The sequence below is a fragment of the Panicum virgatum genome, chromosome 1N (genome assembly GCF_016808335.1).
Source record: "Panicum virgatum strain AP13 chromosome 1N, P.virgatum_v5, whole genome shotgun sequence".
Lineage (NCBI taxonomy): Eukaryota > Viridiplantae > Streptophyta > Magnoliopsida > Poales > Poaceae > Panicum > Panicum virgatum.
This window is the reverse complement of record NC_053145.1, coordinates 48998426-49070514: the sequence shown is the minus strand read 5'-3', so window position 1 is coordinate 49070514 and position 72089 is coordinate 48998426. Positions and strand designations below refer to the sequence as shown.

General features: G+C 50.5%; 1 long non-coding RNA gene across 1 annotated transcript; it reads right to left on the bottom strand.

Annotated features, from left to right (window-relative positions):
- Window positions 1–50268: 50268 nt before the first annotated feature.
- On the bottom strand, window positions 50269–51016 carry LOC120654136. Its single transcript, XR_005666998.1, has 2 exons — window positions 50966–51016; window positions 50269–50600 (listed from the first exon to the last, which is right to left on the bottom strand). It is a non-coding gene; the product is annotated as an uncharacterized LOC120654136 (long non-coding RNA).
- Between the last annotated feature and the right edge of the window lie 21073 nt (window positions 51017–72089).

The window sequence follows — 72089 nt, the reverse complement described above, 5'->3', positions numbered from 1 at the left end:
CTAGTATGAAATGCGGAAGGTTAAAGAGTGGGATAGGAGGAAGCAAACTCTTGACGCGGGTGTTTATCCCGTGGTTCGGTTAGCCAGAAAGGCACACCTACATCTACGTTATTGAAGCACTCACTAAGAGTATCGCTTCTCGGAAATCAAGTCTCTTTCGCAGACTCAACCACGGTCACCTTGATCCCGGGTTCCACTAAGGAGCTGCTACACAAAGGATGGGGGTCTCCACGTCCCCCGTACAAGGTTGTCGTCGCCGTTCCACACCAAGTCGGAGGGTCGATGACGTGCCGGCGAGCCACCAATACTCCAAGGGGCTGGCGCACCGAAATCTTCTTTTGGTTCACTAAAGAACCACAGCACAAAGGCACAAAGCCTTGCTTTCTCACTCACTAAGGAGCTAATCTAGCACTAACACTCTCAAATATGTTCTAAGGATTAAAGATATGATCACTAAGCTCTTGGATGGCTTGGAGATGTTCTTGGGTGTGGGTGTGATGTTCTTGAACTCCAACAGCTCCAAAATAGCCGGGGGATGGCATATATATAGGTCACCAAGTGGAGAGAGCTGTTGGGAGCCGTTACCCAACTTTCTGCGTGGCGACGGATAGACCGACGGGGTGGCACCGGATCGTCCGGTCAGACTGAACCACGAGGTAGCCGTTGGGGTCTCTGACAGCTGACGTAGGAGGCACCAGATAAACCGATGACTAGGCGTCGGTTCATCCGGTGCGCGTCGGATCATCCGGTGCTGAAGGATTCTTCAGCTGACTGCTGACGTCATTACTCCGACGCGTTGCTCCGGTACTCCTTCATATCATCCGGTGCTGAAGGCTTCGCTTCAACGCGCTTGACATTCTCTCTTATCATTCCTCCGGTGATTACTCCGACGCTCCTTTTTTTGACACAGTCGGATCATCCGGTGCAACGTGGCCTTTCCTCAGTGCACCAAAAATTGCACCGACGCTACTGCGTCGGTTTATCCGTTGCCAATCGGATACTCTGGTGCTAAGGCGTCGGATCATCTGGTGCCTACTGAAAATGCAGAACTCGTCCATTTCATTCTTTCTTTGAGTTCTTTTTTCGTGTTTTGTTTTACTTGGCCTTTTTACTTCATCCCTGGGATCTATTAATGTTCACTTGACAAACTCATTGGTCCCATTGATTGTGTTGTTATTCAATCACCAAAATCATAAAATAATGGTCTAATGGTGTCGGCGTCCTGACCCGGGGGGTCCGGATCCCAACTAGTAAATGCTGCGTGTTTTCTCGTCCCAGATGTTGATGCAAGAGGCAACACAGTAACGCACGGGTTTTATCCTGGTTTCGGCCGCGGGGCCGTACGTCCAGCAAAGGGGTGTGCGAGGGCACTGTATTATCTTGCACCCGGAGTGCTTGTAGTAGGGGGTACAAGCGAGGCGAGAGAAGGAGGGATACTCCCAAGTCTCTGTTAGAGGAGGAATCGGTTGCAGTGTGTGTTCAGTGGTGCTGAGAGGTGACGATGATCGTGAGTGTGGGTGACTGGGTCGCTGATGTCCAGAACGTCCCCCTTTAAAGGAAGCCCGCCTCCTCCTTTTATAGTCACAAGGAGGGGCGGTGTACATGAGTAGGGGACGTAAAAGTCGTCGTCTTTCCCCGAGTCGTGGGGTTGCAGTGGTCGAACACTGTAGAAAGTACACTGTGGGGAATGACGTCGGGCATGGTGGTCATCCTGGATGTCGTCCATGGTCTTGCGGAGATCGCGCCGGCGTCCTGCCAACTCCAGCAGGCGGTGTGGTCGTCACTGTGGAATGTTCAGTCCTCCAGACGTGGCGTTCCGTGGGCCCTGTAGGTCAGGGTCCTGCATGCTCCAGTGATGGCGGGGCACGCGACGGTCCCGGACCCCCCTGGATAAAGTGCTGGTGCGCGCCCTTAAGGAGGCCCGAGGGTTGCGTGGCGTCGCCGGACCCCTTCCCAAGCAGGAGGGTGGTCCGGGGCCATACGTGTGATGAGGTGGAGTTCGGTCGGCCGGAGTTAGTAGAATAGTACAAGAACAGTGCCGAGCGCGTCTCGTCCCGCGTCGCAGGTCTCACAGTGCTGCCACAGCGCCCGAGATGGCGGAGCAGTGACAAGAGTTGGCGGATAGGACTCCGGTCACAGCCATTGTGGGGAATGGCGGCCTGACGCCGTCTATTCTGTGCACTGTGGAGGAGTGGTTGGCATTCAATGCCTCCGTACGACGGGCGGTTGAGCGGCAGAGCCGTTTGTCCCTTACGCCGAGGGGTGGCCTCGAGCGAGGCGGAGGTGAGTTTCCTGCTTGAGGGAGGTTCACTGCCCTCGAGCGAGGCAGAGATGGTTTGCCCGCTCGAGGGTAGGTTCGCTGCCCTCGAGCGAGGCGGAGATGCGGGGCACAGTCGAGGGGTCTCGACGGGGGCCCTCGAGCGAGGCGGAGATCGTCCCGCGGGCCCAAAAAGGGGGCGAATGGGCCGTATGCTGGGCTTCTTTGAGTTCTTTCCTTTCTTTCAGATCGGAAGGAGGCCGTGGGCCTTTGTGGGCCCAATCGCCTTAATCTTGTGTTTGCATTTTAGAGTGATCTTAGTGCCCCGATTAGGGTGTCCCTAATCGTGGTACCCGACAGTAGCCCCCGAGGCTTTGGTCGAGTCAAGGGATTCGGCCAAAGGGTAATTCGGCAATTTCTCCCTTGTCGTGATCGGTCAATGTTGTGCACCCGCCAGGCGCGCCTGAGCGCCAGCCCGGCGGATGTGACAACTCGTCGGTCGGGGTAGTGCGCCCGCGGGGGGAGAGCTTCGAGGCGCACGCCCTTTTGTTTGTTTGTTCCGGGGATACGACGTGTCCGCACGCTGAGGGGGCCAGGGCGACGATGGCGCCCGCTGCTTGGCAACTGGCGCTTTCATCGCGCTGTCTCGCCCTCCGGGCCTTGGCCCCGCTTTCCCTGGTTGCCTTGCGGCGCGCCGTTCGAGGGCAGTCGGCCTGAGCCGATGCTACGCCGCCTAGCGTCCAGGGGCTCAGCTTCGCTTTATTTCGTTTGGTCGCATCTCGGCGCGGTAGCCGAGGGCATCCTTTACTCGTGGAGTGCCGCGCCGTCACGGGCGATCCAAGCCCTTGTCCTTTGACAGTCTTGAAGCTTGGTGCCCGACACAGCTATAAATAGGGGTCGTGGGGTTCCCTTTTCCTCTCGAACTTCCCTGCTCTTTCTCCCAGCATCGCCTAAGTCCTAATGTTTTCCTTTGCCTTTCGTGACCGGCCCCCAGATGGGGTGGCCTGGATTTTTTAGGCTTTTGGTGCTAGAAGAATGCTTGCGAGCGGCGGGGGAAGACCGGAGAGGGCGTGCGCACCATCCCTCAGTTTCAGTGGGATCAGCAGAAGAGCATTGGGCCCGTGAGGTCCTACTCCTGCAATGTCCCCTAGCCTGAAGGGGAATGAAGGCGCCTGACCATGGCGTTAGTGCCAGGTTTGGCGGCTGTTCTTAGCATCGTCCCCCCCAGCAACAAGGTTGCTCTCGGGGAGACAGTTCGGAGGGTGCTATCCGCCAGCTCGACCCCCCGCATAGTCTTCGGTGGAGGAGATGCTGGAAGAAAGCTTGCGAAGAGAGCATCCCGCTGGACCCGTGCGGCCTGGGGGCTGTTCCTCTCATCCCTAGCAGCCTGGCCATTGCGTCAGCCAAGGGCTCGGTGCTTTTCTTCGTCGCTCGCCTCCCCCCAAGACAAGGAAAATTGCCACGCAGGTGGCAATGTGTTTGTACCTTTCGACGGCTTCGCGCCGGTAACCCTTTGTAATCTTTATTTGCATTGAGCAATAAAGTCCCTTTCTCCTTTACAGGGAGGCTGACCGAGGGCATAGGGATATACAGAGGGTTACAATTCTCGAATACGTGTGAAGTCTCCTTCGCGGGGGGCGCGTCAGCGCACCCGCGGGTGTAGCCCCCGAGGCCTTGGAGGAGAGTTTGTGCTCGTCCAAGGGCTATAAACGTTGCTCCACTGGGTTGGCTCACCGGGGTGGCCGTCCAGCGTCTTTTTCAGCCGGCAACGGCACTCTTTCAGCCACCCTCGGCATTCTCCGTGCCGGTACAATGACCCGGCGTTCAGCTTAACCATCAGGAGAGCACACGTTAATAGCGGGGAATTTGGTTATACACGTGGAGCTTCGCAATTGACGGTCGTCGACTTATTCGAGGGTGCGGTCGGAACCGTGGTGTGCGAGGAGCCCCCGAGCCCAGGCCCGTGTGAAGGCGTTCAGGGGAACCCTCGACTTTGATTACGACCCTCGTCGCCCTTCCGCAGGGAGGAGGGGTGAAGCGCACTATGCTACCCATGCCCGGGCCGCAAGCTATGGCTGCTTCGGTGAGCTATTAGCGGGTAGTTCAAGTGGACGTCCGTGCCCCGTTCGATAAGGGTCGGCTCGTGGTCCATGGACACGTCTCATAAAGCGCTTGTGAAGGTTCGCTAGGCGGGGCTCAGACCTGTTCGATAGGGTCCGAGGGCTCGATGCTCTCCCTCGATGGGATCCCCCTTCTATGCACCCTCGACTGGCCTTGAACACTGTGCAGGATGTCTCGAACTCCGCATTCGAGGGTAGCTTGTACGACACATCCATGCAGTCCCTGACTCTGGCGATCTGGGGCGCCTGTCGAACCCTTGACGGGCCAAGCTTTGAACCCCTGATCAGTAAGGCCTCGGAATGCGATTCCTTCGAGGGTAACGAGACCCTGAAAGGAATATTCCATCATGATTCGAGAATGGCGTGGAGTCGTGAGTCGAGCGCGCGGGTCTTTCGCTGGTTGTGAGCGACGTGGCCGGAATCGTGTGGTGCGGTGCGGGCGTGCCTTTTCAGGCGGCAGCCTCGGGCAGACGAAGCGGCGTGGGCGGCGGCTGACGGATGGGATAGTGCAACAGTCGCGCCGCGCCCGCCGGTTACCGTGTCGCAGTTATTGCTGCGTGCGCGCGTGGGGGACTCTGCGGGCATAGGGCCCAGCTGTCAGCAATAGCGAAATCTACAGCATTCAATGCGGTAGATTCGGACTGTGGTGACAGACCCACCCGTCGCGGTGAATAAAAATGAAGAGAAAGGGGTTGTTTGGGCTCACCTAGCCATTTGCCTTTGTCTCGCTTCGCCTTCTCCGCCTCTCCTGCATCCTGTGCGCACAGCCAAGAGCGAAAGGAGGAAGAGGAAGGAGAGTGAGAGTGCACCTTAGCCATCCCGGAGCCTTCATTCCCACATCCCCCCTTGAATCAAAGAGATGTCGGATGTCCAGGAGCCCTTGCCGTGGGGGAGGTCCTCCGCCACCGTGGCGGTTCTGGAGCAGTTGGTCGCCGACCGGCTGTTGCCGGTGAACACCAATTCGGGGGCACCGGCGTGGATCTCCCCGCTACCAGAGGAAACCGAGCCGAAGCCTCCCCAGGGCTACGTTGTGAGCTTCGTGCGTCTTCATGAGCGAGGCTTCGGCGTCCCCGTCTGCAGGTTCATGCGGGCGCTATGCGAGTACTACGGAGCGGAGCTGCATAACTTCAGCCCCAACTCCATCTCGCAGGCGGCGGTCTTCGTCGCCGTCTGCGAGGGTTACCTCGGCATCGAAGCCCATTGGGATCTATGGATCCATCTGTTCCACGGCGAACTCTTCGTCGAGAACGCGCGAGGTCAACCGAAGCAGTTCGCGCGTGCCTGTGGCCTGACGCTGCACGTGCGCCCATACCGGAATAACCTCTACATCCCTAGCAAGATGACGACGAACAATGCCGGATGGAGTCGAGGGTGGTTCTACCTTCGGAACTATAGCGGCGCACTCCCGGCATTCACCAATAGGGTGCTCCGGGACCGACCACCGTAGTGGGACTGGGGTTTGTCGCCCCCAGCGCAACAAGCCAAGCTCGGAGTCCTCACCGACGCGCTGGCGCATCTGGCGAAGAAGGGGTTGACGGCGGAGGCCGTCATCGCAAACTTTCATCGGCAGAGGGTGATCCCTCTCATGGAGAGGGCCCTGCCGATATTCAAGCTCACCTCCGGGAGCCAGGCTGAGGGCTCGAGGATGGCGTTCGAGCTGCTTTCCTGCACCACCGCCGCCCGGAGGGCGAGGTACGCGGTGGCGGATTTCCCCCACGACCCCGAGGATCTTTGGAGGATCAAGATGCGCCCCGAGGCGGGTACATTTCACTGGTGAGTTTTGATTCCGAATTCGCTATGTCTTGTGCAGCCCCTTTCCTCGCCCCTGACTCTGTCTCGGTTGTACTTTGCAGGGGTTAAAGTGCCACTCCTCGAGGCCCCCAGTCCCGGAAGAATGCCAAATCAACCGCCTGCACGCAGAGAAGTTGAAGAGGCGGAAGGATGCAGCGGAGGTGAAGGCCGAGAGGAAGAGAAAGAGGAAGGCGAAGCACGACAAGGCGTGCAAGATCGCATGCTCGGAGGGGAAGCCGCGGCCTGCCACGCCCGAGTCCACGGACGAGGATGAGGAGGACGCCTCGGATGCCGAGGGCCACCTCCTGGGGGACGACGGGGCGGCGGCGGGTGCGAGTTCCCCGCCGACCTATCGGTGGGATGACGACGAGGGGGCGCCAACGGTGCCGGAAGAGACAAGGGCCGTGGTGGAGTCATCGGCGGATCCGTCCCTGGAGGGGGCGGAGCGGGAGTCGTCCCCTCCGACGGCGGGTGAGGTGACGCCCGCGCCCCAGGTGCTGATCTGTGGCGACGAGTCTAAGGCGGGCGCGGAGTCGTTCGTGCTGGCAGCCTCGAGGCACCAGGCCGACACGAGGGGGCACCCTCGGGGCAGTCTTCGAGGGGCGGCGCGGTGCCGCGGGCCCGAAGAAGCGCCACTAGGAAGCGGAGCATGAGTGCTCGATCCGGGTATGTGTCTTAGACTTCATCTCTATTGTGTGTTTGGTCGATTTCTCAATCCCGTTGTCCTCAACCTTTGTTCCTCGATTTCCAGCCCTGGGGCCGTCGCCAAGGATGCGGTTCAGCTCGCCCCAACCAAGGCCCTTAAGACCGGGGCACGCAGTACGCCGCACACGGCGCTGCAGCCCCTGCCTGCCGTGGACCTTGTGGCGGAGGCGGCGAAGCTGCGGGAAGCGATGGCTCGAGGGGCCCAGGCAGCCCAGCAAGCTCGAGCGCAGGAGGAGGAGGGCGACGTCAGCCGAAGCGGTGCTGAAGCAGCCGCTCAGGCTGACGACGCCGAGGAGACTGGCCGGGGCGGTGCGGACGGCGGCGCCCGGGCAGTCATTGAAGTTGAGGCCGGTCAGGGCGACACGGCTAGCGCCGCCCGGCCGGTTACAGAAGGAGAAAGTGGCGGGGGTGCGCAGGAGCACCCCGCCGACCATGTGGAGGTGGAGACCCTCATCCTCGAGCCCCCGAGGGCTGAGGTCGAGAGCATCGCGGAGGAGGAGACGGTGCTAGGGGTGCCGGGGGTGGAAGAAACCCCCGTCTCGGAGCCCACCAAGGCCCGGGATGAGGGTATCGTCGCGGTGGTGCCGGTGCCAACAGCGCAAGGGAGCATGGTGGCGGTGGTGGAGCTGCCGAACAGCAGCGAGGAATACGGGGATTCGATGGACATTGACCCTGCTGCTGCGGCAAGCGCCGCCGCGCACATCGCCGAGTTCGCATCGGCCAACGTGGATGTGCTCGAGGCGGGGACGTCCGAGGGGCCTCATCACGGGGCAATCGTCCCGTCAGGGCTCCCCTCGGAGTTTCTTCGCAAAGAGCAAGAGGAGGAGGAGGCCTGGAACGCGCAGCTCGACGTCGGCCACGAGATCCTACAAGCCCTTGACCGCGCCTTCCAGCTCCATCAGAGGACGGATTACCAAGTCAGCCCGGTAAATACTTTCCCCTAAAAATTACTCGGATTCGATTTCGGCTTTAACATGCTTTTACCCACACCCTTCCACTTGCAGCGGCTGAGGGAAATCTCGCGCGAAAAGAGCGCCGAGATGACCCGGATGTACTCCCAGATGAGCCAGCTCGGGCAACACAACGCCAAGCTAGTGCTCAAGAACATCGAGGCTAACACTAAGATGACGGATCTAGGATCGCGTCAGCAGGCGCTAGAGGAGGATCTGGCGCGGGTTACCGGTGAGCGGGATGTCCAGAGGGCCGCAGCGGAGCAGAAGGCTCGGGAGGCCGAAGCGCAGGCTGCCGAGCTGCAACGCCTCCGAACAGCGCTCGAGGAGAAGGCTCGGGAAGCCGAGGCGCAGAGCGCCGAGCTACGGCGTCTCATGACATCGCTCGAGCGACAGGAGACCGAGCTCCTCCACAAGGAGGTGGCCAATGTCGCGTTCACCGGAACCCTTCGGGAAAAGGGCGAGGCCCTCGAGGAGAAGGAGGTGGCCCTCCAGATTGTGGGGACCACCCTCAAGGAGAAGACTCCTTGTCCTCGCTCGAAGAGGCTGCCCGAGTCCAGAGGGAAGAGGCGCAGAAGAGTATCACGGGTAAGTACCTTCGAGTTTTCGTTGGTTTGTTTCTTTTCGTAGCTTACGTTGATTTCATTTGCTTAGAGCTGAGGCAGAAGGTGGCGGACGAGTCCGCGGCGAAGGAAGCAGTTCACACTGCACTCACGGCGGCTCAGGCAGAATTTGCTGAGCTGGAGCAAACCGCCGTGAGTGTGTGCCAAGGGCTCGAGGGAGAGGGTGCCGTCTCGGTCAGTTCGGTGATCGGCCGCCTGCGCGCGCTAGGCGGTCGGATTGCCGAACACGCCAAGAGCACCTTCTGCCTCGGTCTCCTGCGTGCCCTCGCCGTGGCCTCGACACACTACCTCATGAATCTCCAGAGGGTGTCGCCGGGGTACGTCGTTCCCGATGATGCTGATGCGGACGCCGCGTCGGCCATCATGGACGAAGCCGACGCAGCCGCGGAGGAGTTTGCCACAATCCTCGCCGAGAAGCTCGAAGCCGACATCCCTCCCATTGCTGAATTCGACGCCACTGAAGACCCGCAAGGGGGGGATGGTAGCCTGTAGGAAATCTGGGCCTCGAAGCCCATGTAATAGATTAGTGATTATCGTAATCACACTTTGTAATCATATCTTATGAATATAAGAAGTTCATTTTCGTTAAATCGACTGTGTGGCCCATTGAGGCCTTGTGCGTTCGAGCCTTTGTTTTCATTACTTTATTTCCGTGTTCTCGTATGCGACTTAGATAAACTTCGGCGAGGAATTTCGCGTTCATAAACAACGTAGGCGTGGGGTGGTGAGGGGGGTGCCGTATCCCGGAGGCGTAGGCGGTCCCACGACTCGGCCAGCCCCGTACCGTAGTTGCTTATGCCTCGCATCCGTTTTTTCCAAGTATACGAGAAGCTTAAGGACAAGACAGAAATATTTCGAAAAAACATTGGCGATTTTTGGGGACGTTCGGGGGTTTCCCCCGTAGTAGCCCCCGAGGGAGGCTTGGCTTTGCCGAGGGTAAAGCCGAGCGTACCTCAGTGTCCGTGTGCTTCCGAGCCCTCGAGGCACGCCAACTGTTGGTGTCCCGACCCGGGGGTCCGGAAGGTTCCCAAAAATAAACAAGTAAAGCGTACTTCTTTATTATTTTTGGGAAATCGAAAATGCGAGTACAAACGATGTACAAATAGCTCGAAATTCTAAGGATAGAAGCAACGTAGCTGTTGTATGTTCCAAGCGTTGGAGAGGACTTCGCCTTTTTCGTTCGCCAGCTTGTATGTGCCGGGTTTGAGCACCTCGGCGATTATGTACGGTCCTTCCCATGGTGGTGAGAGCTTGTGGCGGCCCCTGTTGTCCTGTCGAAGCCTCAGCACCAAGTCCCCTTTGTCGAGGTCTCGGCGCCGGACTCTCTGCGCCCAATACCTTCGTAGAGACTGCTGGTAACACGCAGAGTGTAGGAGCGCCACGTCTCGAGCCTCGTCCAGTTGATCCAGCGAGTCCTCGCGGGCTTGCTGGTTCTGTTGCTCTTGGTATGCCTTGAGCCTTGGCGACCCGTACTCCAAGTTCGTGGGGAGTATGGCCTCGGCGCCATAGACGAGGAAGAACGGGGTAAAGCCCGTGGCTCTGCTTGGTGTCATCCTCAGGCTCCAAATGACCGAGGGTAGCTCCGTGAGCCACCTCCGGCCAAATTTGTTCAATTTGTTGAAGATTCGTGGCTTCAGTCCTTGGAGAATCATGCCATTGGCACGCTCCACTTGCCCGTTCGTCTGTGGGTGTGCCACAGCCGACCAGTCTACACGTATGTGGAAACTGTCGCAGAACGCCAAGAACTTCTTGCCTGTGAACTGGGTGCCGTTGTCAGTGATGATTGAGTTCGGGACCCCGAACCTGAAGACGATGTTGGTGAACCGCTTGCTCGGATTTGATCTTGCCAATGGGTCGAGCCTCGATCCATTTGGAGAATTTGTCGACTGCCACCAGCAAGTGGGTGAAGCCCCCGGGCGCCTTCTGCAGCGGACCGACGAGGTCCAGTCCCCACACAGCGAAAGGCCATGTAATGGGGATGGTTTACAGAACGTGCGCGGGGAGGTGCGTCGGCGACCGCGGGGGGCCAGTAAAAACCTTACCGAAACGCGTTTCCCACGAGGGTACGTGGCGCGGCATGGTGGTCGCAGACGCCAGTCTGGATGTCGCAGATCAGCTCCTTGCCCTCGGGGATGGGAATGCATCGCTGCAGGATTCCCGAGGGACTGCGCTTGTACAGCTCGCTGTCGATTAGAACGAAGGACTTGGCCCGCCTAGCGAGGCGCCGCACCTGAGCGCGCTTCGAGGGCCGGCTTCTTACCCTTCCTCCCCCGCTTCTGTTTCTTGGTGGGGGCGTTGGGCTTGATGTTGCTGCCCTCCGCGGGTGCATCGTCGTTGCGCTTGCTCGGCTTGTCATCGAAGATAGCACCAACAGCCTCCTCGCCGGTGGCATAGTTGGTGGCAGTATCGAACAACTCATTGGTGTTGGCGGGTCGACTTCTCACAAGCTCGTGTACCAGGTTCCTGCACATCGTACCTTCGAGGAAGGCGTTGATGACCTCGTCGTGGGTGACGCTGGGAAGCTCGGTGCATTGCTTGAAGAAGCACCGCACCTAGTCGCGCAGGGACTCGTTGGGCTTCTGACGACACCCTTTGAGGTCCCAGGAGTTCCCAGGGTGCATGTATATGCCCTGGAAGTTGCCCACGAAGATCTTGACTAAGTTGGCCCAGTTGTGGATCTGGTCCGCGGCCAAGTGCTCGAGCCACGTTCGTGTGGCATCAGCGAGGTGAAGAGGAAGGTTGCGGATGATGACCGCGTCTTCCGTCGCACCGCCTAGCTGGCACGCTAGGCGGTAATCGTTGAGCCAGGCTGCAGGATCGGTCTCGCCCGAGTACTTGACGAGGGTTGTGAGTTGTCGAAAGCGCGGGGGAAAAGAAGCAGTTCGGATCTCCCGGCTGAACACCCGGGTGCCCGGAGGCTCCAGTGACTCACCCCTGTCATGGTCGGGGTCGAAGCGTCCACCCCGCCGAGGGGTGTACTTCCTGCCGCCGATGATGTAGCGTGCGTCGCCGTCTTCAGCATGCCCGCGTGTGTCGTGGACCCGCTCCCTCGCGGGAGGCCTTCCGATGCGGTCGTGCACCGAGGGTGCCTTCGCACCGGGCGCCACGGCTGCCTTGCCCTTCGCTGCTGGTGGAGTGTGCACCGAAACCTCGTGGTCCTGGTGCACAGTCCCACCGGGCTGCTCCGGGGCCTTCGAGCGCATGCGAGACGCAGAGCTCTCGGCTTGCTGCACGGCAGCTTGCTCGATGAGCGCCTGTGCCTCGCGGTGCAGGTTGCGGCCCGAAGGCATTGATGGCTCGGGCATGGCTTGCAGTAGGTAGGCCGCAGCGACGAGTTTTTTGCCGGCCATCTTCAGTTCCGGAGGTTTGTCGACGTTGTCGTCGGCCAGGATGCGATCCCGGGCAACGCGCGCCGCCGCCTGGGCATGTGCACCACGCGCGGTACGCTGCTGCTCGAGTGCGATGCGCAGCTCCTGTGTCTACCGGCGTTGCTCGTCGAGCTTAGCTTGAAGCTCTTTGAGCTGTGCCAGCTGGGCTTGCCGTGCCAATGAGCTTGACGAAGAAGGGGCCGCAGGCAACACCACTGGTTGGTTTGCCTGTGTGTCCGCCTCGTCGTCCGCGTCGTGGCCCGGGGCGTTGTCATTTTTCTCGTCCGCAAGGTCGGCCATGAAACAGTCCCGGGCGGGATCATAATCCCCATTGCTGGAGTCCTCAGAGCAGGTGAGGCAACAGGCCGTCGCGAGCTGGAACGAGCGGAATGCGTCGGGGTCACGGACCCCGGAGTAGTCCTCGGCCTCCTCGACTGTGAAGTTGTTCATGAAGAAATTGACGTCATCGGCGATTGAGCTCGCCGTCTCGGGGTAGGATTCGTCGGGAGACGATGCGATGAGGTTGTGGATCGACAAAAGATGATGACCCGGCAGATCCTCATACTCGGTGAAGTTAGTGCTGATCGAAGAGTCGTAGGTGGCAGCGTTGTGCATCCCGAAGGGGAAGAGCGAAGGCGAGGTCGAACCCCCCTGGGAGGTACTGGTGCTACAGTAGATGATGGTGCCGGCGCAGACGACGCCAAGGCACATGATGACGAAGCGGTGGCCCCGTTGGCCGCGATGCTAAGTTGCGACATGCCAGCCTCAACCCACGTGGGGGAGCTGTGGCGTGCCGCACGGCGCCGCTCCGCGCGCGCTTGTCGCGAACACTGGCCCGAGCACCTGTTGTGCTGGGCTGGTGAAGTCGGATTGATGGGGTTGCGTCTAGGCGAGAGGAGCTGCATGAGGTAGCCGTTGCCGGTTGCTCTAAACTCGAGACTCCCGAACCAGATCACGAATCCTGCTGGGAGCGGATCCGAAATGCCCATGGGGTATGGGTTGGATCTGCCCGCCATCCCTGGAGATCAAATGGGAACAAGAGAGAAAATGTCACGCAGCGCGACCCCTACCTGGTGCGCCAACTGTCGGCGTCCTGACCCGGGGGGTCCGGACCCCAACTAGTAAATGTTGTGTGTTTTCTCGTCCCAGATGTTGATGCAAGAGGCAACACAGTAACGCACGGGTTTTATCCTGGTTCCGGCCGCGGGACCGTACGTCCAGCAAAGGGGTGTGCCAGGGCACTGTATTATCTTGTACCCGGAGTGCTTGTAGTAGGGGGTACAAGCAAGGCGAGAGAAGGAGGGATGCTCCCAAGTCTCTGTTAGAGGAGGAATCGGTTGCAGTGTGTGCTCAGTGGTGCTGAGAGGTGACGATGATCGTGAGTGTGGGTGACTGGGTCGCTGATGTCCAGAACGTCCCCTTTAAAGGAAGCCCGCCTCCTCCTTTTATAGTCACAAGGAGGGGCGGTGTACATGAGTAGGGTGACGTAAAAGTCGTTGTCTTTCCCCGAGTCGTGGGGGTGCAGTGGTCAAACACTGTAGAAAGTACACTGTGGGGCATGGCGTCGGGCATGGTGGTCGTCCTGGATGTCGTCCATGGTCTTGCGGAGATCGCGCCGGCGTCCTGCCAACTCCAGCAGGCGGTGTGGTTGTCACTGTGGAATGTATGTTCAGTCCTCCAGACGTGGCGTTCCGTGGGCCCTGCAGGTCAGGGTCCTGTGTGCTCCAGCGATGGCGGGGCACGCGACGGTCCCGGACCCCCCCTGGATAAAGTGCTGGTGCGCGCCCTTAAGGAGGCCCGAGGGTTGCGTGGCGTCGCCGGACCCCTCCCCAAGCAGGAGGGTGGTCCGGGGCAATACGTGTGATGAGGTGGAGTCCGGTCGGACGGAGTTAGTAGAATAGTACGAGAACAGTGCCGAGCGCGTCTCGTCCCGCGTCGCAGGTCTCACAGTGCTGCCACAGCGCCTGGGATGGCGGAGCAGTGACAGGAGTTGGCGGATGGGACTCCGGTCACAGCCATTGTGGGGAATGGCGGCCTGACGCCGTCTGTTCTGTGCACTGTGGAGGAGTGGTTGGCATTCAATGCCTCCGTACGACGGGCGGTTGAGCGGCAGAGCCGTTTGTCCCTTACGCCGAGGGGTGGCCTCGAGCGAGGCGGAGGTGAGTTACCTGCTTGAGGGAGGTTCGCTGCCCTCGAGCGAGGCGGAGATGGTTTGCCCGCTCGAGGGTAGGTTCGCTGCCCTCGAGCGAGGCGGAGATGATTTGCCCTCGAGCGAGGCGGAGATCATCCCGCGGGCCCGAGAAGGGCGCGAATGGGCCGTATGCTGGGCTTCTTTGAGTTCTTTCCTTTCTTTCAGATCGGAAGGAGGCCGTGGGCCTTTGTGGGCCCAATCACCTTAATCATGTGTTTGCGTTTTAGAGTGATCTTAGTGCCCCGATTAGGGTGTCCCTAATCGTGGTACCCGACAAATGGAGCCATGTTCCTTATAGAGAAAGAAACCCATCAACCCAGGAAGAGATCTCTGCCTGACGAGCTAGCGTGAAACGGAAGAAGAAGAAACTTCCAAATACGCGACCGACGCATACCGAACAAAAGATGTCGACGACTCGGTGCCATGACGACAACTCTTATCACTGAACATTCCCGTTAGTTTTTTTTGAATTTACATTCCCGTTAGTCATATGAAGAAAAAAAAATAGCAACTATACTGTACAGCCTAAAGCTGCGAGCACATTCCTCAATCGACGCCGCGTGCCTCACTGCCTGCACATGGTAGCATATATAGAATTATAGCGAAGGGCGCTGTGAAATAGGAGTACCATTTGTACCAAGCACTGCCGATGCCGTAGCTGGTCTCAACCGTTTGAGCGATCTGCAGATTGGCGCGGTTGGAATTTGTTGCGTCTCAACCTTTCACACAAGAAAAGTTTGTGAGTCAGGCGGCGGCGGATACCCGTTTAAAAGACCTAAACACTAAATAAAGGGTGAGCAATTATTTACCGTTTAACGTTTAAAATAACATTGCATTCAATCTATATCCACATATCAAACTCTTCAAAGTGCAGCTAGAAATCAGTTTGAATCGATTTGCAAGGTAATTTTTTTACACATTTTCAATATATCTCATCAGTGCTCTCCAACCTGGTTCATACAAATCTTCATACTCAACTGTGGACATCTCGCGGTCTTGCAGAAGGGCTATTTAGCGCAACAACGCCGCGCGTGATTCTAGTGATATTTGATGCTTGCGGTTTGAACTCGCACAAAAGTAGCATTGTTGACTTTGCACAGCACGTTGGTTCGATTCTGAATAATGCCGCTAGATAACTGCTCGATTGCAGTGCAGCTAGGTCCAACCAAAATGAGGCCTAGCTACACCTGAAGTGGTTGATGCCAGTTGCACTCTCTACTCCTAGGGTATTTGACTTTGGAAGCAGCAGTTGTTTATGCGGCTGGATGAGTTGAGTTCACTGCAAACTAGCTTGGTCCCGGCCGGGCCACGTCCACGTTCTAGCTAGAAGGCCAACAAGAACAATGTGTTGTGTGTTCCTCAAGGGCTAGCTAATTAACCGAGTGGAAATCAATAATGAACGGACATGAAAGTATTCTGTCGTTCTGCATGCGTCATGAAAAATGTTGCCCCAAAAGTCAAAGCGCAAGAATATTCTGAGAAGGGAGATTGCAAGTTAACTTCAAAAAAAAAGAAGAATGTTCTGAGAATCGAGTGAGATTGCAAGTTAGCTTCTGAGAATAGAGTAGCAGTTAGCAAGCTGACCTGACTTGGAAAAGGGAAAAAGAATGCGGTGCAATTCGAGGGCTGGTCAGGTCAACTCTCTCATGCACTTTCCCTGTATTATTCTGCTAATGCATTATGCATATGAGAGTTGACACCTGAAACTGAAACAGAACTATACTAGTGCTCTACGTAATTTTGTCTATATAATGCAATAAAGTTCAGTCAACCCTCATGTTGCCGTAGTTTTCCTTAAAAAATGATATTGTACTTTTAAAACACATTACAAGCCACATGCCAAAATACAGAATATACATAGGCCCAATATCCACGAGATACACAGGCCACCTCATCATCATGTTCCAGTAGAAAGTTGGAAATCCGTTTGAGTAAGCAACGCCCCCAGGGCTCAACCTTAACCGAACAAAATAGTTACGTTACAGGAGTCTGACTCTGACATAGCCCTGCTAATAGTTTGGAATCCAAACCAAAATCAAATCAAACTATTTTATTATTAGTACACTTTAGACACCAAACCAACTCCATCCATTTGCTATTCCACTTAAATCAACCCAAACTACTTGGTCTTTTCTCCAAAAGCAAACCAAACTAATAGTTTCAACCCAAATCTTCAAATTGGATTCAAACTATTAGGTCAAATTCTCTCCAACTAGTTTTAGGCCGTGTTTGGTTGCGCTCCGTAAAGTTTTTGAAAAGACATATTTCTATATTTGAAGTACTAAACATAGACTAATCACAAAATAAATTACAGAACTTGTCTGTAAATCGCGAGACGAATCTAATGAGACTAATTAATCCGTCATTAGAGATTGCTTGCTGTAGTATTACTGTAGCAATTTAGCATCTAATTACGGCCTAATTAGTTTCATTAGATTCGTCTCACGATTTACAGGCAAACTGTGCAATGCGTTTTTTATTTCGTCTAGACTTAAGTCTCTATGCAGATGCCGGGAAAATTTTTTGGAATTTTGATTTTTGGAACTAAACACGGCGTTAATATATTGCTTCCGTTATGGGGGCACTAGTAAGCTGCCCGTGCTAACGCCACGGACAAATTGCATACTTACAAAATAAGCACGGGTTCTAAATTTCCCATCATCACCAACCACAAGTGAAGCACCCCGACCCAAAGATCAAGGCTAAACCATGTATTAATTACCGAATAAAGTCTCCGGCATTATACATGTTACATCAAGTGGAGTCCAGAGTCATACAGAGCTTTATTCAATATGTACACGAGGGATAAAGCGACAACACAGAGCTACACAGAACAACCATAGGATAACGACTAGCATGACGGCATGGAGGACTAGCTCTTCATCCATCACGGCTCTACTCGATCAGCTTCGGTGCGGACACGATCTACTCGTAGTCTTCTGGCACAAAATCAGGATCCTCTGGAGAAAATCAATAAGAGTGAGTACAAAAGTACTCAGCAAGCTCCACCTCGCCCTACGGGAGGGGAATGACATGCATGATACACATTAAGCACAATCTAATAGCAAAGCAACTAATGGTATGCAACTCTTCCAGACACAACCCACAGTAGGTAGCTCACTAGTTGTCAGGACCACACCGTAGCCTGTCCATACCGTGGACACGGACCATTCGAATGGATTATACACTCTGCAGAGGTCGTACACTGTACCCACACGCTCGACTGCCCGAACGGACAACCGACACCCAGCCGTGGTCACGCCCAGCCCGGCCGCACAAACCCTCGGGCCCTGACCCCAATGGTCTATACCCGTAAACCATCCCTGCGACCATCAGGCTAACCAGTGGGAATGATGAAGTTATGACGAGGGAGGTAGGCGCTGCCATGATTGTCTGGGAATTATGGCGTGGTACGTTCAGGGTTCACCTAACCGGTGGGAACCGGTCCGGTTTGACCGGTTACCGTTCAAACCGGTCCGGTCTGGTTTCGGTTTGGTCCGGTACCAAACCGGCCCAAATTCAAAATTTAAATTTAAATTCAAAAAAATGAAAGATTCCCAAAAAATCCTAAAAATACTTCAAGGTGCGACGAATCTAATGGTGTCAAATTTTCTCAAAAATTCGTTCATTTAGTATAGTTTGCTTGGATTTGAAGTTAAACAAAAAAAAGCGTGCATACAAAAGTATACAAATACAATGTAAAAGTAGTACAAAAGAGGGTTGGAGGGTTCATTTAGACTAAAATATGTTATACAAACATTTATTTAGTATACTTTGCGGGCATTTGAATTTAAACCAAAAAAAGAAAAAAAATTGAATTTGACCGGTTACCAGTCAAACCGGCCGGTATACTGGTACGAACCGGTTGAACTGCGCCATTTGAATTCAAATTTGAATTTGACCGGTTTCTACCGGTAACCGGTCAAACCGGTCCGGTAAACCGGAACCGGAGCCCGGCGGTTACCGGAAACCGGTCGGGAAAAAAACACTGGGTACATTGCCGTCGAGGCGTGAGTAATAGCGAGTAGGTGCTGCCATCGGTTGACTGTGAGTTATGGCGTGGTATGGTGACTCAAGAGGCTTCTATGGAAAGAGACGAGATGATATTTGTCGCGGGTGCAAGTATGCGTTTGCTGGTTACTGGAGGGAACGAATGTACTAACGCAAGGCAAGAGTATAAAATAGTTTGCCTAGTAGTTATGTAATACCTCATATAACGTTAGTATTATTTTACGTTATTAGTTTAATTGCAACATAAATTTTATTTTAGTGATTGTTGGAAATTGAGGTGGCCCTACTAAGTTGAGGATCTACACCAACTCACTTCAGAGTCGGTCAACTTCTAGTTACTTAGTGTACCGGGTCCTTTTGACGGCAGAGCCGCCTTTTGCTTCCGGGAGGCAGAGCCTACCAACAGATGAAGCTGGCTTCCGGGTGGTAGAGCCAACCTTCGATGAAGCCCAGACCCTTTTATGATCCCAGGTGACAGAGCCAACCTTCGATGGATCACAACTTATACACTAAGTACTAAGCTTAACCGGAAGACTAACACTTATAAAGACACTTACCTTATTGGAGCAACAAAGTTACGAAGGAACACACCTTGTGGTGGCTAACCTAGCACACTCTACCTATGCTCACTTCTACCATGCCCTTGGATGTGTGTGGGATGGAGTGGAGTAGTATGGCATGGCAAGGGGTGGCACCCTCCTTATATAGGCACCCATACCCTCTTGGATGAGTGACACATGTCACACTCTAGGAAGTTCCCTACAAATATCTATTTCTAGAAAATTCTAAATTTTTACCATGACAAGAAAATATCTAAGCTTCATGTCTTCTTATGATTCTTGTGGAGCATTATAGAACCTTGCATGGTGAACAAAATTATGCCATGGTTTATTATTATTTTTATAGAACCTTCTAAAAGTTTGCATTGTATATTTCAACACTCCTCCTCAATAGTGATGAAAACTGGGAAGTTACAAACCTACCCCACTTATGTTGAATCTCGTCCCCGAGAATCAGCTTCACTACTAAAGAGACTGGGGAACTCGGCTCGGAGTGCGTCTTCTCTCTCCCAAGTTGCTTCTGCTTCCGAATGCCTGCTCCACTGAACTTGGCAAATCCTGACTTCTGAGTTGCGGGTTTTTTACATCACAGTGTCCAGAATTTTTACTGGTACCTCTTGATATCTAAGATCATCCTGCAGATCGATTGTCTCTGGGGCCACTTGTTCTTCTGGTACTCGCAGACACTTTCTGAGTTGGGACACATGGAATACATCGTGCACATCTGATATCTCTGCTGGCAACTGAAGCTTATAGGCTACCGCTCCCACTTTCTTGATAATTGGGAAAGGTCCAATGTAACGTGGAGCTGAAGCGCCCCGACCCGAAGATCAAGGCTAAACCATGTATTAAGTACCGAATAAGGTCTCCGGCATAATACATGTTACATCAAGTGGAGTCCAGAGTCATACAGAGCTTTATTTAACACGTACATGAGGAGTAAAGTGACAACACAAAGCTACACAGAACAACCACAGGATAACAACGAGCATAGCGACATGCAGGACTAGCTCTTCATCCATCACGGCTCCACTCGATCAGCTTGGGTGCGGACACGATCTACTCGTAGTCTTCCGGCACAAAGTCTGGATCCTCTGGAGGAAAATCAACAGGGGTGAGTACAAAAGTACTCAGCAAGCTCCACCTCACCCTACGGGAGGGGAAAAGACATGCAAGACACACATAGAGCACCATGCATTAGCTATGCAATTAATGGTATGCAACTCTTCCCGACACAACCCACAATAGGTAGCTCACTAGTTGTCAGGACCACACCGTAGCCTGTCCATACCGTGGACACGGACCATTCGAATGGATTATACACTCTGCAGAGGTTGTACGCTTTACCCACACGCACTTCACCGTCCAGAGACGGCTCCGTCATAGCCGACACCCAGCCGTGGCTCAACCCCGACTAGTCGCCCCCAAACCCTCGGGTCTGGACCATTCCAGGTCTCTCCCCAAAACATATCCACCTCGGACGACTACCAGGTTAGCCAGTGGGATTAGGCTAAGGTTTGCCCATACAAACTCATGTGGTCGTACTGAAAGTAAGCTAGGTGAGATGTCAAAACAACTCGGTCCTTATGGTTCACCAGGGCAACAACCATCCCTCAACATGTCAACTCGAGCCTACCACCACGGTAGCACTCACCTGCCAGTCTACCACCACGGTAGCGCCGGCTCCAGCATACCCAGCTGCCCTGGTCTCAGCCAGATCCCTTCTTATCCTATTCTCAGCTCTGGATATGCATGACTACTCAGATGCATGCATGAGCACACTCAATCACTCAAGTACTAGTATATGTAATCGATCCTAGACCCAGGCTACAGCAAAACGTCCTCACATGGATGCAACCGCTCACGTAGGGATCGATGAAACTTGCCTTCGCTTGCGTACGCGTCGTCGGCGGCGGCTTCCTGCTCGTGGTACGGGTCTTCTGGCTCCTTGGCGGGCTCCTCCTCAGTCACTCCGTGATCTATGAGCGAAAATGGCACAACCGGCAAACAAACACAAGCAAGCAATAAGCTCAAATGGAGATGAAAATAGGAGGAAAAAGAGTTACGTGAAAAGGAGTTGATATGAAGGAGATATTGAGTTTTTGGTTGGTAGAATGATTTGGATTAGGTGCTCACGGCTGGTGGGTGTTTTGGGCTTTTGTTGTGGAGTTAATGGTCGGGAGAGCTGCCTGCCATCTCACCTTGGCGCGGAACAGCTCGAGGAAGAGGATCAATTGTTGGAGCCTCGTCTCGTGAGTGAGCTGGGCTCGGAAGGAGTGGTTCAGCTGGTGGAGCGAAGCGGCTCGGTGTGCTTGGGCTGGTGACGGGGCTCGTCACGGCCTTGCTCCTTTTATAGGCGAGGAGAGCAGCAGCGGCGTCGCGCAAGGACGGGCGACGGCGTGGGCTGCGGCAGCTCGTCGTCAACGCGAACAGTGGCAGCGCTGAAGGCGCGAGCGCCGAGGCGGCAAAGCCGGCGAGGGCGCTGCAGCGGCGTGGGCGAGGTAGGGACGCGGGAGTGGGCGGCACGGCATGATGCCGGCGGCAGCGCACGGTCCCGTCGTGGGGCCGGCGTGTCGCGCGTGCGCGAGCGAGAACGAACGGGTGAGGCGGTTCGGCGGAAAAAATCTCGGCCGGCACTGTGCGTGGCGACCCCGATTTTTAGCGAGGTGGGTGCTGCCATGACGGGTCTTTTCAAGGTCAATGGTGTGGGTACTCTGTGGCTTCCAAGGAATGATGAAGTTATGGCAAAGGAGGTAGGCGCTGTCATGATTGTCTGGGAATTATGGCATGGTACGGTGATTTGAGAGGCTTTTATGGAAAGAGACGAGATGATTTTTGTCGTAGGTGCAAGCATGCGTACGCTGGTTACTGGAGGGAACGAATGTACTAACGCAAGGCAAGAGTATAAAATAGTTTACCTAGTAGTTATGTAACACCTCACATTAGTATTATTTTACGTTACTAGTTTAATTGCAACATAAGTTTTATTTTAGTGATTGCTGGAATTTGAGGTGGCCCTACTAAGTTAAGGGTCTACACCAACTCAATTCAGAGTCGGTCAGCTTCTAGTTACTTAGTGTACCGGGTCCTTTTGACGGCAGAGCCGCCTTTTGCTTCCGGGAGGCAGAGCCTACCAACAGATGAAGCTGGCTTCCGGGTGGCAGAGCCAACCTTCGATGAAGCCCAGACCCTTTTGTGATCCCGGGTGGCAGAGCCAACCTTCGATGGATCACAACTTATACACTAAGTACTTAAACTTAACCGGGAGACTAACACTTATAAAGACACTTACCTTATTAAAGCAACAAAGGAACACACCTAGCACACTCTACCCAAGCTCACTTCTACCATGCCTTTGAATGTGTGTGGGATGGAGTGGAGTTGTATGGCATGGCAAGGGGTGGCACCCTCCTTATATAGGCACCCATACCCTCTTGGATGAGTGACACTTGTCACAATCTAGGAAGCTCCCTACAAATATCTAAGTTCCCTACAAATATCTAATTCTAGAAAATTCTAAATTTTACCATGGCAAGAAAATATCCAAGCTTCTTGTCTTCTTATGATTCTTGTGGAACATTCTAGAACCTTGTCATGGTGAACAAAATTACGCCATGGTTTATTCATATTTTTATAGAACCTTATAGAAGTTTGCATTATAAATTTCAACACTCCCCCCTTAATCGTGATGAGTGGGATGTTACAAACCTACCCCACTTAGGTTGAATCTCGTCCCCGAGATTCAGCTTCACCACTAAAGAGACTGGGAAACTCGGCTCGGAGCGCATCTTCTCTCTCCCAAGTTGCTTCTGCTTCCGAATGCCTGCTCCACTGAACTCGGCAAATCCTGACTTCTGAGTTGCGGGTTCTTCGCGTCACAGTGTCCAGAATTTTTACTGGTACCTCTTGATATCTGAGATCATCCTGCAGGTCGATTGTCTCTGGGGCCACTTGTTCTTCTGGTACTCGCAGGCACTTTCTGAGTTGGGACACATGGAATACATCGTGTACATCTGACATCTCTGCTGGCAACTGTAGCTTATAGGCTACCGCTCCCACTTTCTTGATAATTGGGAAAGGTCCAATGTAACGTGGAGCCAACTTTCCTCGTACCTGGAATCTGCGTGTGCCGCGAATTGGGGAAACTTTAAGGTACACATAGTCTCCAACTTCGAAGCTGAGAGTACGTCTTCTTTTATCGGCATAACTTTTCTGGCGAGATTGTGCTGCCTTTAGATTCTCTCTGATTTCTGCTATCTTGTCTTCTGCTTCTTTAATAAAATCTGGGCCCTCAATAATGCGGTCACCGACTTCGGTCCACATGAGAGGTGTGCGACACTTCCTCCCGTAGAGGGCTTCAAATGGCGACATCTTTAAGCTTGACTGGTAGCTGTTGTTGTAAGAGAACTCTGCATATGGCAAACTGTCTTCCCAATTTTTGCCATAAGTAAGAACACAGGCTCTTAGCATGTCTTCAAGGATCTGATTAACTCTTTCGGTCTGGCCATCAGTCTGAGGATGATAGGCTGAACTGAAGTCCAACTTTGTACCAAGTGCTTCATGTAACCTGCTCCAGAATCTCGAAGTGAACTGGGTGCCTCTATCTGACACAATCCTCTTAGGTACTCCATGCAGCTTCACAATACGCTCAATATATAATTTGGCTAATCTATCACCTCCATAAGTGGTACGCACTGGGATGAAGTGTGCCACTTTAGTGAGTCGGTCAACAATCACCCAAACTGAGTCATGACCGCTCTGGGTTCTTGGTAGACCGGTGATAAAATCCATACTAACTTCATCCCACTTCCATACTGGGATCGGCAACGGCTGGAGTAATCCGCTGGGCTTCTGATGCTCTGCCTTAACCCTATTGCACACATCACAATGAGCGACAAATCGAGCGATATCCCCCTTCATACCATTCCACCAATACTTCTCCTTAAGGTCCAGGTACATTTTTGTAGTGCCGGGGTGAATGGAATAGGCTGAGTTATGGGCTTCATCCAAGATGGTCTTGCGGAAATGACCTTGCTTAGGCACACATAATCTCTTCTTGAACCACAAAACTCCATCTTTATCTACTCTGAAATCTGGGGCTTTGCCTTCACTGTTGCGATCTTTAATCCATACCAATCTTTTATCCTCCATCTGAGCCTCCTTTATCTGGTCATCCAGAACGGGATGGACACTAAAGTTATAGTTGCAAGAGCGGCGTACAACCCTTAGGTTCAACTTCCTCATTTCATCACTCAGCTCTGGGGCTTGTGTGACTAAGTGATGGCAATATGCTTTACGACTGAGCGCATCAGCCACCACATTAGCCTTTCCAGGGTGGTAATGAATTTCCAAATCATAGTCTTTGATCAACTCCAACCATCTTCTCTGTCTAAGGTTAAGGTCTGACTGGGTGAAAATGTACTTCAGGCTCTTGTGATCCGTGTAGATTTCACACTTATTCCCAATCAAATAATGTCTCCAAATCTTGAGGGCATGCACCACTGCAGCTAACTCCAAGTCATGGGTGGGGTAGTTCTGCTCATGTGCTCTCAACTGTCTTGAGGCATAAGATACAACTCTTCCCTCTTGCATAAGAACACAACCCAATCCTTGTCGGGATGCGTCGCAATAAATGACAAAGCTCTTCTGATTATCTGGCAAGACTAGCACTGGGGCAGAAGTTAGTCGCCTCTTCAACTCTTGAAAACTTCTCTCGCAAGCTTCAGACCAGACAAACTTCGTGTCCTTCCGGAGTAACTCGGTCATAGGCCGGGCTATCTTAGAGAAACCTTCGATGAATCTCCGGTAATAGCCGGCTAATCCCAAGAAACTCCTGATCTCCGAGGCTGAGATTGGTTGCTTCCATTCTGATACTGCCTTAACCTTTTCTGGGTCCACTTCAACTCCTTCAGCTGTTAAGACATGACCCAGAAAACTGACTCTCTGCAACCAGAATTCACACTTGCTGAACTTGGCGTACAACTGGTGTTTTCTGAGCTTTCCCAGCACAACTCTGAGATGTTGACCATGCTCCTCAGCACTCTTAGAGTAGACCAGTATGTCATCTATGAATACCACAACAAACCGATCTAACTCTTCCATAAACACCTTATTCATGAGGGTCATGAAAAAGGCAGGGGCATTAGTCAGACCAAAAGGCATCACTGTGAACTCATACTGGCCATAACGGGTCCTGAAGGCTGTCTTGGAGATGTCCTCCTGTCGCACTCTGAGCTGATGATAACCTGACCTTAGATCTATCTTGGAGAAGAACTTAGCTCCCTTCAGCTGATCAAACAGGTCATCAATCCGAGGCAGAGGGTACTTGTTCTTGATGGTGACTGCATTCAGATCACGGTAGTCCACACAAAGTCTCATGCTTCCATCTTTCTTCTTCACAAAGAGCACTGGGGCTCCCCACGGAGAAGCAGCGGGTCTAATGAATCCCTTTTGTTGAAGCTCTTCAAGCTGCTTCTTCAACTCGGCAAGCTCTGGGGCTGCTAACCGATAGGCATTCTTTGCTATAGGCTTGGTTCCAGGGACTAAGTCAATAGTGAACTCTACATCTCTTTCTGGAGGCATACCGGGTAATTCATCTGGGAACACATCTGCGAACTCCCGAACTATTGGCACATCTTCGGGGGATTCTGCTTGGATGTGGTTCACCATGGAGTCTAACAGGCTAGGCTGGATTTGGCATGTGACTGTTAACCCTTGGCGGTTGGTGACTGTCACTGCTCTCTCAGCACAGGCTATGTTTCCGCGGTGCTTGGTGAGCCAGTCCATACCGAGTATGACATCTATCCCTTTGGAAGTAAGGACTACTAGGTCGGCAAGGAATACTACCCCACTTAGGTTTATCGGGATATCTAAGACACCTAAGTGGCAAGGTATATGACCTCCTGGGGAACGGGTTATTAGTGGCCTCTTAAGGGCTATAGTAGGTATATCATGCTTTTCCACAAATTGGGAGGATATAAAGGAATGCGATGCTCCAGAATCAAAAAGCACTGAGGCTAGAGCTGATTGGACCAGAAACTCACCGAGAATCACTCCTGGTGCATCCTCTGCTTCTTCAGCATTCACATGATTCACTTTTGCCTTGCCGAAGGACTGTTGCTGGCTCTTAGCTGGTGTTGCACGGTTGGCTCCAGTCGGCTGCTTTGGTCCTTGAACAGAGTTGGAGAAAACAGAAGGGGCGGGCTGATTAAGATACGGACAGTTGGCCTTGTAGTGTCCGGCTTCGCGGCAGTGGAAACAGGTCTTCGCATCGGTCACTTGACTTCCACCAGACGGTTGGTTACGGAGGGTATTCTGGGTCTTCATAACAGGAGCTGACTGAGTGGGCTTCTGGAAAGAGCCGGGCTGCGCTTTGAATGAAAAGGCACCCTGGCTCCTTGGGCCCGAGTGAGCCGGATACTGGGTCCTTTGGAACTTCTCCAACTGCTGGGGCTTCTTACTTTCAAACCGACGTTTGCGCTCACTGAGCTCTGCCTTTCTGTTTCTCTCAATGGTGATGGCCCTGTTGACCATAGCATTAAAGTCACTGTGGGTGGTGACTTCAACCAAGGTCCTGATTTCAGGGTTAAGCCCACCAAGAAAGGCTTCTTGCTTCTTCCCGTCATCATTGATATCCTCTGGTGCATAACGAGACAACTCTGTGAACTTATGAAGATACTCTGTCACAGTCATACCACCTTGACGAAGCTTTCTGAACTCATCCCTCTTGAGTTTCATAACACTGCTGGGAATGTGATGTTCTCTGAAGATCTTGACAAAGTCAGTCCATACCACCTCGTTAGCATTTTCATTTATTTCCCGGTAACTCTGCCACCAAGCAAGGGCTGGTCCCTTTAACTGCTGTACAGCGAGCAAAACCTTGTCTCTATCATCTGCATGGACCACTTCAAGCTTCATTTCAATTTCTCGCAGCCAATCATCTGCCTCAATAGGGTTATCAGAGCCTCCAAACTTAGGTGGCTGCAGGCGGTTGAAATCTGCAATTCTACTGCCATTGCCATTATGATGCATTGCAGGTCTATTGTTGCCAGGATTGCCTTGAGCTTGTGCTGTGAGAGTGGTCACAAGAACTTGAAGGAGTTGGTTCTGCTGCTGCAGTATGGCTGCCAAGTCAATGGGTGCTGGGGCACGGGGAGGTAGCGGCGGTAGTTGTCCATTTTCTGGTGCTTCTGGGGCTACATTCAGAGGGGCTTGGTTTCTCGGGTTGACCTCGTCACCGTCTTCCTGAGCATGGAGTCCCTGGACTCGGCTCGAGCGACGAGACATCTACGGTCAAGAAGGGCAAGATTAGGTGACTCCCCTAGTATATTACTGGGGTAGATTTGTATATAAAATATTTTGTACCGCGCAATGCACACAAACAAATCATTCAAGCACCACACAAGCATTCATTCAAACAAACAGGGATACATGACACGACGGATTACAATAACGCGGCTCGACTTTTAAGGGTCGGCCGGGACGACTCGACTACTGAACCCTACAACACGGTCTTCGGGGTCACTGTTTCCGGGATCTCGGGGAGATGCGGGAGGCGTGGGCGGCACTGATTCACAAATCCTCCTGCGTGGTTGGGACGAGGAACATAGTGGAATTCCCTCTAGAATTGGCAGCTCCGCGGCAGTCCTGGGATGGCGTTCCTTGCGCTTGGCACGGTCCACTAGGTAGACACCCCTAAGGAGCTGACTGTGGCGATCTGCCTGCTCCCTAAGGTTCTCTTCGGCCATGGCAAGGCGGCTTTCAACTTCGGCTGCTCGGGCTTCTGCCTGGGCTACGGCCAGTTTAGCCTTACGCCAACGGGACTCCGCTTCCTCAGCACGCTGGATTAAATCTCTCACACGCTGATGCAGTTGGTCGCACAAATCGTCGAGGCTAAGCAAATAGCCAGACATTGCGACAACTGTGGGGTTCTTCTCTGTCCCTGCGGGGCTCTCCAGGTTGCGGATCCTCGCCGCCCAAGCAGGACGGCTACGGTCCAGCGGTGGAAAGTACTTCATGGGAGTGGAACCCAAGTGCCATTCAAACATCTGGCACAGGTACCGCAGCGCCTTGCGAGCTGCAAGTTGAATGGTGTCAGGCATACGGGCTCCAGTGGCGGTGACGCTCCAGGGTTGCATCTCCAAGTACTTATCACTGGCACCAATATGGATAGTGACCTCACAACTTTCGGTGCCATGCTCCACGAACTCGCGACCCACGTACTCCGGTCGTTCCGGAATACCAAGTCGCACCGTGGCAGCATAAAGCACCCTGGGGAATCCATCTTCGTTGATGCAGTAGGTGGTGGTCCAGTCATCCGCCATCTGATTTTCAAGGGTAGGGTTAGCATAACAAGGATAAAGTTTAAGGAGTAATATATTTTCAAGGATTGACCATCCTAGGGCTCCTACAGTCATCGTTTACTACCGGTTCGCGTCCTACAGCCAAGCATGGCTCTGATACCACCTGAAGCGCCCCGACCCGAAGATCAAGGCTAAACCATGTATTAAGTACCGAATAAGGTCTCCGGCATAATACATGTTACATCAAGTGGAGTCCAGAGTCATACAGAGCTTTATTTAACACGTACATGAGGAGTAAAGTGACAACACAAAGCTACACAGAACAACCACAGGATAACAACGAGCATAGCGACATGCAGGACTAGCTCTTCATCCATCACGGCTCCACTCGATCAGCTTGGGTGCGGACACGATCTACTCGTAGTCTTCCGGCACAAAGTCTGGATCCTCTGGAGGAAAATCAACAGGGGTGAGTACAAAAGTACTCAGCAAGCTCCACCTCACCCTACGGGAGGGGAAAAGACATGCAAGACACACATAGAGCACCATGCATTAGCTATGCAATTAATGGTATGCAACTCTTCCCGACACAACCCACAATAGGTAGCTCACTAGTTGTCAGGACCACACCGTAGCCTGTCCATACCGTGGACACGGACCATTCGAATGGATTATACACTCTGCAGAGGTTGTACGCTTTACCCACACGCACTTCACCGTCCAGAGACGGCTCCGTCATAGCCGACACCCAGCCGTGGCTCAACCCCGACTAGTCGCCCCCAAACCCTCGGGTCTGGACCATTCCAGGTCTCTCCCCAAAACATATCCACCTCGGACGACTACCAGGTTAGCCAGTGGGATTAGGCTAAGGTTTGCCCATACAAACTCATGTGGTCGTACTGAAAGTAAGCTAGGTGAGATGTCAAAACAACTCGGTCCTTATGGTTCACCAGGGCAACAACCATCCCTCAACATGTCAACTCGAGCCTACCACCACGGTAGCACTCACCTGCCAGTCTACCACCACGGTAGCGCCGGCTCCAGCATACCCAGCTGCCCTGGTCTCAGCCAGATCCCTTCTTATCCTATTCTCAGCTCTGGATATGCATGACTACTCAGATGCATGCATGAGCACACTCAATCACTCAAGTACTAGTATATGTAATCGATCCTAGACCCAGGCTACAGCAAAACGTCCTCACATGGATGCAACCGCTCACGTAGGGATCGATGAAACTTGCCTTCGCTTGCGTACGCGTCGTCGGCGGCGGCTTCCTGCTCGTGGTACGGGTCTTCTGGCTCCTTGGCGGGCTCCTCCTCAGTCACTCCGTGATCTATGAGCGAAAATGGCACAACCGGCAAACAAACACAAGCAAGCAATAAGCTCAAATGGAGATGAAAATAGGAGGAAAAAGAGTTACGTGAAAAGGAGTTGATATGAAGGAGATATTGAGTTTTTGGTTGGTAGAATGATTTGGATTAGGTGCTCACGGCTGGTGGGTGTTTTGGGCTTTTGTTGTGGAGTTAATGGTCGGGAGAGCTGCCTGCCATCTCACCTTGGCGCGGAACAGCTCGAGGAAGAGGATCAATTGTTGGAGCCTCGTCTCGTGAGTGAGCTGGGCTCGGAAGGAGTGGTTCAGCTGGTGGAGCGAAGCGGCTCGGTGTGCTTGGGCTGGTGACGGGGCTCGTCACGGCCTTGCTCCTTTTATAGGCGAGGAGAGCAGCAGCGGCGTCGCGCAAGGACGGGCGACGGCGTGGGCTGCGGCAGCTCGTCGTCAACGCGAACAGTGGCAGCGCTGAAGGCGCGAGCGCCGAGGCGGCAAAGCCGGCGAGGGCGCTGCAGCGGCGTGGGCGAGGTAGGGACGCGGGAGTGGGCGGCACGGCATGATGCCGGCGGCAGCGCACGGTCCCGTCGTGGGGCCGGCGTGTCGCGCGTGCGCGAGCGAGAACGAACGGGTGAGGCGGTTCGGCGGAAAAAATCTCGGCCGGCACTGTGCGTGGCGACCCCGATTTTTAGCGAGGTGGGTGCTGCCATGACGGGTCTTTTCAAGGTCAATGGTGTGGGTACTCTGTGGCTTCCAAGGAATGATGAAGTTATGGCAAAGGAGGTAGGCGCTGTCATGATTGTCTGGGAATTATGGCATGGTACGGTGATTTGAGAGGCTTTTATGGAAAGAGACGAGATGATTTTTGTCGTAGGTGCAAGCATGCGTACGCTGGTTACTGGAGGGAACGAATGTACTAACGCAAGGCAAGAGTATAAAATAGTTTACCTAGTAGTTATGTAACACCTCACATTAGTATTATTTTACGTTACTAGTTTAATTGCAACATAAGTTTTATTTTAGTGATTGCTGGAATTTGAGGTGGCCCTACTAAGTTAAGGGTCTACACCAACTCAATTCAGAGTCGGTCAGCTTCTAGTTACTTAGTGTACCGGGTCCTTTTGACGGCAGAGCCGCCTTTTGCTTCCGGGAGGCAGAGCCTACCAACAGATGAAGCTGGCTTCCGGGTGGCAGAGCCAACCTTCGATGAAGCCCAGACCCTTTTGTGATCCCGGGTGGCAGAGCCAACCTTCGATGGATCACAACTTATACACTAAGTACTTAAACTTAACCGGGAGACTAACACTTATAAAGACACTTACCTTATTAAAGCAACAAAGGAACACACCTAGCACACTCTACCCAAGCTCACTTCTACCATGCCTTTGAATGTGTGTGGGATGGAGTGGAGTTGTATGGCATGGCAAGGGGTGGCACCCTCCTTATATAGGCACCCATACCCTCTTGGATGAGTGACACTTGTCACAATCTAGGAAGCTCCCTACAAATATCTAAGTTCCCTACAAATATCTAATTCTAGAAAATTCTAAATTTTACCATGGCAAGAAAATATCCAAGCTTCTTGTCTTCTTATGATTCTTGTGGAACATTCTAGAACCTTGTCATGGTGAACAAAATTACGCCATGGTTTATTCATATTTTTATAGAACCTTATAGAAGTTTGCATTATAAATTTCAACACTCCCCCCTTAATCGTGATGAGTGGGATGTTACAGGAGCCAACTTTCCTCGTACCTGGAATCTGCGTGTGCCGCGAATTGGGGAAACTTTAAGGTACACATAGTCTCCAACTTCGAAGCTGAGAGTATGTCTTCTTTTATCGGCATAACTTTTCTGGCGGGATTGAGCTGCCTTTAGATTCTCTCTGATTTCTGCTATCTTGTCTTCTACTTCTTTAATAAAATCTGGGCCCTCAATAATGCGGTCACCGACTTCGGTCCACATGAGAGGTGTGCGACACTTCCTCCCGTAGAGGGCTTCAAACGGCGACATCTTTAAGCTTGACTGGTAGCTGTTGTTGTAAGAGAACTCTGCATATGGCAAACTGTCTTCCCTATTTTTGCCATAAGTAAGAACACAGGCTCTTAGCATGTCTTCAAGGATCTGATTAACTCTCTCGGTCTGGCCATCAGTCTGAGGATGATAGGCTGAACTGAAGTCCAACTTTGTACCAAGTGCTCCATGTACCCTGCTCCAGAATCTCGAAGTGAACTGGGTGCCTCTATCTGACACAATCCTCTTAGGTACTCCATGCAACTTCACAATACGCTCAATATATAACTTGGCTAATTTATCACCTCCATAAGTGGTATTCACTGGGATGAAGTGTGCCACTTTAGTGAGTCGGTCAACAATCACCCAAACTGAGTCATGACCGCTCTGGGTTCTTGGTAGACCGGTGATAAAATCCATACTAACTTCATCCCACTTCCATACTGGGATCGGCAACGGCTGGAGTAATCCACTGGGCTTCTGATGCTCTGCCTTGAACCCTTTTGCACACATCACAATGAGCGACGAATCGAACGATATCCCCCTTCATACCATTCCACCAATATTTCTCATTAAGGTCCAGGTACATTTTCGTAGTGCCGGGGTGAATGGAATAAGCTGAGTTATGGGCTTCATCCAAGATGGTCCTGCGGAAATGACCTTGCTTAGGCACACATAATCTCTTCTTGAACCACAAGACTCCATCTTTATCTACTCTGAAATCTGGGGCTTTGCCTTCACTGTTGCGACCTTTAATCCATACCAATCTTTTATCCTCCATCTGAGCTTCCTTTATCTGGTCATCCAGGATGGGATGGACACTAAGGTTATAGTTGCAAGAGCGGCGTACAACCCTTAGGTTCAACTTCCTCATTTCTTCACTCAGCTCTGGGGCTTGTGTGACTAAGTGATGGCAATATGCTTTACGACTGAGCGCATCAGCCACCACATTAGCCTTTCCAGGGTGGTAATAAATTTCCAAATCATAGTCTTTGATCAACTCCAACCATCTTCTCTGTCTAAGGTTGAGGTCTGACTGGGTGAAAATGTACTTCAGGCTCTTGTGATCCGTGTAGATTTCACACTTGTTCCCGATCAGATAATGTCTCCAAATCTTGAGGGAATGCACCACTGCGGCTAATTCCAAGTCATGGGTGGGGTAGTTCTGCTCATGTGTTCTCAACTGTCTTGAGGCATAAGCTACAACTCTTTCTTCTTGCATAAGCACACAACCCAATCCTTGTCGGGATGTGTCGCAATAAACGACAAAGCTCTTCTGATTATCTGGCAAGACTAGCACTAGGCCAGAAGTTAGTCGCCTCTTCAACTCTTGAAAACTTCTCTCGCAAGCTTCAGACCAGACAAACTTCGTGTCCTTCCGGAGCAACTCAGTCATAGGTCGGGCTATCTTAGAGAAACCTTCGATGAATCTCCGGTAATATCCGGCTAATCCCAAGAAACTCCTGATTTCTGAGGCTGAGGTTGGTTGCTTCCATTCTGATAATGCCTTGACCTTTTCTGGGTCCACTTCAACACCTTCAGCTGTTAAGACATGACCCAGAAAACTGACTCTCTACAACCAGAATTCACATATACTAAACTTGGCATACAACTGGTGTTTTCTGAGCTTTCCCAGCACAATTCTGAGATGTTGTCCATGCTCCTCAGCACTCTTAGAGTAGACCAGTATGTCATCTATGAATACCACGACAAACCGATCTAACTCCTCTATAAACACCTTATTCATGAGGGTCATGAAAAAGGCAGGGGCATTGGTCAGACCAAAAGGCATCATTGTGAACTCATACTGGCCATAACGGGTCCTGAAGGCTATCTTAGAGATGTCCTCTTGTCGCACTCTGAGCTGATGATAACCTGACCTCAGATCTATCTTGGAGAAGAACTTAGCTCCCTTCAGCTGATCAAACAGGTCATCAATCTGAGGCAGAGGGTACTTGTTCTTGATGGTGACTGCATTTAGGTCATAGTAGTCCACACAAAGTCTCATGCTTCCATCTTTCTTCTTCACAAAGAGCACTGGGGCTCCCCACGGAGAAGCAGCAGGTCTAATAAATCCCTTTTGTTGAAGCTCTTCAAGCTGCTTCTTCAACTCGGCAAGCTCTGGGGCTGCTAACCGATAGGCATTCTTTGCTATAGGCTTGGTTCCAGGGACTAAGTCAATAGTGAACTCTACATCTCTTTCTGGAGGCATACTGGGTAATTCATCTGAAAACACATCTGCGAACTCCCGAACTACTGGCACATCTTCTGGGGATTCTGCTTGGATGTGGTTTACCATGTAGTCTGACAGGTTAGGCTGGATTAGGCATGTGATTGTAATCCCTTGGTGGTTGGTGACTGTCACTGCTCTCTCAGCACAGGCTATGTTTCGCGGTGCTTGGTGAGCCAGTCCATACCGAGTATGACATCTATCCCTTTGGAAGTAAGGACTACTAGGTTGGCAAGGAATACTACCCCACTTAGGTTTATAGGGATATCTAAGACGCCTAAGTGGTAGGGTATATGACCTCCAGGGGAACGGGTCATTAGTGGCCTCTTAAGGGCTATAGTAGGTATATCATGCTTTTCCACAAAGTGGGAGGATATAAAGGAATGCGATGCTCCAGAATCAAAAAGCACCGAGGCTAGAGCGGATTGGAGCAGAAACTCACCGAAAATCACTCCTGGTGCATCCTCTGCTTCTTCAGCATTCACATGGTTCACCTTTGCCTTGCCGAAGGACTGTTGCTGGATCTTAGCAGGTGCTGTACGGTTGGCTCCAGTCGGCTTTTTTGGTCCTTGCACAGAGTTGGAGAAAACAGAAGGAGCGGGCTGACCGAGATATGGACAGTTGGCTTTGTAGTGTCCGGCTTCACGGCAGTGGAAATAGGTCTTCACATTGGTTACTTGACTTCCGCCAGTCTGTTGGGTGCGGAAGGTACTCTGGGTCTTCATAACAGGAGCTGACTGAGCTGGCTTCTAGAAAGAACCAGGGTGCGCTTTGAATGAAAAGGCACCCTGGCTCCTTGGGCCTGAGTGAGCCGGATACTGGGTCCTCTGGAACTTCTCCAACTGCTGGGGCTTCTTGCTTTCAAACCGACGTTTGCGCTCACTGAGTTCTGCCTTCCTGTTTCTCTCAGTGGTGATGGCCCTGTTGACCATAGCATTAAAGTCACTGTGGGTGGTGACTTCAACCAAGGTCCTGATTTAAAGTCACTGTGGGTGGTGACTTCTTCTCGTCATCATTGATATCCTCTGGTGCATAACGAGACAACTCTGTGAACTTATGAAGATACTCTGTCACAGTCATACCACCTTGACGAAGCTTTCTGAACTCATCCCTCTTGAGCTGTATAACACTGCTGGGAATGTGATGTTCTCTGAAGATCTTGACAAAGTCGGCCCAAACCATCTCGTTAGCATTTTTGTTTATTTCCCTATAACTCTGCCACCAAGCAAGGGCTGGTCCCCTTAACTGCTGTACTGCGAGCAAAACCTTGTCTCTATCATCTGCATGGACCACTTCAAGCTTCATTTCAATCTCTCGCAACCAATCATCTGCCTTAATTGGGTTGTCGGATCCTCCAAACTTGGGTGGCTGCAGGCGGTTGAAATCTGCAATTCTACTGCCATTGCCATTATGATGCATTGCAGGTCTATTGTTGCCAAGATTGCCTTGAGCTTGGGCTGTGAGAGTGGTCACAAGAACTTGGAGGAGTTCGTTCTGCTGCTGTAATATGGCTGTGTTGGCGCTCCTTAGCGCCCCCGATTTATATACCGCAAGCGCACGGTTTCGTGTAACTTTTCCCTTAGAGTATTCCCCCAAGGTTTATCAATCCACGGAACCAAAGAGACAAGAAACAATCTACTAGCATAGAGATTCCTTTGTATTGAGATGGTGAAAACGAATCTAATCTACTAAAAACACGACAAACACCGAAGGTAGCAAGAGAAAGTTAGAGATAACCAATCTAGATCACCTAGATCATGCATATGTTGTAGTTCCAGCTAGATAAAGTGAAGTAAGATAGATGTGAATCTCAATGAAAAGCATCTTTAAACTCAAAATCTCCAATCCGATCCCTCGATACCCCAACTACTAAGTGGCAACGGCCTGTCACGACGCCACCCCTTTCAACAAGATACCCTAAAGCAAGTCGAACCCCCTTTGGTAGTTCCGCCATGAACCTCTAGCCACCATACCTACAAGATCATGCTAAGCGATCTATCTCGATAATAGATCTAGGATGAAGCGAACCCAAAGAAAAGAACGAAATCGAAAGAGAAGAACATGGTCGCTAAACATTCGGAATCACAAATAACTTCACCATGAATGATTGTACATCACAAGATCACAACCGGGGCCCTACCTTGATCTTGATGATCCTAGCTCCAGAACTCCGACGTGGTCTTCCTTGCAAGGTTCCCACGTCGGCTAGGGCAAACCCTAGACAACTAGCACGACCCTCGGCTCTCCGAGAGGTGTCCCTCTATCTTCTCTGCTCCTTGGCGTCGTCTCCCGAATTGATCTCTGCGTGAACCTTGGGGAGGGGTCTTTAAATAGCCTCAGGGAACCCTCGGTCAAAGGAGAGGTCGAACCGACCTAAAAAAGGGCTGGGCCGGCCGGCCTGGCACTTTCCTTCGCCGGCTCGTGCTCATCTTTCTCCCCAAGTCTCCTGGAATCTTCTAGAGTTTATGTCTTTCACGATTGCACCCCTTTAGACGTCGTTATCTTCGAGATTTCTTCGATGAGAAGGATAGGATGGAAAATCCTTCCTTAAATATCTCTTTGCTTTGCTTAGCCCTGAAGTATCTTGATCTTATCTTGTGGGCTTTGTATTTTGGGCTTCATTGGAGGGTGGATGTGCATGAACGGGCCTCTAATCATCATGGCCTTCCATCCTTTGTTCGGGCTTTGGCCTTCGTCTTCTTCATGTCATCGCGTGATCGTGGGCCTCGCCATTTCATGCTCCAAAATTGGTCAAAAACCTGCAAAAACGAAGTACCTCCAAAATATATGTGCAAACGTGAAAACGACCAATAATTGGGCTGATGTTAGGATGGTTAGTGATTTTAATATTAAATTCATGCCATTATCAAAGTTAAACAGGGGATAAAATGGATACTTAAGGAGCGCCAACATTCCCCCCATGCTTAAACCTTGCTCGTCCTCGAGTAAGTCTTTGATAAAAATCAGCGCTGCTTTTCAGTGTCCAATCCCTGCACTTGATCATACACGAGAAAACACAATGCTCCCAAAAAATATTTTGCAGTTAATAGTTCAAGTTGTAACCAGCTTTTTCAATGTGGAAGGTAGATACAAGTTAAATGCTTCCCCACAATTATTAAGCACATGCTCTCAAAATTAAACAAGTCTCAGAATTAAGAAAGTAAGTTCCATAAGTAATGCTAAACCAAGATCAATAATTCAAACCTCATTGCAATTTGCTCATGGAAACTCTCAGCTCATCTTCTCTCTCAATCTTGCTAGAGCTCTCTCCTTTCTTTCTCTCATATGTATGTGTGAGGCTTTATCTGGAGCTCTAGAAAGGTTAGTCCTAACAAAAGATATTATAATCAAGATATTATCAAAACAAGAAATACTTCTTATGGATTTACCGAGACTCGTCAAAAAGACCATTGGAAAATAATTTCTTTGTGGAGAGGGAGAGAATGGAACACACACTTTAGATGGTGGACATGTGCAAATGGCAATGGTTGATCCCAAGGCACGACTAAAGTCCTTGTTATCGGATTGCACATGGTTGGAATAATTGAGTATATAATAATCTTCAAAGTACCTGGAGTTTAATGAAGCAAACGGGACCGAGGAGCTTTTCATCATCATTCATTTCATTTTTTTCTTTTCTCTCTTCCTCTTTTTTTTTTCTTTTTGCTCCTCAGAACCGTTGGCAACACAATGCACTTACTCCACCTCCCCCCATGCTTGAACGTTTGCTTGTCCTCAAGCAATGAAGTGATTATAACTTGATGGAGTGAGTGCACAAAACTTCTATCAATTCTCTGGACATAACTTTGGAATTCAAGGGAGCATCTCCTCGTGAAATATTGAAGCCAACAGAGGAGGAAAAGGGGCAGGCCGGCCGGCCTAGGGGTGTTGAGCCGGCCGGCCTACTGCCTGTAGGCCTCCACTTCTTCGGATTTTTCTTCTGCGAACTCTTTGATGCTTCCCAAACTTATGTTTTGCTGAATTTTGCTCTTGATTCCACTATTTTGCCGTTTAAATAAATATATACTCAATATATAGGTTGTGGTCAAGGAGGTGTTTCACAAAAAGATGTTTTTGGTTAGGGGTGGATATCCAGCGAGGTTTGCGATGTTCCCGGTATAGAAACTCACAATGCATGGATAGAATGGCTAGCAAAAGAGAGGTACGCAAAAATACGGAATGGTCAGCTTCTTAGTCTCGTACCAAAGAAGATAAATCCTGAATTAACTCACCTGAAAATAATTCTTGCTCTATGGTTTGTTATGATATATCATTTAGGCTTGTAGAAGGGTAGAGCAATTGCAAAAGGTATCATTGACAAAGGTAGCTCAAAATTAAATCCAAATTAAATTTTCCTTGACAAGCTTAAGTAAGAGAGCAAGAGTAAAAGATATGGGTCTTAATTTATCATAACCTCCACAATTGAATTAGCCGGCATTTAATTAATTTTCAGATCATGTTAGAGAGAGCATTAGTTTAATCATGCATAAACCAAGCACAAGAAATTAGACAAAGTGGCAATGATCGTCATATTTTAACATGGCACAAACTTTCTATCATCATCGCTAACCATAACATTAAAGCATAGGTGATGCATTTATTTATCATGGTGATGAAAGCAAAAGAAAACAAACTGCACACATGCTGAAATAAATAAAACAGAAAATTGCTACGCACACATGCTGAAAATAAATGGAAAGAAATAGAAAATCCAAACCACACGTGCAAGCATTTTATTCATGGTCATGCCATCGATCAATCTCCTTGATTGGCTCTTGCGTTGTATCCTTGATCATAATACTGCTCCTTGATTGGCTCTTGCGTTGTATCCTTGATCATAATACTGCTGAAATGCTCCTCCATTAAATTGTTCCGGTGGCGCCAGGCCTAGAAGTCCCATTTGATATGCGATTCCCGCAGTTCCATCTTCTAGTTGGGTTGTATGCCTCCAGATGGCATCTATATCTTCCATGTTTCTTCTCGCATAAGCACCCATAATTCTCATTCCTTGTTCTGGTTGAGGGAGATCAAAATATTGTGCTCCAAATGACGGGTCGGGCATCTCTCCTTGATATGACGAGGGTGGGTAGCCGTAGTTGCCAAATGGTGGGGGTGCCGCCACAGCGTGCCCCCATGCTTGTTCTTGGCTTCCCTCCCATTGACTCGTCCATCCTTGCGGGTATCCCTGTCCACTTGATGCACCTTGAAATTCATTCCTCCAATAAGCGGAACTTGGCGGTGGAAGGTTTACTTCCAAGTCTTCTTGTTGTGCCGATGCCGATGTCCCTTCAATTAACCTTCCTCTTTTTTATTTCTTCACCTTTTTTCCAATATTTTCAACTCGCCAATCAGTCCTCCCTCTTGCAAATAATTTCAGCCTTTGATCGGGGAGGGAAATATCCATATCAGAAATAGTAAATCCCTTCTTTTCATCCCCTCCGATATAATGGCCTTGCCTCAAATGATCAATCCCAATATCTCTTCCCGAGACATAAATTTTTTGGATCACTCGTAACCTCGGATTCATGGCTCGGGCTATCATTGTGAGATAACATCCCGAACCAACTTCTCCCGTGCCGGATGATGGTTCACAAAGCCACCTTTCAACCATGATGTTGGTGGGATCAATTACTTGCTTCTTCACCAATGCATCATACATCCAATTTAATTCTTGGTCGGTGACCTTCGATTCTCTCATCCTCCTGAGAATTCTCTTGCTCAACCAAGAGTGGAATATTTGGAGGGTAACATTACTTATATTCTTTCTTTGGCGGTTGACATCTTTTGCTATTTTTGTCCAAAATTCATCAAGCTCTCCATCTTCAACTTGCACCATTTCATATGCATTATTTTTGAATCCGAGCAAGCTTCCTATTTCTCAATAGGTGATTACTTTCTCTTCATTCTTGAGCCTAAATTTCAGACATGGAACTTCTTCATCATCCACCACTTCCGTTGATTTTTCTAATGTCATGAACATCTCAAGAGCCATTTCTTCTTGCATATCAACCGTGACACCGTCGGAAAATAACTTCCAACCGATGTTCTCCAAGAGCTCATAGATGTCATGATGAAATCCCAGCTTCACCAATGCTTCATCATCAAAATCATAATTTGCTTGTAGTCTTTCCTTCATGAACTTGAGCCTTTCTTCTTCTTCATTCGACAAGATAATAAACACATATTCTGAATTCTTGGGTTTGTATGGCGGTGGTGCGGATGACCTTGTCGAACGCCATGGAGGAGGTGGCATCCCTTCGGTGAATCCCATGGAGGAGCTTCTCGGGTCTCTCATCCCACCAAGGAGCAACATGTCACTCCTCGGTGTGGGGTTGTCTTCCTCCATGCTCCGCGGAGACTCGGAGACCGAGTGCCTCCGCGAAGAACTTGCCGATGCCTCGGATGTTGATGAACGCGTCCTTCTCCTCCCGGCGATGAACTTCATGAGGCCACTCATGGTGACTCCTTGCTGCACACACTCAAAAACAAACACACCGGGGGTTTCTTGCCGGCGGGAGAACAATATATCGAAGAGTGGAACAAACTAGGAATTGTGGTGAATTTTCTGAGATTTTTGGAGTAGATTTTGGTGGACGAATTTTTCAGGGCTCTAACTGATGTTTCTGGGCAAAGAACTTGAAGAACATAAGCAAGGAAATGAGTGAGAAGTATACCTGCCAAAGGAGAGCACTAGAGAGCTTAAATAGGGGCCAGGCCGGCCGGCCTAGGGCCTTGGGGCCGGCCGGCCTAGGGCATTTCTGGCCCTCCTTCACTTCATTTTTCTCTGGTGGCTTCCTGGTGCAATTATTCGATTCTGTCCAGTACATCTTGTATGCTTTGCACCGTCCAAATCCCGTGAACCACTCCTTCTTTGCCTTTGATGTCCACTTGCAACATTATTTCTCCACTTTGTGTCATTCACCTTGTACCATGCTTCATCATGCATCACATGATGCCATCTTTGCTGAAAATCACATGTCCTTCCCATGCATGGCTGCTCCCTCCTTTGAATTATTTGCATGTGGTGGTAGGTAGAGAGCACAACTCTTTCCCGTGAACTCACTTTAATCAATGGGTGTTAATCAAGCACATAAACCCTTTCCAAATCATGCTTAGATGTTTAATCCTCCTCTAACTTCGAAATTTCAGAATTGACTCAAAGCATGCAATGAGTTTAAATGAATAATTAGAGGGGAATTGAAACATCTTTACATTTGTAAGTCGAAAAATATTTCTCGACTACATTAATTTTGGTTGCACCGGAACCGTTCACTTTCATGAATTGATAGCGAACAATCTCGAATTCAACCGTGGGTCTTGGGTTTAGCTTATAATTTTTGCCAAAATGAGAGAGAGAATTTTGAAAAAGAGAATAATTAAGGTTAGGAAAATTCTAGTCCTATGGTAATGAAACTGAAAATTCTCTCTATGTTTGTGGGAACCTACGCATCAAGAATTGAAGCAATATAAACATAGCGCGGCTCTACTCATGTGTTTTATCTCAACTTGGTCTGGCCGTCATGGACAGGACGGTCGCCAAAAATAGGTATGGAATTTTGGATGTGGCTTTCTCAAGAAGAGGCAAATAAATCATAGGATGGCTCATGTCATTGGTTTAAAATAAGAAATAACATCGGAATGACCGAGGGAATAAAATCCAAATCGAATTGTTCGACCGAACGACCAATTGTTCAAAAGTATATCATGTCCTTGCGTAGCAAAATTCTCTACTCACTTACCTAAACCTTTCGCGGGTTGAACTCCCGGCAGCTTATTCTTGACTCGACGAACGGGTTGTACTCCCAGCAGCTTTATTCTTGACTCGACGAACGGGTTGTCTCCCGCAAAGCGCTTCGTTTATAGTCTATAGCTAGACTTTCTTCTTCTTCACTTCGGACCAATGCTCAGTGATGGCGCTGCAGTCTTGGGTACCCACTTCCGCACAATCCTTGGCGGGCTTTTAGCTTTCTTCTTGACGGGTGCAACGATCTTCTTTGTCGCGATGGACGCGACGACCTCTATCTCCTTCTTCGCTTCCTTCTTGTTCGGCTCCTCTTCTTTCTTTGGCTTCTCTTTTGTGACACAGCAGTGAGGCGGAACATATTTGACATTGATCATGTTGCATACCTCGAGGCGTGGACGAAACTTGAATTCGCTTGTGGTGCCATTGATGTCGAACTTTATCTCCCCCTTGCCAACGTCGATGTTCGCCCTTGCGGTCTTGAGGAAAGGCCTCCCAAGTATGAGAGGCGCCTTGCTCCCTTCTCCCATATCGAGAATCACAAAGTCAACAGGGACTAAGTGTTCTCCAATCTTCACGGGCACGTCTTCGGCGATTCCCAATGGATAGCGAACGGAATTGTCCGCTAACTCTAGGCACATGGCGGTGGGCTCTGGCTCCGGTAAGCGTAGCTTCTCGAACACATTCTTTGGAATGACGCTCACACTTGCACCGAGATCACAAAGTGCTCTTTCGAACATAAGAGATCCAATGGAACACGGGATGGTAGGACATCCAGGGTCCCTCTTCTTTTCAGGAGCTTCATTAGCGATTGCCGCGCTACATTCCTCGGTTAGCTTGACAGTGCTTGGCGGTATCTCGCGCTTGTTTCCCATGATGTCTTTGAAGTAGTGAGAATACGTCGGAACTTGTAGAGCGTCCAAGAGCGGCATATTGATGCTCAACCTGCGTACCATGTCAACAAATTTGTTGAACTGCTCATCTTCATGTTTACCTTTGCGGTATCATGACCTTGGTGGTAGAATCTTGGTGTCTATATCATCTAGCTCAAACTCTGGCTCTTCGGTGACTATCTTTGGCATAGGAGTAGGTGCCTTCTCCTTGATGATGGTCTCCACTTCAACTCTTGGCTTAGGTTTCCTTGCTCCCGCCGCATGTTCGGGTTCTTCGGTCTCCTTTCCCGAGCGAGTTTGAATTGCCTTTGCCGTCTCCGGACTTTGAGGTTGTCTGGGCAATTTTCCTTCATTGCTAGATAGGCGTCCGGCTAGCTGGGCTACTTGTGTTTCTAGCATCTTCATCATGTTGAGTACTTGAAGGTTAGAACTCCCGACCTCCGTCACCTTGCCATCAATGTTCTCCAAAATCTTGTCCATAGCCTTGAACTTGGTGACGGTGTCCTTGTTGATCTTGCCTTGCTCCTCCATGAACTCCTTCAATTGTATACGAAGAGGCACCGAATTTTGAATGGAAGAACTTGCATTAAATTGGGGTCTACCTTGCCCATAGCGGAAGTTGGTCGGCGGAATCCATTCTCCCTTCTTCATGTAGTCGAGCATCTTGGCTTCCTCCGGGCAATTCTTTTGCACATGGCCGTACTCTCCACATTCTTCACATGTAGACCTTGCTTCGGCCGCCTTCAAGTCAATAGCTTGGGCTTCTCTCTTTTTCACTTCCATCTTCTCCAACCTTCTCATGAGTGAGTCGATCTTCCCTTCTAGCACTTCTTCGCGTTCCACTTGTAATACACTCTTCGCGGCGCCCACGGCTTGGAGTGGTTGTAGGCGTCCCGATGATGCCCATGCGTCATTGTCCGCCACCTTCTTGAATAGCTTGAAAACTTGAGTAGGCGTGAGCTCAATGATAGAACCTTCGGCCGATGCGTCAATGACCCCCCTTGATGCAGTAGTGAGGCCTTGATAGAACTTCTGGACTACATCCTCCCTTGAAAACTTGTGATGAGGTACGGCGCGGATGTAGTCATTGAAGCGCTCATAGGCTTCCGTAATAGTCTCCGTCGGGGCTTGCGCGAATGTTGCAATCTTGTTGCGCAGAATCTGAGTCTTGCCCAGCGAGTAGAACTCCGTCATGAATTCTTTCATCAAGGACTCCCAATTTTGCACCGTGTGCGGTGGTAGAGAATGAAACCATTGCAACGCTCTCCCAAGTAGAGAGAACGGAAAGAGCCTCGCTCTTATTTGATCTTGAGTCATCCCTTGCATGTCGAAGGTGCGGCATAGTTGGAGGAACGCTTGAAGATGTAGATTAGCGTCTTCTTTTCTAGTGAAGGGCGAGCTTTGCACCATCCTTATGATTGAAGTCTTGATCTCGAACGGAACTCCGATGTTGTCAAGATTTTGGATCGGCAAGTCCCGAACGTCCGAAGTGCATAGCTCTCTGATCGTACGCTCCGGCTCCGGTAGCGCCATCCCTTGGTGAAGTGGCGCCTCCTTTGGACTTGTTGGTGGAGTTGCTTGAGGTGAAGATGATGAATTGTCGGCTTCAACTTCTGGATCTACTAGTTCCGGCTTCCTTGATCGTGTTTCTCGTCTCCTTTGCCTGTAATTTTTTTCTGGATCATCCTCAAAATTTTCGGGTTTGTTAGAGAGGCTCCCGTCCATCTCCTGTTAGGGGTTAGTGAAAAAGAAAAAATATATACGAGATCTAAAACATGAATATAAAAGATCTAAAACATAAAAGAAAAATAAAGCAAAATAAAGAAAACTCTAGATTAGATTGATTTTCGTGGAATAGATCCGTTTTTTTAGTTAGCTCAGAAAATAAGAGAACTAAAAAGGTCAAAAAGAAAAATCAAGAAAAATAAATATTTACGAATGCAAGTAAGATTGGATCTTAAATCGATGGTTCCCCGGCAACGGCGCCAGAAAAGCATGTTGACGCTCCTTAGCGCCCCCGATTTATATACCGCAAGCGCACGGTTTCATGTAGTTTTTCCCTCAGAGTATTCCCCCAAGGTTTATCAATCCACGGAACCAAAGAGACAAGAAACAATCTACTAGCATAGAGATTCCTTTGTATTGAGATGGTGAAAACGAATCTAATCTACTAAAAACACGACAAACACCGAAGGTAGCAAGAGGAAGTTAGAGATAACCAATCTAGATCACCTAGATCATGCATATGTTATAGTTCCAGCTCGATAAAGTGAAGTAAGATAGATATGAATCTCAATGAAAAGCATCTTTAAACTCAAAATCTCCAATCCGATCCCTCGATAACCCACCTACTAAGTGGCAACGGCCTGTCATGATGCCACCCCTTTCAACAAGATACCCTGAAGCAAGTCGAACCTCCTTTGGTAGTTCCGCCATGAACCTCTAGCCACCATGACTACAAGATCATGCTAAGCGATCTATCTTGATAATAGATCTAGGACGAAGCGAAGCCAAAGAAAAGAACGAAATCGAAAGAGGAGAACATGGTCGCTAAACATTCGGAATCACAAATAACTTCACCATGAATGATTGTACATCACAAGATCACAACCGGGGCCCTACCTTGATCTTGATGATCCTAGCTCCAGAACTCCGACGTGGTCTTCCTTGCAAGGTTCCCACGTCGGCTAGGGAAAACCCTAGACAACTAGCACGACCCTCGGCTCTCCGAGAGGTGTCCCTCTATCTTCTCTGCTCCTTGGCGTCGTCTCCCGAATTGATCTCTGCGTGAACCTTGGGGAGGGGTCTTTAAATAGCCTCAGGGAACCCTCAGTCAAAGGAGAGGCCGAACCGACCTAAAAAAGGGCTAGGCCGGCCGGCCCAATGAGCCTAGGCCGGCTGGCCTGGCACTTTCCTTCGCCGGCTCGTGCTCATCTTTCTTCCCAAGTCTCCTGGAATCTTCTAGAGTTTATGTCTTTCACGATTGCACCTCTTTAGACGTCGTTATCTTTGAGATTTCTTCGATGAGAAGAATAGGATGGAAAATCCTTCCTTAAATATCTCTTTGCTTTGCTTAGCCCCGAAGTATCTTGATCTTATCTTGTGGGCTTTGTCTTTTGGGCTTCATTGGAGGGTGGATGTGCATGAACGGGCCTCTAATCATCATGGCCTTCGATCCTTTGTTCGGGCTTTGGCCTTCGTCTTCTTCGTGTCATCGCGTGATCGTGGGCCTCGCCATTTCATGCTCCAAAATTGGTCAAAAACCTGCAAAAACGAAGTACCTCCAAAATATATATGCAAACGTGAAAACGACCAATAATTGGGCCGAGGTTAGGATGGTTGGTGATTTTAATATTAAATTCATGTCATTATCAAAGTTAAACAGGGGATAAAATGGATACTTAAGGAGCGCCAACAGGCTGCCAGATCAATGGGTGCTGGGGCACGGGGAGGTGGTGGCGGTAGGTGTCCATTTTCTGGTGCTTCTGGGGCTACATTCAGAGGGGCCTGGTTTCTCGGGTTGACCTCGTCACCGTCTTCCTGAGCATGGAGTCCCTGGACTCGGCTCGAACGACGGGACATCTGCGGTCAAGGAGGGATGAGGTAAGATTAGGTGACTCTCCTAATTTATTACTGGGGTAGATTTGTATATATATATATAATAGCACACAACACAAACGAATCATTCAAGCACCACACAAGCATTCATTCAAACAAGCAGGGATACATGACGCGACGGATTACAATAACGCGGCTCGACTTTTAAGGGTCGACCAGGACGACTCGACTACTGAACCCTACAACACGGTCTTCGGGGTCACTGTTTCCGAGATCTCGGGGAGACGCAGGAGGCGTGGGCGGCACTGATTCACAAATCCTCCTGCGTGGTAGGGACGAGGAACACAGCGGGATTCCCTCTAGGATTGGCGGCTCCGAGGCAGTCCTGGGATGGCGTTCCTTGTGCTTGGCACGGTCCACTAGGTAGACACCCCTAAGGAGCTGACTGTGGCGATCTACCTGCTCCCTAAGGTTCTCTTCGGCCACGGCAAGGCAGCTTTCAGCTTCGGCTGCTCAGGCTTCTACCTGGGCTACGGCCAGTTTAGCCCTATGCCAACGGGACTCCACTCCCTCAGCACGCTGGATTAAATCTCTCACACGCTGATACATTTGGTCGCACAAATTGTCGAGGCTAAACAAATAGCCAGACATAGCGACAACTGTGGGGTTCTTCTCTGTCCCTGCATGGCTCTCCAGGTTGCGGATCCTCGCCGCCCAAGCAGGACGGCTACGATCCAGCGGTGGAAAGTACTTCATGGGAGTGAAACCCAAGTGCCATTCAAACATCTGGCACAGGTACCGCAGCGCCTTGCAAGCTGCAAGTTGAATGGTGTCAGGCATACGGGCTCTAGTGGCGGTGACGCTCCAGGGTTGCATCTCCAAGTACTTATCACTGGCGCCAATATGGATGGTGACCTCACAGCTTTCGGTGCCATGCTCTATGAACTCGCGACCCACGTACTCCAGTCGTTCCGGAATACCAAGTCGCACTGTGGCAGCATAAAGCACACTGGGAATCCATCTTCATTGATGCAGTAGGTGGTGGTCCAGTCATCCGCCATCTGACTTACAAAGGTAGGGTTAGCATAGTAAGGATAAAGTTTTAAGGAGTAATAGGGTTTCAAGGGTTGACCATCCTAGGGCTCCTACGGTCATCGTTCACTACCGGTTTGTGTCCTACAGCCAAGCATGGCTCTGATACCACCTGAAGCGCCCTGACCCAAAGATCAAGGCTAAACCATGTATTAATTACCGAATAAAGTCTTCGGCATAATACATGTTACATCAAGTGGAGTCCAGAGTCATACAGAGCTTTATTCAACATGTACATGAGGGATAAAGCGACAACACAGAGCTACACAGAACAACCATAGGATAACGACTAGCATGACGGCATGGAGGACAAGCTCTTCATCCATCACGGCTCCACTTGATCAGCTTGGGTGCGGACACGATCTACTCGTAGTCTTCTGGCACAAAGTCAGGATCCTCTGGAGAAAATCAACAAGGGTGAGTACAAAAGTACTCAGCAAGCTCCACCTCTCCCTACGGGAGGGGAATGACATGCATGATACACATTAAGCACAATCTAATAGCAAAGCAACTAATGGTATGCAACTCTTCCCGACACAACCCACAGTAGGTAGCTCACTAGTTGTCAGGACCACACCGTAGCCTGTCCATACCGTGGACACGGACCATTCGAATGGATTATACACTCTGCAGAGGTTGTACACTGTACCCACACGCTCGACTGCCGGAACGGACAACCGACACCCAGCCGTGGTCACGCCCCAGCCCGGCCGCACAAACCCTCAGGCCCTGACCCCAATGGTTTATACCCGTAAACCATCCCTGCGACCGTCAAGCTAACCAGTGGGATTAGGCTAAGTCCGTCCCATACCGGAACCTGTGGTCGTACTAAAGTAAGCTAGGTGAGATGTCAAAATAACTCGGTCCTTATGGTTCACCAGGGCAGCAACCATCCCTCAACATGTCAACTCGAGCCTACCACCACGGTAGCACTCACCTGCCGGTCTACCACCATGGTAGCGCCGGCTCCAGCATACCCAGCTGCCCTAGCCTCAAGCAAATCCCTTCATATCCTAGTCTCAACTCTGGATATGCATAACTACTAATATGCATGTATGAGCACACTCAATCACTCAAGTACCGGTATATGTAATCGATCCTAAACCAGGGCTACAACTAGACGTCCTCACATGGATGCAACCGCTCACGTAGGGGTCGATGAAACTTGCCTTCGCTTTCGTACGCGTCGGCGGCGGTGGCTTCCTGCTCACGGTATGGGTCTTCTGGCTTCGGCTCGCAGTACTAGCCTTCATACTCCTTGGCAGGCTCCTCCTCGGTCACTCCGTGATCTACGGGCGAAAATGGCACAACCGGCAAACAAACGCAAGCAAGCAATAAGCTTAAATAGAGATGAAAATAGGAGGAATAGATAGTATGTGATTTGAAGAGAGTTTAGGAAAAAAAAGTTACGTGAAAAAGGAGTTGAAAGGAAAGAGATATTGAGTTTACAGTATTGGTTGGTATTTAATTCCAAAAATACAATGGTTTGGATTAAGTGCTCACGGCCTGGTGAGTGCTTTGGGCCTTTATTAGTATTGCGGAGTTAATGGTCGGGGAGCTGCCTGCCATCTCACCTTGGCGTGGAACAGCTCGAGGAAGAGGGTCAACTGTTGGAGCTTCGTTTCGTGAGTGAGCTGGGCTCGTGAGGAGTGGTTCAGCTAGCGGAGCGAAGCGGCTCGGTGTGCTTGGGCTGGTGACGGGGCTCGTCACGGCCTCGCTCCTTTTATAGGTGAGGAGAGCAGCAGCGGCGTCGCGCAGGGACGGACGACGGCGTGGGCTATGGTAGCTCGTTGTCAATGCGAATAGCGGCAGCGCTGAAGGCGCGAGTGTCGAGGCGGCAAAGCCAGCGAGGATGCTGTAGCGGTGTGGGCGAGGTGGGGACGCGGAGGTGGGCGGCACGGCGTGGTGCCGGCGGCAGTGCGCGGTCCCGTTGTGGGGCCGGCGTGTCGCGCGAGCGAGAGCGAGCGGGTGAGGACGGCAGAGAGGGGGGGCGTCGGCTTCCAGGAAATGGAGCGAGTGCTGCCATGACGGGTCATTTCAAGGTTAATGGTGTGGGTACTCTGTGGCTTCCAGGGAATGACGAAGTTATGGCGAGGGAGGTAGGCGCTGCCATGATTGTCTGGGAATTATGGCGTGGTACGTTGCCGTCGAGGCGTGAGTAATAGCGAGTAGGTGCTGCCATCGGTTGACTGTGAGTTATGGCGTGGTATGGTGACTCAAGAGGCTTCTATGGAAAGAGACGAGATGATATTTGTCGCGGGTGCAAGTATGCGTTTGCTGGTTACTGGAGGGAACGAATGTACTAACGCAAGGCAAGAGTATAAAATAGTTTGCCTAGTAGTTACTTAATACCTCATATAACGTTAGTATTATTTTACGTTACTAGTTTAATTGCAACATAAGTTTTATTTTAGTGATTGTTGGAAATTGAGGTGGCCCTACTAAGTTGAGGATCTACACCAACTCACTTTAAAGTCGGTCAGCTTCTATTTACTTAGTGTACCGGGTCCTTTTGACGGCAGAACCGCCTTTTGCTTCCGGGAGGCAGAGCCTACCAACAGATAAAGCTGGCTTCCGGGTGGCAGAGCCAACCTTCGATGAAGCCCAGACCCTTTTGTGATCCCGGGTGACAGAGCCAACCTTCGATGGATCACAACTTATACACTAAGTACTAAGCTTAACCGGAAGACTAACACTTATAAAGACACTTACCTTATTGGAGCAACAAAGTTACGAAGGAACACACCTTGTGGTGGCTAACCTAGCACACTCTACCTATGCTCACTTCTACCATGCCCTTGGATGTGTGTGGGATGGAGTGGAGTAGTATGGCATGGCAAGGGGTGGCACCCTCCTTATATAGGCACCCATACCCTCTTGGATGAGTGACACATGTCACACTCTAGGAAGTTCCCTACAAATATCTATTTCTAGAAAATTCTAATTTTTTACCATGACAAGAAAATATCCAAGCTTCATGTCTTCTTATGATTCTTGTGGAGCATTTTAGAACCTTGCCATGGTGAACAAAATTATGCCATGGTTTATCCTTATTTTTATAGAACCTTCAAGAAGTTTGCATTGTATATTTCAGCACTCCCCCTCAATAGTGATGAAAACTGGGATGTTACAACAATTTCATAACTAGAGTTTTTACAAGCATCATCAAACCAGGAGAGTACATCATTTACACAGTTTAATTTCATAGTATCGTTTGGATCCTTAATATCCTAGGATAGGACAGCAGAGAACCTAAGCCCTCTCACAGATTTGTTTCCTTGAACAGAGTCACCAGATATGCTTCTAGAGCTGCCTGTAGGGTAAGCACTGAATGACGCTGAAACCAGCTCTAAAAATGCAGATAAGTCTGCAAAATTACAACAGGAGGTTGAGAACAGAGAACAAAGCCAGCTAAAGAACTGATTTGCAGACAAAGCCATTTGAAACCCAAAGTTGGCTGTTCTAAATGAAACTTTTAGTAATTAGCACTCAGTTTAATATTCCGACATCACAATGCATTGCAGAGACTCAAAGCTGATTTACTCAAGACCAGTTTAATATTTCGGAATGTAGTTTTGGATCCAGTTGCTGAATACATGCTGGACAAGACCAGCTATAGAACCAAAAGGCAAACATAGGATGCACAAGGAACAGACAAAAGCATATGGATCTACACTACCACAGGACATTTTAGCTTACCTGTATCACTGATCTTTCTAATGGCCATGTTCATGGCATCAGCCACATAGATGTTACCCCTGTCATCCACTGTAAATCCCTTTGGATGGTTCATCCTTGCCTCTCGAACCTTCCCATCAACATGACCAGGAAATCCTTCTGGGGAACCAGCAACAAGCTTGGGCCTGCTATCTACAATGTTCAGCCCAAATTTAGGAGATGAGATAAATCTTGTGTGGCTCAAAATCATCTGCTGGTAAATGAAACACGGACTAACATTTCAATGATTTAGAAAAAATGTGATAGAAAAGATACAGATAGCAGGTGATAAGTATTGCAGGTGACAGAAAAAATGTGACAGAAAAGATACAGATATCAGGTGAAAAGATACAGAAAAAATGCCGAGAGGAGTAAGGGGAATGACATTATCATAATAGATAGGGGTCAATAATGTCAAGAATATAAGGGCAGTATTGAGTAATCTCGACTATTACACATACATATAAGGGCAGAAAGGAAAAGTGTGTAACATGTGCACTTCAACATTGGACACTTACCTTTGCAAGTTTTTGCTTGGGATGGAGAGCTGACCAACATAAATGTACTTTCTTAACAGATAATATCTAGGAACATACCCAAGCCGCATGGATTTATCAATGCAATCCATACAAAATCAATGCAGAGATTCCACCACCGTTCTTATCTTCCAAATAATATCTGCAAAATGACCATAAGAGGAGCAGATGGTCAGATACACAGATTTTGTGCATAGATGCTACTTCTAGTGTCACACGCTTATTAATGCAAAAGGCAAACAAATACCTAGCATCGTTCAATCAGTTTCTGAAACAAACTACTTCTCTGGACATGAACACCAAAAATGTATATGCATTACCAGGACTTAACTGCATCAATCAAATCCAATTATCTGGCCGCAGAGCTGGTTCTTGAGTCCAAATTATAAAGAAAGCATTGAGGATTACCAGAATTTGCCCCCGAGTAACTCCATGCATCACTTGATTCCATCTTGAATGTCAAAGGCCTGGCTCTATCTCTTCATCCAGTAACCTGCGAGAGGGGTTAAAGCTCCAGAAATATGAGTAAATGTGCAGTGCTGAAACCATGTATCTCCAAAAAACAAAGCACATTGTTTGTTTGTCACTGTCAAATGTAGAGCCAAGATACAAAACGACACTGGAAAAAATTTAGAATTTAGATGCTTGATGCGCTAACAAATTGAGCATAAACAAACTAATTCATCCCAACAATCTAATTTGAGCCACCCATATGTAAAAGATAACTAAATTTAAAAAGCTTTCTAGCATGACTTTGGCATTTGAGTCTGAATATTGCGTGTGGTTTTGAACATACAGTCATATATATCTAGTCTTCCATATAAACTGAAGTGAATTAAACATGGATTCTATATACTTCTAAGACTGAACTCGACTCAGGGTTCCATGTATGTATGTTCTCCATGCAGTACAGCACTTGCTTTGAAGCCAAAGTTCAGTTTTATCTTTGTATCAATACTTGAATCATTACTTGAAAATAAATTAATATGATTTGTCTGATTCCCACATGTTTATGAAGAATAGAATCTGATAGGGATCACCTTCAGTCAAATTCGTTAAAATTAGCCTAATACTTAAATCGTTAAGGTAGCCTAATACTTAACTAACACACGTCCACAAACCTATACAAACTCCGATCACTTCATATGCTATGTTCTCACCCTCTCTATCAAAATCAATCCATAGCACCAGCCTCTGGCACCTCCTAGCTTCTTCTTCCAAAGTATGTTTTATAGCCTGCTTGTCCTGCATTTTGAAGGAACAAATTCATGCATAGAATTCAAGTTTAAATAAACCAAAATGTTACACTAACGTCATGGCATGCCACGGTTGATATCTATGAAGAAAATAATCTCAATACGTGCACAACATGTAAGTCATGGATCCTATACCAAGAAACAGAATAGTAGATTCATGCTTCATTTATCAAGCCAATCTCAAAAGAAAGAATACGTGAATCAACTGGAGAACCTAATTCTAATGCAATTGCGAGATCACCATTTCAGTTCAGCTAGAAATGCCCTAAACGTTGAAACTGTTTATTGCAGCAGAACCTGCAATCTTGGGGAGAATGACCAAACCAATCCAGGAAAAAAAACACCAACACAAGTGGTCTGCGACTGCAAGCCACCACAACGTCGGCCTTGATCCCTAAATCCAATCAAGGGGCTATGGTTCCAACTTTCAATGGTGTTTTTGTTCAGAATCATACTTTGCTTCCTCTCCTCATCTTTCTCTGGCCCTGAAACCATTAACACAAGTCTTAATCCTCTGCACAAACGGAGTTTGCCAGAAAATGATCTAATTCGCGTTATATTTGTCAAACCTGGCAAGGTGACGCCCTTTTTGAGATTGACGATGTTCTGGTGATGCAGCTTCTCATCTCCAGACCAGTCAAGAACTCAGATCCCTTCTAGCACTCTAGCTGCAGTGAGTTGTAACACAAAACGGCACGGATTTATGAGATTTGCAACAGCTATATCTTAAAACTCCTAATAACACATTGAAAATGGTATAGTATTTGTAGCTGAGTAGCTGGCTAACCATACCTTAGAAAGATAGAGTGATATTAAGCATCTCCCATGTAAGTTCCAAATTGATCCTGACCTGTAGAGAATCCAAAAGGTAAGAAGTTAATTAGAGAATGCAATATGAAAATGCATTAACTGGACTGAAATGATACCATGCTCTAGCAATCTCATGAGCAAACAAACCTTGAAATTAACCTTGATAATTGAAGCATATGTTTTTAGTCCCTCCTATTTTCTACTGGTGGGATATGGCAACAAGCTGAAACATTCACTTTAATTCGAATACTCAAAGAAAATGTAGCTATAACTCTATTAAACTTAATATTTATAGATTGATCTCATGTAAAGTTTTCTGAAGTTAAGCAGAACAATATTTCACTAAGCACATCTTGTGTTCAAAGTAACCATCCTCCAAAGTTGTTTTTTCAAGGCTCCATCAATAAATGGGAAACTTAAAACCTGATGCATTACCATTACAAATGCAGCAATTATGCTACGGTTTATAGCAGCATGGATTCATGAATCAAATGGCAATCCGGATATGTTAAACAACTGAAACTAATATAGTAATTATATGAAAAGAAAAAGAGCGAGCAATTGGTGGAATTTCTGTATTACCTGATGAAGGCAGCCTCTGCACGCAACCTGACGGCTTTCTAGCATAAAGAACGGAGAGGCCGCAAACCCATCATCAGTGGCAACAGCGCAAGCACCAGGAGGCACGGCGGGCAGCATCGTCGATGGGAGCCCAAGCGGATCAGGCCGGCTGCCCTCACCACGGCACGAATCTGCGGCCATAGTCCAGGAGCCGGCGCCGACAACAGGGAGAAGGCCACCCCGGGCTCAGAGATGACGGATCCGGGACAGGGGGCGGCCGATCTGGCGATTGACCACCGGAAGCTGACGGATGCGGTGACCAGCGGGCGCGACCTTGACGACGTTGGCGCTGACGGGCAGGGGAAGCGGGGGAAGAAGGGAGTGGAGGAAGGGGACAGGAGGAGCGCCTCGAGGCTGACTTCAGCCTGGCTGCTGGTCGCCGGCGCCGCCTTCGAGATGGGGGCCTCTCGAATTCCAGCAAGGCGTTGTGGACGCGCACGCCGTACCGCAGGCCGTCCGGCCCGCACGCCGGGCGAGAGCCTTCCCCCGCCCCTGAAGGCGGCGTGGCCACTCCGCACGCCGCACGCCCCACGCGGCTGCGGCGGACCAGGAGGCCGAAGGCGCGCGCGTCAGGACGGAGGGCGCAACCAGCGTGGTTGAGGTCCCCCGCGGCCGAAGCGGAGGTGGCCGGGTTGACCGCGGCCTCCCGCCGGCCGAAGCGGAGGCCGCCTCCGTCCGCCGCCTCACCCGCGCCCAAGCGGCGGCGTCTGGGATTCCGGCGGCAGCTTGAGGACGCAGCAGGCGCGGTAGACAGCGGCCCGCGAGTCACGGCCGGTGCTTTGCAGTTCGCGGGCGTCGCGCGGGAGGAAGCCCCCGAAATTTGGTGAAAAATCAGTGCGGGAGAGGAGATGCTGGGTTTGAACCCTGGCCGATGTGTGCGGGAGAGGGGGGTGGAGTGGAACCGCGCGTTACGTTGAAGCCAGAGGATGATCCATATAACATTGGTCGTTGGATCAATTTGACGCTGAGTAAGTAGTATTTATAGCCATCGATTTTTACAGAATGTAGTTTCTGGGTACACTTTTGTTGGTGCAATGCATACTGGACGTCTCAGCGGGGGACGATTTCGTGAGTGGACCGAGCGTATTTCGATCCTTCCTTTAGTGGGTTGATATATAAATTCAGACATACAAGTCTAAACATAGTAGCTGGCAATCATTAAATTTCACTCAGGTTCGCTAAAATTTTAAGGTGTGAACGTGACCTTTTAATTTTAGGGTCCGACTTCCGACGTGGGATCCACATGTAGGTCTAACCACACTGCTTAGAGTAGTTACTAGTCATACTGAGTCATCTTCAATAAATTTCAATCAATTTCGATAAAATTTTATAGTGTGAACACGAGGTTTTTTTTCTAGAATCTGACTCTTGATGTGGGGACCACGTATAGTTCTAGCCATACTGCTTTGCACAGTGTAGCAAGTCATACTAAGTCATCTACAATAAATTTCAATCGATTTTGATAAAATTTTATAGTGTGAACGCGAGATTTTATTTCTAGGATACGGCTCTTGATGTGGGCCCACATATAGTTCTAGTCACACTGCTTTACATAGAGTAGCTACCATTCATATTGATCATCTCCAACAAATTTCAATCAATTTCGATGAAATTTATAGGGTGAACGTAGGGTTTTTAATTTTAGAGTCCGAATCTTAATACCGACATTTACATATAGTCATAGTCTTGTACAAAACATCTATTTCGACTCACCCTAACACATACCAACCTGCATTTATATAGAACCCGCTCCGCTCCACCCCACCCCATTATCTAATACAACCCATTTTAACCAACCCATATATACTCCACATCAAAACCCAATCCATAAAACACATTTCAACCTAAACCAGGGTGACTCTGACAAGCACGCATCAAACTGCCACTAGACCCGACGGGCAAATCATGCAGACCAACAGACCTGTGATTCAGTGCCATGACATCAACGAACTCCTGTCGTTGAACTTACATCATTCCCGTTACTCCAGCGTAGTGTATGTATCATTCACCACGATCTATATATATAAATTGAGAAGACTTCTCCGCAATTCGTTGGAAGTGCGTGATCCGGCTTGATCAAGATAGGGACGGACGGGTTTGGCCTGCCCCGTTTGAATCCGTCCCGTCTGGGGCCTCGCTAGCTGCTCCCCGTCCGAGAGCCATCGGGTTAGCCTGGGTTCGATTCTTCTTGACGTGCCTGCCCTGCACGCGGACACGCGGTGTCGCGGTTGCACCTCGCCGTCACGCGCGCCGAGCTCAAAACCGGAAATTTCCTGGGCTTAAGAAGGCCAGGAGGAGGGACGCTGCCGCGTGACAGCCGCGTCCGTCGGCTACGCGGGGGAACGAACAAGATTACAAGACGCGTCGCGGTGCGGCCGGGGCGGCCGCGTACTGCGGCGTATCTGGCCTCTGATTTGATCAGGTTGCGCTTGCGCACGAGCTTCGCCAATGCGTCGTCGTTCAGCGAGACCCCCGCCCCCGCGCGCTCCGACCCGTCGCTCAGCGGTAGGGGACGAAGTTGCCAGGAAACCGAAGACCCTTCAATCCTTCCGTTTTCCCCTCACCCAGAAAAAAAAAAGGAAAAATGAAGTTGGTGCGTGTCCCAGCAGGTTGCGCTTGCGCCCGCCGTGTCGTGCGCGGCTGTGTTGCTTGCCATGTGACGTCCCATTCTTCGCCGCTCCTATAAATACAGTTCAGAGTCACTTCCGAAAAGGACTCGGAGGAATTAGCTGCTGCCATCAGCAGCTGCTGCCTGCGAGTTCTCCGGCGCCGCCGGCCGTTCTCCAGCGGGGGAGAGGGGCCACCGGCCTCGGTTTTGTCTCGACAAGTGGTACGTACGTGCTGACTGCTCCAGCGCGCGATGGACGACGCACGAGAAGACGCCGTCAAAGGAGATCCGGCGGCGGAGGCGGCTGCTACCTTCGACGCTACCGGCGGCGAGCCCGATGAGCAGGGCGGCGTTGACTTCGGTATGCCAAGCTCCACGGAGCTACTGGGCGCAGATCTCCTCCCAGAAGGCCTCCTTCGACCGGCCGGCGGCGCGGGTCTCCGCCCGCGCGCGAGAACTCGTCGGGTCCGCACCGACGGCGGCCACGATCGTGCCGACGGTGCCCCGGGGCCGGTCGGCGGCGTCGGCGTCGGGGGCCTCGGCTTGCCTGACCTGCCCGAGCGGCAGTTGCTGGGCGCGGAACACGTCAGGGTCGCCGACCAGCGGCCGCCGGGCGGCCGCCGTGCTTACCCCCGCGCGCCGGAGCTGCAGGACCGCCTTGGCGGCGGCGTCGTGTTAGTACGGGTGGACTTCCAGCTCGGCGCGGCGATGCGTTCGCCCGCGCTCCTAGTCCTAGCCGTGTTTCTTGCCGCGACGGCGCTCATCGGCGAACGGGACGCGTCGAGGCGCGACCAGTTCAGGGCGCTCATGCTCTGGCTCGCCGGGTGCCTCGGGCTCTTCCGGTGGATCCTGTCACGGCGGTGATGCCGCACGCCCGCCGGCGCCCAGTCCTGCACCGCACCTCGTTCCTCTAGTTCTTTGAAAAGAAAACAGTTATCCGACAAACAAATCTTCCTTTTAAAAAACGTAAAAGCTATACGGAGCGTCAATGTCTTTTTCATTATAAAAAGCAGAGTAGTCTGTCCTTTTCTAGTGAAACCTGGCAATTCTATATAAAAGGACGAACACAACATATATAGACTGTGTTGAAGAAGTCGTCGTAACGTCATACAGAAGCTGGTGTCGGTCTATGAACTTGGGATCAATGAACATTTTCTTCTTTACAAATGTGCACATCACATGTCTGTGCAGTGTGCTTGCGCCTCTTGTTGCTTAATCAGGTGTCAAATATATAGAGTACTACTTCTCGATGCATGTTGACGGAATGATTATGCCGCTAATAAGACTCACTTGGCATGTACAAATTCTTCCCTTTCAGGAATTCAGATCTGCAACTATACGGTTTGTGAAAAGAAGTTGGAGATGAACTAGTTGATTCCAGTTATTTGGTGCAAAACTTGCCAAAGTTACTCCAGCTGTTCTCAACTTTGCTTGAAAAAAGACCACGGTTTTGGAATGGGATATGCGAGAAGCGTTAACTTTCAGTGATTCAGACGGAGCAAGTCCCAAATCGTAGGATTTTATCTATTACGTTCAGATAGAAATCGATGCCAATTCCGAGGGGGTCCATAGTTAATCTCCAATTACCCCTTCCCAATGACTACCTCTCCATGTCGGCCGCGGGCCGCCTCAGACACGCAGATGAACAGGGTTGGAAGGGGCAACTACGGAACAAAGCAGGCAGATTAGGGGGTGTTTAGTTCCCAAACTTTTTTCTACAGTACACGTCATATCGAATCTTCGGACACATGCATGAAATATTAAATATAGTTGAAAAAATTAATTATACAGTTTAACTAATTAGGACGAGACGAATCTTTTAAATCTAATTAATTCATAATTGTACATTAATTACTGTCAAGTCAATCGGAGGAGGAGCTGCAGGCCTAAAAGATCTGGAAATTTTCAATCTGGCACTCAGACTCAGATGGACACACCCCACAACCCACGCCAAGCACAGTGCGGCAGTGCCGCCGGCCCTAGGGGTAGGCGAGCATGCGCGACGGCTGAAGGCCCAACCTAGAAGGGGCCCAAATCCAAGTATATATGTATCCGTAATAGGTACAGCTACTCAAGCCCAAGAGGTCAACAAACAAAAACACGTACAGCTGCCCAAGCCCAAGTGGCCGACAGAACTCAAGAACTGAACCGTCGGGGGCACTAGGGCAACAGCAGATTAATTGTCGCCTCGTCGCCCGTCGGGGGCCAGCAGCGGGAAAATCGTCGGGGGCCAGCAGCGGGAAAATCGTCGGGGGCGTAGGGCGCCGTGTGCCGTGCGCGGAGGCGCCGGGCGCGGAGCACTCGCATCGCGGCGGCGGCCGGCGGCCGGCGGCATCGCGAAGGCGGCGAACTCACGATCTGATTGGTGGTTGTGGTGACAGCAGCTGGCTAGCGACGAGTCTCCAGGTCCAGTACCCCCGACGGCGCCTCCGGGGCGCGGAGCCAACATACGGTGATGTTCCAGATTCAATCTGGCACTCAGACGTGCCAATGCCTACGATGCTAAGGCTATCCTCGGGCTATCTCCACTCGTGCTTCTCTAAATCTATTCTCTAAAAATATATTCTATTCTGGTCATCGATATTCTCTACTCTATATATAGTTTTTCCACATCTATCATACTCTATATCCCATACTCTATATCAACTACCCTATATTTTATTCAAAAACATATCTTGTGCAAACCACAACTTCGTGAAAACCCGTACAAACCACGGCAAAAACAGTCGTCTAAATTCACTAAAAAATCACACATGTAGATGATATGATGATACACAATCTTATAAAATATTTTGTCCAACTTCGACTTCGTTTGTGAGATATAAAATAACAACAAACGAAGTCGAGTTTGGACAACATATTTAACAAGATCGTGTATCATCATATCATCTACATGTGTGTGTTTTTGGTGAATTTAGACGATTTTTTTGCCGTGATTTGCTCGAGTTTTCACGAAGATTGTTTTTGGTGACGTTCCTATTTTATTCTACTATGTCCAACTACCATCTCCTCTCTCCTCGCTTTTTTCTTTTCTTTTTTTCCTCCCTGACCCAGCAGGCCCATCTGGGCAGTAGGAGGGGGCTGCCTGTTCCCAGGCCACGCACGCCATGGCCAGGGCCGCCGCCGTGGCGCCGCTGCCATTCTCGCCACCGCTCGGCCGGCTGGCGGCGGGCCCGCGGCAACAGCCCCGGAGGAGGCCGGCACACCTGGCGGCCTTGCGCAGGGCGGCGCACGGCGCTCTCGCGGCGGCATGGCGGCGTTCCGGCAAGTACACCGGCGAACGCGCAGATGTAAAGCGAGCATGAGCATCGATGAGCCATGGGGCTTCAGTTTTTGTGCCTAGATCGAGCGGAGGGAGGCAAAGGTGAGCCGGCGACCTGGAGGCGGAGCTCGGGCGGACGGTGGCAATGGTGGCCGCAAGATTCGTGATTCCTATCGCGGGAGTTTTTACATATTTGCCACTCTTACGATTGCCACACACCCAAAAATAACTCTTAAAATACCTCTTATATATTTGCGACATGAGAGAAGTTTTACTATTACATTATTTTCGCTGAGCTGGCATGACACGCAGGCACGCCACGGTGGCTCCCAGTCAGCGAGACCACGCGAAATGACGTTCCTGCCCCTTCCTTGCTCCTCTCACTCCCTCTTCGACAGTCGGATCCCGCAGCTTCCTCCCACTGTCAGGTGGGCTCCATTCGTCACGTTCGTCCCCCACTGTGGCGAAGCCACGTTCAGCCGTAGGGGTCAGATGACACCGACGATTTTTCCGTAAATCTTTATAGCGATCAAGTTTTGGCCGGCTATGACCAGTGGCGGAGCCAGAATTTTGTAGTTGGGTATTCCCACTTTCTAAAAAATCCAATAAAAATACAAGTTCAGAATATCGACAATTAAAGATACAAGCTCATTTTTTGGATCTTACTTCATATTCAACAATGAACTAGTTCATATACTAGGTGAACAACCTATAGTTAGTTAAGTCTAGCGCTGATTTGTAAAGATTGTAATTGTTCAGTCCCAAATTTGATCATAAGTCTGCTCTTAAGTTTGCTCTGATGGGTAAAGGAGCATTTAAATGTTCAAACTACACATAATTAGCTAAAAATACGCAGCTTCTTCTATCAAAATTTGGTACCTATAGCTTGTTCAGATAAGCTGCAATAAATGATTGCCACAGACTGAACCATATTATCTCAGGGTAATCAACAGATGGCGTCATGATGCTTGAAGCCTCGGCCTGTTCTACCGTGGGTGCAGCCACACCGCCGTCCCTGGCAGCATTGCCTCAGGCTCCCTAACCCTAATGCATTGCTAGCTTACGGCGGCTGGTCCCTCCCCTTCACCCTAAGCACCGACTACATGCAGCTATCTGCATCCTTGCAACTGGGTTTTGGTTTTTGGGAACCAGGACGCGGTTGTACAAGAACGTGTGTGAGATGGATTGAATTGATACATGGATAGAGAGAGGATTTGTGGGCGATGGGACCTCTAAAGATCGTATTTGGCTGATTTCTAACCTAGAGAACAGAGAATATAACCTAATATAAGTTATACATATATACATACTTCAAATGTACATGATTGTTTGGGGAAAAAGTTGGGTATTCCTAGGAATACTCAGGCATCCACGTAGCTCCGCCCATGGCTATGACCCCACTGAAAAATTTTATGACCCCACTGGCCCATCAGCCACAGCAGTCTGGACTGTAGTCCGGAGTCCATCTCAGCCCAACAACAGCCATCAAGGCTACGCACGTGAATTGGAGAAGCGCGCTCAAAAAAAATTTGGAGAAGCCGAGAAAGCGCACACCCTTTCAGCTTCGTATCTGACGCATCGCAAATCTCCTGCGGCGCGGCGTCGCCCCTAGGCCCTAGCGCCGGCGGCCGGCCGGACCGCCGCTCGTGCTCTGATCTCAAGACTCGAGTTGTCCGGCTGACGGCTCTGATCTCATCTAGACAAGGTACCCCTCAAATACCCAATTTACAATTAACGATCAAGTCTGAATTCTGAGTTCTTAGGTTTTTTCTTCAGCTATTCAATACAATCTGAACCCAGGTCTGAAATCTAACATTGATAAATTGTTTGCTAAGTATGGCTTGAGCATAAAGCAAATTAGAGGACAAGGTTATGATGGAGCAAGCAACATGAGAGGTGAATTCAATGGACTACGGGCTTTAATTGAGAGAGAGAACAGCTCGGCATATTATATCCATTGCTTTGCTCATCAGCTACAATTAGTCATTGTTGCTTACAGATATGATTGCTTCAACCCAATTATTGACTTGCAGCTTACATAGTTTAGTGATCGTTTTAATGAGGTAAACTCTCAGTTGCTTACTCATATCGTTGCTTTCAATCCCAAGAATTCTTTTGAGGCATTCAAATCTGAGAGTCTGATGGAGTTAGCTAAGTCATATCCTGATGATTTCAACTCAACACAACTCAAGGATCTTGGTCGAGAGCTTAATTTTTACATTGACAATGTGCGAGCTAATGAAAGATTTGCCGACTTGAATTATATTTCTGAGCTTGCTAGGTTGATGGTGGGTACAAAAAAACATTTGGCTTTTCCTTTGGTTTATCGGCTTCTCAAGCTAGTACTAGTTCTTCCTATCGCCACCGCATCGGTGGAGAGGTGCTTTTCAGCTATAAAAATTGTGAAGACAATACTGAGAAATCGTATTGGAGATGGATTTATGAATGATTGTATCATATGCTTCGTGGAACCAGAATTTCTATACACAATTCCAATTAAAGATGTGATAGTTCTCTTTCATAAGATGGAGGATCGTAATCGTAGAGGAAAACTGTAAGAGGTAACCACTCTTGTGAAACCTTATTCTGTCACAATATGCATTGTTATATTATCAATTTGATGTTACCCATGGTATTATGTTATCAGACCATATAAATTAGCACTATTTTGATGTTATGCATGGTATTATGTTATGAGACCATATAAATTAGCACTCAGTACTGTGAGTTCTGACCCCGGCAGCCATTTGTCCTGGCTTTGCCGCTGGTCCCCCACCTCTAGCACCTCCTGAAGCAAGGGACAGAGGGCCGATGGCCGTCGGCGTCCTCGGCGGCCGGGATGGACGCCGCCGCGCTCCACGTGGCCCTGGGCGCTCGGGGTGGACGCTGTCGCGCTCCACTCGGCCCTCTGGCGCGTGCTCGGCGCCGGCGACGTGGACCTCGCCGCCATGTGGGGGAGCTCTGCCGGTAATTTCTCCGCCTGGACGCCCCCTTTGCCGTCCACTGGATGCTCTACTACGGCTGCTTCGTCGGACTCCAGTCGATGTGTGCGCTAGACCGTTGTCGTGGCTCGTCGGGACACGGCCCGGCCGGCGCGGGCCCCACGGTGTGGCGTTACCTTGCACGAGAGTCAGGGTGGCAACGGCCGGCGTGGATTCTCTAACTTCCTGAAGCGAAGTCTCAGGTGTCTTTCCTCTTCTTGGATGCCACCCATTCTCCATCCAACGGCTGCCGCAGATTTTTGCTTACTCAATACAAAACTAATCAGTCCAGCTTCAGTTCTGGGTCCCGAAGAGATCCAGCTCGGAGAAAAATAAACAGCCGAATTCATCGTTATTCCATTATTCCTATTTCAAAGCTTATCATTCAAGGGAAAAATAACCTCTCTTTTTTCATTTGCTCCTTATTACATGGGTGGAAGAGCAAAAATAGGATTTTGAAAAAAAGAAAGATATTAAAAATTAAATTGACTTTTGCAACCCTTTTTATGTGTACAAAAAAGAGTTGTGATTTCTTCTTATTCCCATAGAACATGTAGTAACAAGAACATGAAATTATAAATAGTAACAAAAAAAATTCTTGCACGATCTAAATCTAAGGAAGAGATTTATTTTATTATTTTGGAGCATGAAACTGTACGCTCCAAATACTAAAGTGAAATGGTTGTTTAATCCTGCACTAAAAGAGTGTGTAATGTTTTTCAACTCATCCCTTTCTGTTTATTGTCTCCTCTACTGAGTTGGGCACGTTCCCCTCCCAAGCTAGGCTCTTAATTGGGTTAAATCATCATTTGTGCTAGATGTTGTGCATGAAAAGCTTGAGGGATTTAGCAGAAGCCGTTGGATGGAGAATGGGTGGTATCCGAGAAGGAGAAAGTCACATGTGACTTTGCTTCAGGAAGTTAGAGAACCCACGCCGGGCAACGGGGCGGGGCAGAACGGGGACAAAGCTCCCGTCCCCGCCCCGATCCCCTTCCCCGTCCCCGGCCCCGATGTGCTTAACGGGGACAAATTCGTCCCTGTCCCCGTCCCCGACGGATCCCCGGTCCCAAGCGGGGCCCGCGGGGGTAGGTGCGTCAAGTCTCGAGGCCAGCCGGCGAGGAGCAGCAAGGGCGCGACCGCGCGAGGAAGCCGGCGGCGCGAGAAGCAGCGAGGGTGCGGGCGGTGAGGAGCAGCGAGACTGGTGGCGCGAGGAGTAGAGGGGATAGCCGGCGTGGAGCAGTGAGACCACAGCCGCATAGGCAGTGCGTGTGCGAGGAGGGCAGGAGGCCGTCGGCGAGAGGAGCAGCGAGGGGACGCCAGCGAGGACGTGGGCGGAACGGATGCGAGCGGGCCGTCAGCGCAAGGTGCGACGAGGGACGGCGAGAGCCTGACGAGGGTGCGAAAAGCCGGCAAGGCCAGGCGCAGGGACGGGCAAGCTGCTATGATTCGAGGCCCCGCCCCGTTATCCCCGCGGGGCAAAATCTGCACCCGTCCCCGTTTTTAACGGGGCGGATCCCCGTGGATCCCCGCCCCCACGCGAAATTCTGCCACCCTGACACGAGAGCCCCAGCCCCCAAGTAGAAATGGCCAGGCTTCCCAGCCCGAGGACACAGCCATGAGCCTTGCTTCTGCTACTAGTCACCGTATGAGCCATGGCCTGCTACAAGTCCCCGTCAAAGGAAGAAGGCGGAGGTGCTCCCGGTTCCCATTCAGGTGCTGGAGGAGGAAGATGAACGTGACAAATGGAGCCCACCTGGCAGTGGGAGGAAGCTGTGGGACCCAATTGTCAGAGGGGAAGAGAGAGGAGCAAGGCAGGGGTAGGAAGGTCATTTCGTGTGGTCTCGCTGACTGGGAGCCGCCGTGGCGTGCTTGCGTGGCATGCCACCTCAGCGAAAATGGCAAATGTAATACTAAAACTTCTCTCATATGGCAAATATGTAAGAGGCATTTTAAGAGTGGTTTTTGGGTGTGTGGCAACCATAAGAGTGGCAAATATGTAAAAATCCACCATCGTGGGGAGGCTAGGCTGTGATAATAGATTGGTCGTGGATGTACTGGGGGAGGTTGGGGTTCCGTGAGCGAAAGGAATCGGCCGGAGATGTTGTGTGCCCGGCGAATGTGGTCGGCGCGCGGACTCTACTCGGTTTTCTCTGTTTTGGCCAGAGGAAGAAGAAGCAGGCGCGGGCAGAGCCGGCTGCGGCGGCGCATGCAGGGCCGGCCGCGGCAGGGCCAGCTGCGGCGGCGCGACAGCGTGGCAAGCGTGGCGGGCAGGACGCAGCAACACGCGAAGGCCCGGCCGTGGCTGTGGCGAGCAGGGTGGGCAGGGCAGGCTGCGGCAGCGCGCCCTGGGCCGGCCGCGTTGGTGGCGAGCAGGGCCGGCTGCGGCGGCGTGGCGAGCGTGGCGGGCAGGCTGTGGCGGCGCGCGCAGGGCCAGCCGTGGCGGCGGCGAGCATGGCCGGCTGCGGCGGCGTGGCGAGCGTGGCGGGCAGGGCAGGCTGCGGCGCGTGGCAGCAGCAGCGGTGGCGAGCAGGGCAGGCCGCGGTGGGGGCGAGCAGGGCCGGCCGCGGCAGTGGGGAGCAGGGCCGCCCGCGGTGGCCGCGCGCAGGGCCGACCACGGCGCGTGGCAGCAGCGGCGGCGGGCACGAGCGCAGGCGGGAACGGCTGTGGCTTGCTGGGCACAGAAGGGTGCGACGGAGCGGGGAGGCGGAGGCGGAGCAGCGCGCGCGGAAGGTGGTGAGGCGGGCCCGGTGCCGGCGGTAGCGTAGCTCTGCTACTCCGCTCGATTTGCCGGATCCGAAGGGTTATGGAAAGATAGCGGAGGTTTTACAGAACCCCGGTGCAGCGTTTTTTTACTGTAAAGGCTACTGGAGGATTGGATACGGGATGAGACACAGTCGGTGCGGACATCCTCACAGCCTCCGAGACTCGCAGGCTCACAATGACATGGAGCAAGCACGTACTGTTTCGCTAGTGCGCCTGCATCTCGGGGCTCAACGGTATGTTTGTGCTTGCAGTTCAAATTTTTGCTAGTTTTCCGGAAAAAGAATTAGCAAAATTTTGAACTAAAAGCATCTTCAAGAGTTTATGTATTATATTAGTTAAATTTAGAGATTATATCTCTTTGTAAAAATAGAAAACTATCTAATTCTATGATATGATTCAAGAGATTAGGTAAATACGATAGCTATATTCAAAATCAGTTCCACGTCATCCTCTCTCCTATCCTATCCTCTCGTCTCTTATCCTTTCATCCTCTCTCCCTCCTCCCATTCACGGCGTGCAACGCCGGCGAGCCCGAGCTCCAGCGAGCTCAAGGATGGCGCGCCCGAGGCCTTGGACTCCGGCTCACGGCCAGCGCGCACAAGCTGTACGCCGGCGAGCAAAGGAGCTCGCGGCCAGCGAGCAGGGAGGCGCTTGCGGCCGGCGAAGCTCGCGGCAGGCGAGCAGGGAGGCGTAGCGACCAGCGAAGCTCAGAACCGGGAGCAGGGAGGTGCGCGCGGCCGGCGGAGCATGCAGCCAGCGGAGCTCGTGGCCGGGGAGCAGGGAGGCGCAGCGGCCGCCGGAGCTCGCTGCCGGTGAGCAGGGAGGCGCGGCGGCAGCCGGATCGGAGCGGCTGCCACCGGATCGGAGCTCGCGGCCAGCGAAGCTCGAAGGCGCGGCGGCCGGTGGAGCTCGCAGCCCGCGAGCAGGGGAGTGCAGCGGCCCGAGCGCGCGGTCTACAAGCAGGTGGAGCGCGACGGTCAGCGTGCCTGGGAGCGCGGCAGCGGCGGCGCAGTCACCTGCAGGTAGACGGGCGGCGCGGGAGAGGGTACGGAAGAGGGGGCGGGACCACGCGGGAGGAGGATGGCGAGTGGCGGGGCAAGGCAAAGATGCCTACCAGATTCCCGGGATGCAGAAGAAAGCGAGTCAACAATTTTAGATGCTCTGTTGGAAACGAGTTTTAGCGCTTTTTTTCCTTTCTTACCTATCCATGGTGATTTACATAAACTGTTGGAGATGCTCTAACAAACATGAACTTATATATTGTTGGGTTGGCTAAAACCATTTTGAACACGCGATCGATGATACTGACGACCAATATGCTGAAAAGAAAATGCAAATAGACATGATGACAGTCCTTGCCTGATTCTCGGTGATTGTACTAACTGTTACGGCTGAGAATTCCCATGAAGAGCAGGTTGTTTGAACTCTGCATGATCCAATTCTAGGATACTTTTTTTCTTTTGGGAAGAACCATGCAAACTAAGTTGAATTTTCTAGACTTTGACCGAGTTTATTAGTAGCATTATATGATTAGAGTGAGCAGCATAATCTGCGCCTTGTTTAGTCGTCTCCGAGAGCATCTTTGCTCCCCTCTCCCTCAACTCTCTCTCTCTCCCTCCCGTAGTTCTTCCGGCCACACTCTCTCTCGCGCGCTTCTCTCTCACTCCCTCCTCCCTCCCTCTTGCGCCTCTCTCTCTCCCTTCTCCCTCTCTCTCCCCTCCGCTGTCGCCCCTCTCTCTCCCTTCGCGGCGGCCCTCTCTCGCTCGGCGGCGGCAGCGGCGGGCAGGGGACGCGGATGTGACGGCGGCAGCCATGGTGCGCGGCGGCGGTGCCCGATGGGCTCGGCAGGCCTGATGGGTTCGGCGGGCCCAATGGTTTTTTATTTTTTCTACTCTATTAATAGAGGTAGGCAAAAAACCGCCTCTGAAAATGCATCATTAACCGTGACGTTTATTCAGAGCCGGTTGGCTCTGCCCGCCTCTGAAAATAAAAAATAACCGCCTCTGAAAAGATTTCTGTAGTAGTGGCGTTGTGTATTTTGTTTACCATGTATCTCCTCAGCCAGCTCACTGCAGAAAACTTATTTTGCTGCTTGTGTTTTTTTTGCCGTGTGTCATATTGTCCAGCACACGGTAAAAGTATTGTTTGCCGTGAGTGTTGCCTTTGCCGTGTTTATAGTAGGCACAAGGCAAAGCTTTTCTTTGCTGTGTGCCCAATATAATGCACATGGCAAAAGTTTAGGCACAAGGCAAATTAGCCGTTTCCCCGCAGTGAGCACTGCCCTCAAAGAAAAAGGAAAAAAATGCAAGCAAGTACTCCTTGCTAGCTTCACTTGGTGGATGGAAGGACACGCGCAAGAACAGACTGTGAGACAAGCACTAGCACGCAGTGAGGGTATTCGGTGCTGCACACTAGCACCAGCACTTCACTTTGTTTCTCTTCACAACACCACACTAACACACCTGATTACATGGCTTAATAAACACAACCTGAGCCATGTTTTGGCCGCACGACCCGGCCAAAGACCACATGGCTTAACCACTAATAAGTACTATCCTACATGCAGGGCCACATCTTCTTGTATGTAGAGCACCACTAACAGCACACATGCTAGCAAGTCGTACACGTCTAACAACAAACAAACTGACTTCTTCCTGCTCCTGAACGTGCGCCAAGCCTTGACCGACCAAGCCCCTGGCCGCGCACACACCTGCAACTGCAAAGGCTACCTGTACTCACACCATGGCTGCCCCCTTTTGGCCACTAAGCCATGCAATACAATGAGCACCTACACAACTGGACTCTAGACACTATACACGAACTCGACGCATGATCAACAAAAATAAACAATAAGATTAACTCTAACACAGTGGCTGCGCTCCATGGTGCGTCACGCGAAAGCAAGATCGCGCTGCAGCCAGCGTCAGAGACTCAGAGCGGGGGGATGAACAGAGACAGGTAGCCGACGAGCCAGGCGACGAAGGCCGCGAGGAGGCGTGGCAGCGGCAGGGGCGCCGCGGCCGCGCCGATGATCACGATCGCCGCGAGCAGCATCAGCTGGAACGCAGGAGGGTGCAGCGGGGCTCTGCGGCGGACGGCGGCGGCGGGTGGCTGCGGCTCCGGCGCAGGGTCACCCTCCTCGACGCCTGCACCACCCCTCCTGGACGCCATCTCGCACCTACTAGCTCGCGAGGCGAGGACGATCGAGAAGGGAAGGTCGACGCGTGAGCTGCCTTCTCCGGCCGGCTGCTCGCCAACTCGGGATGCAGGTGTTTTCGGTTGGTATATTATTACTATTACTATTAGGCTTCTTGTTTCGGTTTCTTGGAATTGGAAGTTGGAGTGAACCTGAAGCGGCGGAGCGCGCGCCACACTATATATAGCTAAGGGCCGCCGGTGCAGGCTGCTCCGCTCGTCGTGCCGCCGGGGTAGCGATCAGTGCATGTGCGCAGGTCGCGAAGCTTCTAGCTGGAAATTGACCCTGGTGCACCATCACTTAAGGGACACATGAAACTTTGTAAAAATACATGGTGAATTTGAGTTGGCACCAGGGTAGATGAACGTGACTTGGCCCTTTCATGAGCGTGAAATAAAGGCCCAAGCACCGACGTGGCCGGTGTTTCCAGGATGATTTACCCTGGGTCCTGATAGGCTGATGCTACGTTTTTCTATTTACCGACTGTGATGGGATTATAGGAGCACGTTGATTTCTTGCACTGGGCAGCTTCCGGGAAGTTGGAAAGCTTCCGCCAACTTGCCGTTTGGAGTTTGGTAGCCGGCTACACGCACGCGCTCGTCGTCCGACCTCGCCGTTATGAGACTGGCCGCAGCGGGCTCTGTAAGATCTGCAACACCAGATACTGAAGCGTCCCCTCATAAGAGAAAACTTAAAAGTGATACAATATCAGTCTCAGGAGGCTGATAATACTTTTATTACATCAGATGGTACATCACCATACAACTCTACGCGGAAGTGGACAGTGAAGCGCCACTATCGCGAGGATAACAATTAACACCCACACAACGATATTAACTACGAAGAGGGGGTCATTAGAGTCTTGCGCCATACGGAACTTCCTGTGGGTGACCCTATCCACAGACAAGGTTGGGTGCAGGACGGAACCTCTACTCAACGTCTTCGGGAACGAAGTCTGGATCTTCCTCCGTAAAAATTAAGAATTGGGTGATTACAAACGTACTCAGCAAGTCCAACCACACCCACGGAGGGGGTATAAACAGAATATAATGCACATGGTAAATCAAGGATAAGGCTAGGGTTTAGTTTGCGGAAAGCTAATTCTTATGCAGGTGTTTATTTGAAGGAAATGAGTTTTCAAAAGCAATTATCTTGCACTGAGTAACACGTAGGGTTGATCCACACAGGATCCCAGTTTTAAGTTGCTACCGGACTACTCATCCGCCGTAGCACACGATACAGCTGCCGGACACTTTTCCAAAACAACTCACGCCAATCCATCCATTCCCAGAAGAAACACTAGTTGTGTGATCAAACCGTAACTCGCACAGTACCGTGGGCACAGCTATTCGAATAGATTTGAACTCTACAGAGGTGTGCAACTTTACCCACAAGCGGGGTACCACAGCACGATCACCGTAGTGTCGGTGCAGATCCTAACAAAGCCATTACCCACCTTAGCTAGACCTAACTAGCCACCACGGGATCCACCAGGGGGTCATCGACCTATCTCCGAGGTTTAACCAGGGCCTAAGTCACACAGAGCTTATCCCTTCTCCTTGGTCACCCGTTGCTCTCAGCTCTCCTGATGGCTATCAGACTAACTAGTGGGGTTTATGCTAAGCCATTGCCCATACAACGGTCAAGTGGTTTGCACGATAGCGGAGTTAGGTGAGATGACACACCAACTCGGTCCTTAGTTGTGACAAGATGGATATCTCCATTCCTTGCTCAGCCACACAGGCACGAGTACACCATTCGGCAATTCACATAGAAGTGTCATCCATCTCGTCTATTCTCATCTTTCGAAATTCCACATTTTCCCTTCCCACACACTCACACATTTTTCCTTTTATAAAACAAGTTGTATTGTGTTTAAGGTCCTAAGCGTTCTAGCAGCGATTAACGTCCAAACAAATCACATTCAGACATTAGTCTAGGTGGTCAAGGAATGGTTATAACAAATCAAGGGGTGGCTATCCAACCATGTTTTCAGCAGGCAAAACATATGCAATTTTATAAAACAGGCCAACATGTTGTGTTTATAAAAACTAGGACAAAATATGCATCAAAGGGCGGGATTGAACTTGCCGTCTTCGAAGCCTTCCGGGAGCTCCTGCTCGTGGTACGGTTCTTCAGGCTCCAGCTTGCGGTACTGCTCGGCGAACTCCTCGACAGGTTCTCCCTCGTTCACACCGGTGTCTAGGTCGCACACAAACAAACACACAATAAATAAAAAGAAATTAATATTTTATCATCGAGCTCGAATCAGAAGAAATTAGGTTATGGAGATAGGAGTAATATTTTCGGGAGATTTCCTAATGGCACGGCTTAAAATATATTAGGAATGACGTGGTCGAGTTCTGGAGTAATTGGAGGATTTTTGGCGCATGAAATGATAGGTTAAAGAGGTATTTAAGGGCTAAACCAGGGTTCAAGGAGAGACGAAAATAGGATGAATGGATAGTATATGATTTTATAGGAATTTTGAAAGAAGAATCACTTGAATCGGAGTTTGGATGGGTGAGATATTATAGGTATAAGATTGGGCACTTAATTAATTCCGGAAATGAATTAATGTAAATGGAGGGAGCTGGTCGTGGTGCTTTGCTGGGCCGCTGGTTTTTGTTTTGGGTTGCTCAGACCAACACATGGGCTACCGTTTCCAGACTTCCGGTTTATTTTGTGGCCCACGCAGGGAATGGAGGGGGAGGGCACGAGATAGACGCCGAACACGAGCGGTGGCGGCTGCCACGGTGGCTGCTCGCCGGAGGATCACTGGAATCGAGCTGCAGTCATTGGTTTCCTGATCCGAGGGCATGGGGAGAGAGAGAGAGGAGAGCGAGGGGATTCCGTTCCAGTGACTCCGGGCATGGGTGACTGTTGTCGACCGAAACCCACTGGCGAGCAACGACGGGCAACACGAAGAGCCGGGAGGTTGCTGGTGCGCTGGTAAGCACTGCTCCCTCGTCGACGGCCCGCAATTTCCGTCACGCGCCCGGAGAAATGTGTGAAAGACGGGCATGCCACCTGACCTATACCCGATCAGGAGGGTGTAGACGTGCTCCGAACAGTTTCCTGCATACAAAGACACGTGTAAACGTAAGTCCGAGCCGTGGTCGGCTCCCCGGGACGACTCTTGCATCGGCTTTGAAGAGCCGATCGAGTCCCGGTGTCAGACGGGATCTGATTGTATCCGGATATGATAAATAGAGCAAATCACTATAAAACTGCTTCAATCAAGTCTAATTAATCTTAATCCACGATGGTAACAGCTTCACTACTAGATCGGAACATCCTACACGTGACTAGGCCTAGCGAACGTAACAGACAACTAAACCACAACCTAAAACAGAGGCCTAAGAACTAGCAAGAGCCGATTCCCGGAACAATCCCTATCAAGGCTAAGATAAAGCATCTACTACGCCACCGGATCATCCAATCCGTTTGCAAGACCTAACCCTAGCAGATATTATGCCAACTCTTAAGATAAGAGCAAACCATAATAGATCGGATCTACTAAACATGAAAGAAGCAGGGTGTTGTCCCTGTGCGACTAGTTCTATGCGATAAGAACTAGCGAGAGATTGAAACGTGACTGCACAGAGA